At 36.9% G+C, this 72,089-nt stretch overlaps 3 protein-coding genes and 1 long non-coding RNA gene across 7 annotated transcripts in view; 2 read left to right on the plus strand and 2 right to left on the minus strand.

Moving 5' to 3' along the window:
• Positions 1–1,205: 1,205 nt before the first annotated feature.
• On the minus strand, positions 1,206–4,626 carry LOC137083846 (uncharacterized). The gene is made up of 4 exons (XR_010906623.1): positions 4,545–4,626; positions 4,308–4,445; positions 4,008–4,124; positions 1,206–1,445 (listed from the first exon to the last, which is right to left on the minus strand). It is a non-coding gene; the product is annotated as an uncharacterized lncRNA (long non-coding RNA).
• Positions 4,627–15,066: 10,440 nt separating this feature from the next.
• Positions 15,067–19,598, plus strand: LOC137083847 (cell growth-regulating nucleolar protein-like). Its single transcript, XM_067449792.1, has 8 exons — positions 15,067–15,274; positions 16,919–17,084; positions 17,736–18,278; positions 18,737–18,766; positions 18,899–18,934; positions 19,059–19,126; positions 19,273–19,316; positions 19,512–19,598. The coding sequence occupies exons 1-8, from the start codon at positions 15,068–15,070 to the stop codon at positions 19,558–19,560; spliced, it is 1,143 nt and encodes a 380-aa protein (XP_067305893.1). The 5' UTR covers position 15,067; the 3' UTR covers positions 19,561–19,598.
• A 4,972-nt stretch (positions 19,599–24,570) lies between these two features.
• LOC137083848 (uncharacterized) lies at positions 24,571–29,160 on the minus strand. Of its 4 annotated transcripts, XM_067449793.1 has the most exons (16): positions 28,891–29,160; positions 28,562–28,731; positions 28,382–28,483; positions 27,889–28,121; positions 27,630–27,808; positions 27,446–27,536; positions 27,139–27,283; positions 26,711–26,910; positions 26,454–26,571; positions 26,283–26,374; positions 26,094–26,205; positions 25,819–25,905; positions 25,557–25,739; positions 25,315–25,467; positions 24,905–25,100; positions 24,571–24,750 (listed from the first exon to the last, which is right to left on the minus strand). In XM_067449793.1, the coding sequence occupies exons 1-16, from the start codon at positions 29,079–29,081 to the stop codon at positions 24,723–24,725; spliced, it is 2,280 nt and encodes a 759-aa protein (XP_067305894.1). In that variant the 5' UTR covers positions 29,082–29,160; the 3' UTR covers positions 24,571–24,722. The 4 variants fall into 4 exon arrangements, with proteins under 4 accessions (XP_067305894.1, XP_067305897.1, XP_067305895.1 ...); XM_067449796.1 differs by lacking the exon at positions 28,891–29,160 and having other exon boundaries at positions 27,897–27,979; positions 28,562–28,576; XM_067449794.1 differs by lacking the exon at positions 28,891–29,160 and having other exon boundaries at positions 27,889–27,979; positions 28,562–28,576.
• Positions 29,161–66,110: 36,950 nt separating this feature from the next.
• Positions 66,111–72,089, plus strand: part of LOC137083849 (uncharacterized) — a 6,236-nt gene continuing 257 nt past the window's right edge. The window contains exons 1-5 of the mRNA XM_067449798.1: positions 66,111–66,309; positions 66,441–67,420; positions 67,574–67,646; positions 70,500–70,665; positions 71,862–72,089. The exon at positions 71,862–72,089 is cut by the window's right edge and continues 257 nt beyond it. Coding sequence (XP_067305899.1) covers positions 66,111–66,309; positions 66,441–67,420; positions 67,574–67,646; positions 70,500–70,665; positions 71,862–71,982 — 1,539 coding nt within the window. The 3' untranslated portion in view covers positions 71,983–72,089. The remainder of the gene's footprint in view (positions 66,310–66,440; positions 67,421–67,573; positions 67,647–70,499; positions 70,666–71,861) is intronic.

Here is a 72,089-nt window from a genome sequence, read left to right on the forward strand (position 1 = left end):
TCTGTAGATTTTTTTCTGTTAGAACGTGTTATTTTAATATATTCATATTAACATATGCAATTTAGTACATTTTCATGGTTCAGTACTGTTTTTTTATTTCTTGTAATAAAGTTCAGCACTGTTTTGTGTGTTTTTTATTTGTTGTTATTATTATTATTATTATTATTATTATTATTATTATTATTATTATTATTATTATTATTATTATTTTAATCTAGTACCTTTTTAAAAACTATTGATTAATCGGTTATCGGCAAGTGTGGTCCAACCTAGCTATCGGTATCGGTAAAATCCACTATCGGCCGACCTCTAGTTTCAGCTGTCGCAATCCTTGAGTCACTCTTGAACAACAGACAGCATCAGGAGCTGGTCGACTGGTCAAAAAGAACTGGACTGCTGCTGAGTTGTCTAAAGTTATGTTCTCTGATGTAAGAAAATGTTGTATTTCCTTGGAAATCAGGGTCCCAGGATCTGGAGGAAGAGAGAAAAGGCATACAATCCAAGTTGCTTGAGGTCCAGTGTAAAGTTTCCACAGTCAGTGATGGATTGGGGTGCCATGTCATCTGCTGGTGTTGGTCCACCTGTCTGAGCAAGGTCAATGCAGCCATATACCAGAAAGTATATATATATATATATATATATACACTGTAAAAAATTATTTGTTGACTTAACTTAATATATTTTGTTATCTTTTTGCATTGGTTTTTTAAAGTTTCTCTTACTTATTGGATAAGTTATCTGAACTAATTCCATTTAGTAATAAAAACTTCCCTTTAGTTTTCTGAACTTAAATGTTCTAGTCATCATAACTTCACTTCAGTTGGTTGCAAAGCTGCTTTAATAAGTATTAATTGCATTACTATATTGATTTGTAAATTACATTTGATTTAGAATAAATAAATTAAAATCACAGCAACACATATCAGTACACATTTATATTTATTGCAAAAACAAACACCAAAAACAACCACACAAAAGGTCTGAAATGTCCTTTCTTCAGAAAATTGCAAAAAGAAACGGCACAGACTCTTAAACACCTCTGATTTGGCTTTATACCATTTTAATATAAACTTAATTTAAGTTCATTTTAATTAACAATGTGTAAGCTCTCAAGCTTCAGTACATTTATCAATGAGCATAAACAGCACATATGCACCAGTGTTACCTCACTGCATTTTTTTCAGCTTTGCAGCTCTCCCCAACCATTAAACCTAGATTAAAAATAAAAATAAAATAAAAAGTTGGATAACCTCATAGCTCGAGCCCAAACAGTGTGGCAAAGGCATTTAGGGCATCTTCTAGATCCATGACCACAATCTCCGTCCAGTATGACATCCACATCCACAACATCATCTGGGAAGGCACTATCATGTCTGATGTCCTCACTCATGGTCAAGATGCCCTACATTAACCCCATGAACAATGTCTCTCTCATCATCATCTGGCTGGAAAAAAATGAGACACAGATACAAATTTTAAGTGGTGCTGTCATTAAATATTTATTCAAACATACATTAAATACTAAAGAACAGCAATACAATAACTATGCAATATAGTAAATATACTTTTTCTAACTGAGAGAATATTTTTTCTGAGGTAAATGTGACATGACATTGCTTAAAAGCTATTTATTGACGTTTATTAACGTTTGCGCAGTTGAAACACTGCGATTACATGAGACAATACAGATTTCATACATTGTACTGTATCTTTAAACATATTCTCTGATGTTCATACATGTTTATTTCATGCTGTATCTACTAGTAAAGTGCAATATTCAAATGCAAAAAAGCAACAAAAACAACATTTAAAACCACTGTCATATTAAAGGGTTAGTTCACCCAAAAGTGAGAATTAGCCCATGATTTACTCACCCTCAAGCCATCCTAGGTGTATTACATTCTTGTTTCAGACGAATACAATCACAGGGCTTGACATTAAGCATGTTCATGTGCTTGTCCTTCGGACAAGTAAATCGTTCATTCACTTGGCCAAATAAAAAATGTGCTTGTCCGGAAAAAAGTTCGATATTTTTTTGTTTTTCCGTGCGTGTGTGCGTTGTAAATATAATTTATTCTGAAGCAATATTCTCCCCAGTGTTCAATCAGCTTTAAAATATTTAAATATGCATATTTGTGATTTAAAATAAAAAATTGAATCATTTGAAATGTAGGATATTTTTACCTTTTATAAAGGGAATTTTCCCCCTAATCTTATTAAATAAAGGCTCTGCTTCAGGTTTCATTCTATATTGTTAAATTTGATCAATACATTATATTAAAATAAGACAATATAAGGGCTGTTACCAATCAAATAAAATAATTTACACTGAAAAATCACAACTACATTAAATAATGTTTTGAGATTTGTAGTTTTGAATAGACAAATACAAATGTTAGAAAGTATGTTTAAACATGAAACTAAACCTCCAGTAGGTGGCAGCAGGTGGCCGTCTTAATGAGTGAGTCATTGAATCGTTCATTCAAACGATTCATTCAAACACTGAATCGTTCAGTTGCTGTGAGACGCGTTACGGTTCTGCTGTGAACGATTTTCGCTGCTGAAATAGAACAAACACACTCAATATTGCATCTAAAATGTAAGTGACTAAGTGAATGTTAATGTAATGTTTATGGAACCGTCATATGAAATCAGAGTCACTTTCTGTCGTGATTGTATTCAGGAAACAGCTTAAATGGCTCTAGTGTTGTAATTTCTCCTCGAGAGGCTGCACGAGTGTCAACAGCGCAAACTTGTTATCGTCATTTCATCATATATTATTATCCACTATCGATCGCCACTTACACTAAATTAATGCACAATCATTCTTGCATTTTGGTGATTCGCTAACTTTAGTTTATTTTTTGTTTTAATCAGGCCCTTGTCCATCGGGCAAGTAAAATTCTCTTTCACTTGTCCCTTCAAAAAATCCACTTGTCCCAGACAAGCGTTAATGTCGAGCCCTGAATCAGTTATATTAAAAAAAGTTCTGGCTAATCCAAAAATTATAAATGGCAGTGAATGGCTGCCCAAATTTTGAAGCCCAGAAAAAAAGTGCATCTATCCCAGGGCTCGACATTAACGCTTGTGGATTTTTCGAAGGGACATGTGAAAGAGAATTTTACTTGCCCGATGGACCTGATTAAAACAAAAAATAGCTAGCGAATCACCAAAATGCAAGAATGATTGCATTAATTTAGTGTAAGTGGCGATTGATAGTGGATAATAATATATAATGAACTGACGATAACAAGGTCGCGCTGTTGACACTTGTGCAGCCTCTAGAGAAGACATTACAACACTTGACCTGTTTTCCTGAATACCACCACGACTGAAAATGACACTGACTTCATATGACAGTTCATAGCAAAACAATTAATTAACATTCACTTAAATTAACATTCCCTTAAAGTCACTTACATTTAAGAAGCAATATTTAATGTTTCAGAATAAATTATATTTAAAACACACACACACACACACACACACACACACACACACACACACACACACACACACACAAAATATCAAACTTTTTTCTGGACAAGCACATGAACATGCTTAATGTCAAGCCCTGTATCCATTATAAAAATAATCCAGAAGGCTCCGGGGGGTTAATAAAGGCTTCTGGCGGACCGCCTTCAACTTACGAAATAAGTGTAATGCCTCTCGAAGTTCAAAAGGTTTACGCCACGTCCGACGTCATCGTCGCGGCAATTACGTTTTTTTTTTTACACCATGTCCGATGCCGTCGCTGCGCCAGTTGCGTTTTTCTTCCCCTCTACGTCTGACGACATCGCCGTGCCAGTTACACTTTTTCCGTAACTTTAATACGGAAGGCCGTCCCGCCAGAAGCTACATATTTTACATTATAACTTGTTAAATTGTATTCGTCTGGAATACACCTAGTATGGCTTGAGGGTGAGTAAATCATGAGGTAATTTTCCTTTTTGGGTGAACTTACCCTTTAATAGTTATTTATTTTACCTGTATCGATTCAAACTCACATTTAATAATTTTCAAGGAGTTTCATGAAACTTATCTGTATCTGATGGCGATCTGAGAGAGAGACCATGCAGTGAAGCGAGATGTAGCTTCATCCGATCCGTAAACCAGTTCAGTTTCTTGTCAAGGAGCAATAGATAAAAACATTTAAAAAAATAAAAATAATAAAAAACATTTTATAGGCTTATTGACAACATGTTGCAATGTTTACACTGTACAATGACTCAATGTGATTTAATTAGGGCTGAATACTTCAAATTTCACAATTTGATATTATTTAAATTCATAAAGTTAATATTTACCAGAAATTGCAGCAAATATAGTGAAACTGCTGTCCACCTCCAACCATTCGAACAAATAGACGGCGCGAGTTGTTGAGAGCTCCATGAACCCCGCGAGGTAAAAGCGTGTAACGTTAGGAACTCTGTATTTCAACAGCTCTGGGAGCACAACACACACACGCACACACACAAATATAATTATAAAACAATATAATGTCATAAATGCACTTTGTAGATGAGGTTATACACGTAACTTACTTTGTGTTATCTTGGTTAAAAGTAAACTCCATGTCTGCACTGTACGGTGAGTCATGTCCCCTGAGAGAAAAGTTTTGGCTCGTGTAAACGCGCACAGCATATAAGTTACATATTGGTATAAATCAATAAATTATGAAAAACAAATGGTAAATTAGATAAAACACTTACTTTATAATATTTCCCTGTAAAAAGTTCTCTCGCCTCAGTCGCCTGTTTCTATCCTCCGCTCTGCACCGCGAGTCAAAGAAGATATCTCTAAGTTTAGGGAGAAGGGTATTCCTGCACAACCGGAGGCTGCAGTTTCAGGACCCCAGTTCTAAGACCGCAGTTCTAGGACCCTAGTTTTTTGTGACAGCACCACCTACCGAATTTAATCACCAAAACACTAATTTAAGATGGACTATGGACACCGATCAGACTGTGAGTACTGATATTCAATCAAATTTTATTTTATAACTTTTACATGAAACAAAATGTACGTAAGTGAACTGCTATGAATTAAGAATTAATTCACACAAATTAAGAATTTGTGTGCTAGTTTTATTAATTAGGCTAGGATGTTCTTGATCGTGGTGTGGCTGAGATTTATTAAATCCTTTTTGATTTATAATGACTATAATGCATCTAGCCAGCTGCCAGCACATTAATTAAACTTAAAAAGATGACAAAAGCATGTTGGTAAGGGTGTGTACGATTACCTGTAGCTTACTGTATTAGAGGGCAGACTTGCTGAATACTCATTGTTTTACCATAGTTACGAATAAAATATAACTGCGCTGACTGCCTGGTTGCACTACAATATTAGTCTGTCTAAATGATGCATAATGTTTGACAAGTTCAGCCATTTATACTTTGGCTACGTTCTTATAGCCTGTACTGATATCTGTGAAGGATTAAAAAGTTGAAAATTAATCCTTTAATTTTTTTTTTATAATTTTTCTGTATGAATCTTGCACAAATGTTTTTTTGTTATCCTTGGAGCTAGACTGAAAAGACTGGGCATAACATTGCAGTAATTAATAAATGCATATTTAGCCTCTCCAAATAAATATTATTATATTCCATTCTGCATATCATGTAAATTTCATAATGTAACCGAGATGGCAATGGCTTTTGACGTGTTACCTTTTTTTTTTTTTTTGCTTTTAGGGATTGCCACGCCATCACTGAAGAAATGACTGCGGGATAAAGTCTCATCAGTGTTTTTTTGTTGTTTTTGTTTTGCCAAGCATATGCTAATATAGTATCTGTCAATGTCACACATCTTTCAGATGGACATGCCTTTCATTAGAAACTGGTGGTGTCTTCTTCTGATGGAGCGCTTCAAAATAGGAGGGTTATAACAATATATATTTGTATATTCATCTCTGTAACACTTGCTGGTTTTTATAACTTGTGCAGTTTTTTATTAATTTTATCTACAGTTCATTTTGTGCCTTGGCTCATTTATCAAAATTACCATGTTCACCAGATTAGTATAAGGACTGTCAGTCATCATCCAGCTTAGTAAGATGTATAGGAAATGTTTACAATAGTTACCTCACATTGTATGCAGCTTCAACTGTATAGCACCATGGTCTCAATTGGTGGATATAGCTCTTATATACTTACACATTTGGAGTTTGGAATTAGACATGAGTAACATTAATATTCTGTTTGGCTTTCTCTCTCTACAACTCCAACAGTGCAGTGCAAAAGTGTTAACTTAACTCATATTATATATATATATATATATATATATATATATATATATATATATATATATATATATATATATATATATATATATATATATATATATATATATATATATATATATATATATATATATATATATATATATCATTCTGTCTGTGCAGCAACTGATGAAAAAGGGGTCTTTTTGGTGCTGTTGTTATTGCAAAAATGACAAATATATATTCTTCAATCATTCTTGAGTCTTGCCTTGCCTCTCTACAAACTTTAAAATATCTGACTGTAATTTAGTGACTGCATATACTGATTCCATCTTTATTTTCCCTGATAATGAACTAATTAGTTAAACTTAAGGAGGTTAATCAATACAGAGTATAATTCAAGAAATTAAGATTTAAGGTACTCAACTTTTTTTTAAAGATTGATATACATTTTTTATTTATATTTTGTGTTAATTAATTTGTTTAAATTTAAAATTGTGCATCAAAGCAGGTATTACACACTTTGTAATTAACCTCTGATGCATTTTTAATTTAAAAAAACACATAAAATATACTCCTGAGATTAAATATCTTGATACTATGTAGGCTACTAACTAAACCACCTGGGTCGTAGAACTGAGGTCCTGAAACTGCAGCACACCGCTATATCATCCAGTTCTGTAGGTGGCGCTGTCACAAAAAATGAGGGTCCTAGAATTGGGGTCCTGAAACTGGGGTCCTGAAACTGCAGCCTCCGGTTGTGCAGGAATATACTACTGAGTTTAGGTGCGCACGGACACACACACACACACACACACACACCCCATCCTACCACAATATAATGTTATAAACTTCATACTGTTAATGAGATAAAACACTATGCCGGTGTAAACACTACTCATTTGCTCAGCATTGCGATTGAATGGAAATGGCGTCTGGTCTGTCAGTCGGTGGGGGAGGGGATACGGGGGCGCGCGCATACAGCACGTGCATTTCCTGGATGTACATAATTATCCTCTCCGCCAGATGGCGCTGTTTTCACTAGCCGTGTTAATACAAAACTCTTTACGCATTGACTCCTTGAATTAATACTTGGTTTATATGGTGTGGAATGGTACGTATTAAATAACGGTAAGTTAAATAAATGTGCTCATATCTATATAATTAGAGTGTTGTATATAAATCAGCTGCACATAGTAGATTAAGTTTAGTTTACTGTAGTTAAATAAATAGACTAAAGTATAATTGGAGTAAAATCCAGAACAGTTCAACTTATGTTTTTAAGTTAAAACAACAATTATACTTGTTCACTTAACTTTCAGTCTAGTTGAGGACAAGAAAACTTAAAATGCCTTGTTGTCTGGACAATCTAGTTATCTCTACTGAAAAAAATTGTTGAAATAACAAAATCGCACAAACATTTTTTTACAGTGTATAGTGCTCAAGAAACATTTCTTATTTGTTGCTAATATTTTTGTGGAAGCAACACATTTCTATCTGGATATCCAAAAAGAAATGTGTTACACATTCTCAATGGGAAAATGTCCACACACAGCAACATCATTCAGCAACATTGCTCAAAATGTTGCCCCGTGTATCATAAGCTTCAGTTTCACAACCCTGACCCAAAAAAGCTCTTTCAGGTCAATTTGACCCAGAGAAGATATTCTTTTCCGCGAAAATACTAGTTAATGTTATCACTTTGGACTGAAACTTGAGTGACTTTGTTCCCAAAGGGTATAACTAAATCTCAAAAACGTTTGGGAAATGTTCTTACTTTTTTGTGGGAGTTTTGTTACCTTGTTACACTTATGGTGTTCCCGGTCAAAAATGACCGGCCTATAAAAAATATCTTATAAATCCCTCATTATACCATATTTTCACCCAATCTTGGATTCAATCTTTTTGTCAACTTGTTCTCTTTCAATTAGGACTGGTTTTATATTTTGATTTGCATCTGAATAATCATAGGCCTCATTTATTTGAGAGTATAGGCATTTCATTTTTTGAATATTTTTTTTTACATTTTTGAATAATTTTAGAAATATTAAATAAAATCTGAAGAAAATTGGTATTGTTGATCACACTAGTCTACTCTAATGTTTCACCAGGAATTTTGTTTTGAAACTTTTATTTTGTAAAAGATATGGCACACAGTCACACTTGTGGTGTTCCCGGTCAAAAATGACCGGCCTATAAAAAATAGCTTATAAATTGTCATATAGTGCTATAGTCAATTTCTGGAGGCCGGAAAAGTCACCAAAGCAATAATGAACGCCAAAAAGTGAACAAAAGGAGATACGAGTCAATGCAAGGATTCGTTCACTTAAAAGATTCATTGAACACACAGATAAGTTCATCATGTCCAAAAAAGTGAACAAACACAGAGCAGTTCCAAATAATGCTGACACCACTGCATATACAGAAGAGGAATCCACCCTAAATAATGTACATAAAGATGATAATGGTAATAGAGAAGCATATAACTTTATTAATGTAGTGCTTATGCTGCTCTAATTGACTTGCTGCTGATATCAAATGTTGTTTACATTTAAACGAGCCTCAACATTCTAATCGAGTAGCAACTGCAGTTGACATTTGAAATCAACACAACAAACCTTGAAGTCTGATCATTCATGCTACAAGCTCTTTACAACTCTTCAGATTAGAACGTTTCTTCAATTTGTCTAATTTGGGAAGTTGCTCTACAGTCATCAGCATGGAACAGCGTCGCTCAAGAAGAACCAGGGCTCGTCCCACACACCTGAGGGGATTCTTGGTGGAGGGCCTTTCTTCCATTCAAGACCTTTCACAGTTAGCAGCTGTAATCAAGTTAGATCACAATTACAGCTGCATCTCGGATGAAGTTCAAAGACCCACCGGTTTGGACGAGCGCTACCTAAAGAACGCAGCTGTCCTTCCTGACATTCATCCAGCACCCTCAGTCTCTTCAGTGGACGTGTGTCAGCAGGAAGAGCCTGTCTCCATCCACGGCTATAGCGTGGAGAAATACCAGGACATTTATCGCTCTGTGGTGGAGCCAATGAAGATGACGCGCTCTGGTCGGCACCGTCCCTACAGCCTTGAGCTGGGACTGAAGATCAAGCAGCGGCTGTGGGAGACCCTCAACTGCCCTTCACTGGTGGAGACGGAGCAGCCTGACGGACGCGTCCTGATCACTGAAAGCTTCTCCGCACCCAGCAGAAGCTTCCCTCCACGAATCCATTTGGACATCAGTGAAGAGCCCCTGCCTGAGGAACCCAGAAGAAAGAAGCCCAGACACTGAGTCATCAAAGCGTCAAATGGAGGCTGGAGTATCGCACAGCGGGGCCTACGTATGTAAATATTGAGTTATGGTGGTGTACGTTTTTATTTCCACAGAGAAAGTTAGGGGGTTTTTTTTGGATGAATTTTAAGAATACTGCTGTGAAATTGGTTGGATGTTTTTGATGTCATGTGTCTCCTCCTAGGTTGTTCTAAGTGGTTTTAATGCATTGCTATTTGGTTGTCACAGTGTTTGGGATGGTGTTGACATGTTTGGCAAGGTTTTCTGAGAGGTTATTAGCATGTTATGGACGGTTGCTGGATTTTCGGAGTGGTTTTTCGTGCATTGATATGTGGTTGTTAGGATGTTTAGATTGGTTGGTTATGTGCGGTTGTTTTTGAGCAGTTTGGTTAGGGTAGGTTAGGGTCCCTCATATGGTTTGCAGCTTGACGTGCTGTGAGGGCTTGTGTGCATCAGTGATGCCGAGAGCTACGCCACTGGTACTTCACAACTACTGGTAGGGTCACCCATAGTGGACAGGTCTCAGCTGAGATGCCAGACGAAGACAAACCACCTTCTGGACAGGAGAGGATTGGCCTGATGTTCTTGGCAGAAGATCACTGTCTTGTGACAACAGCAACAACACTAGAATTACCTGTATAGAAGAAACTTTAAACTGATATAATTTTGATGGAAGTCATCGATGGATCTGTTCGAACAGAATGAGGAAACACAGGATGGTTTAATATTAGTAAAAGGTGTACATCAAGGATGCATTCCTTCTTCAGCACTGTAACAGCATTCAGTCAGTCAAATCTGAGGGACGGTAATGATTATTTCGTCATGCAACAGAAGGAGACAAACAAGGTAAGTATAAAGTACAGTTGTTTATTAGAGCAGAAAGCAGAGAAGAAGCAGGATGAATCGATGGTCAGTATCGCAGCAGTCTGATAGTTTGCAGATGACTTCGCTGGATGGGTTCCTTCGGAGTTCCTTCTGTTTGAAGATGAGAATGGAGAGCCGGAATCTGGAGACCCGGACCACTGAGGACTTTAGCAGAAGACTGATGACAGAAGACAGATGAAGGTGATCTCAGGTAAGTAACACAGGTAGGTAGATAGTCAGGCTAGAGTAGGTATAGTAACCATGAGACTAGACCCTGAGGTGATGATGGTGACTGCAGCAACTCTGGCCGATGGTGACATCACACGCAGCTTCTAAAGTGAGATGACGAGGGTAATGGCTTGCAGGCGTAACTAAGCAACAGAGTCCGTTAAAGATGACAAAGTAGTATGTCCCAAAGCTGTACTTTTTTCTTTTCTAAAAAAAGAGTACATACTTTTAGGTCGTATTAGGCGAATTGGGACGCAGCATTGGTGAATGGAGCTGGTACAGCTTCTACATGGTAAACATCAAAAATAAATCTCTTCTGAAAATGTTTCTAAATTTAGGCATATGATCATGTAAGTACCACTGGTTAGAGCAGTGAAAATTCTATAAATTAAACAATTACTATTTATAATGGGTAGTAGTAATTTAGTCATCTAAAATTCTTAGACCAGAACTTAATAAAGCAGGTGCTTTGTGACATAATTATTATAATAATGTACTGATTATCAAGAATAATCAAAATGTCCATGTTAAACATAAAAACTAGCGCTATCAGTCAATTAAAATATGTAATCACAAATAATCACAGATTTTGAAAGTGTAATTGTAAAATAAATCTGAATCTATATTTAATTTTTTTCCCCTGTCAAAATGAATTTAAAGAACAGAGTTTGTTCCAATGTTTTATTAACATTATACACAAACAAAGGAACTAACATAAAAATTTAATTTACTGAAAAACAAAAACTGTAAAACTCTAAAACAATCACGGCATGAAAAACAGCATCAAGCTCAAAGAAAGAAAATAATTAATAAAAGTCTTCTTTATTCAAGTTGTCCTTTTTCTGAGTTTCATTTCTATTGTCTGATGGTATTTTAATATATCTTTATGTATCAAGACAAAAGGCATTATTTTTAAAACCATATTAATAAGAAAATGTTTTTCCTCATCCATATTAGGTCAACATGGTCTAATTTTGTTTTGGTATTTTCAATGCATGGACAAAACAGTTGAAATATTATTTCTGATCTGTTCATCAGAAGAAACAGTCATATACTATGGGTCTGAAACAACACGAGTGTGAGTAAATTATTACTTTGAGTTATAGGCCTACTATATCTGATGTCAGTGAGTTCTGCTTTGGACTCTTAAATATTGGCTTGGATATTCACTGTAAACAAAACAACAAAAACAACAACAACAAAAAACAACAACAACAAGCTTGTCTTACTTAGTATTTTTGTCTTCCTTCCAGTGTCTAAATATCTAACAATTCGTAAAACAAGATGAATTTACTAGACTTTACTATATATAGTAAACAAGAGAAATATATCATTTTACTTATCTAGTAAAAACATCTTGATTTAAGAATTTTTAGTAAGAATAAGAAAAGCATTTTTGCAGTGTTGACCTGCAACCCATTTTCAGGGTCGAGACTTAATAGAGTGTAAAAGAAGAGCAAACTTGTTTGTGTGTGTCATACATTTACAATTAAGCATTTAGTAGACGCTTTCATCCAAAGCAACTTACAATAAAGGGACATAAGCAATCTTTTTTTTTTTTATGATTTATTTCTTGCTTTTTAAACATTTTACAACCATAACAAAAAGGGAGAAACAAAAAAAAAAAATAATAATAATAATAATAATAAAAAAAGAAAAAGAAAAAAAGAAAAAGAAAGAAGAAGGAATACATTGATGTTGATGGTTACGGTACAAATGGAAAAATAAAACAAAGCAAAAGAAAAACAATTATAATAATTTTTCTGTACATTCAGGTATGCGTGAATGTACACATGCAAGTGTACATAAGAGACCTGAAAGACACATAAACCTACATTTAAACATCCATCCCAATACACAATAAATGTTACAAAGGGTCACAGGCTAATCAACCAATGAACATGTCAAGGGGGATTGGGGTAATCAGACTGTATCCAGCTGGATGGTCTTAACATATGCTAGGAAGGGCTTCCAAATTTTAACGAAAGTACTGTTAGGCCCCTGCAAAGAATGTCTAATCTTCTCTAGTTTCATGAAGTATAGGGCATCCTTCATCAAGTATGTGTGAGATGGAGGCTGAGGGCTTTTCCATTTTAATAAAATTACTCGTCTAGCAAGCAGTGTGAGAAAGGCAACCAAATTAGAGAAATGAGTGGGAAGCGAGTACCCAGCCGGCAATACCCCAAAAAGGCCAATGATAGGTGATGGTGGTATGTCTATGGATGTAATCGCTGAGAGAGAATTGAATACTGACACCCAGAACGAAGAAAGAGCTGGACAGGTCCAAAACATGTGTGATAGCAACCCAGTCACACGGCAATTCGTGATATGGTCACGTAAATTAATCTATTTATTCGTGGCAGGGACACGTTTATTTCGTTATTTTCGTAAATCCAGCACGTTTCTCAAACTAATGCATTTCAATTGGATGCATCTTTCGTGCAATAGCACGATTCTTTCTGAGAGTCGGGCAGCAGCAGGGAAGCTGTTTAATCAACATTTATTCACGAGATCTTATCACGGTTTATATATGTTAATTATGTATTATTTTCTCGGTCTTTTTCGGTAATTATTTCAAAGCTGGGTTGCTTTGCTGTTTATTGACATTTTTAAGACTATACAACGCTACATCTATCAACATTTATTTCGATGTTATCATTGTATTCATTCATTTCTTTTTTTTAATAATATTATTTCGGTCTTATTACCGGTGAAATATTACAGTAAGCCAGAACATTGTCCGAGTGGGGCTTTTATTTAAACTATAGTGTCTATATTGTTTACACTATATGTGTAAAAGTAATGTGTCAAGGACTTGATATTAAATTATGTAATTTTAAACATTCAAATAAAAAATAAAAAAACCATTGCGCTTCTTACAGCAAAAAGGTAGGCCTACATGTTGTCACTATACAATAAGTTGACGTTGCTCAGTTATATATATATATATATATATGCTCCACTCCAAGGAGTTTCTTCTGATGCCCTGTTGAAATAATAAAAATAATTTTAATTAATTTAATTTACTTTTTCGGTCGGCTTTTTTTTTTTTTTTTTTTTTTTTTTTTTTTTTACAATATCCGGATGATACGGCGCTCTCCTCAATTACTTCCCCTCTGGAGTCGTTGATTAAGGTAGGCTACAATTATGACTTTTCATGAACAAGCCTATATTATATAATTCGATTAAATAGGCTAACGTTACATGCAAAAGTGTAGTCAAGTATGTAACGTTATGTTGTATTGTCATGACTGCATTATGCCCTATTTAATTTTTTTGTGACATTGCTTTGATGTTTCCATTTGTCTGATATAAAACCTTTTAAAATGCTTACTGCACAATATTCGGTTCAGGTTTTTACGGCTGTAATCCTGCAACGTAATCGTGTTTAATTATCCGGACTTCTTTCAGTGGATTGCCCTCTAGAGTCTAGACTAGAGACCTACGCGGAACGGATTTTCCCGCCCGCTCCCGCAAGATTTTGTCCCGCTCCCGCCGAAATATATATTGTTTTCGCCCGCGGGTAAACGTAGCCTATAAGTTTTTTGTTTTTTTTAATACATTGCATATTCTGCCTGCTACTGTTATTTTTTCACTTGCTCCCCCTTGCTATATATATATATATATATATATATATATATATATATATATATATATATATATATATATATATATATATATATATATATGTATATGTATATATATATATGTATATGTATGTATTCAATTCAAGATTGCTTTATTGGCATGAATGTAAAAATACAATATTGCCAAAGCGAATTGCATAAATAATAATACACATTGACATAAATAATAATAATTGAAGATATAATAATAAAAGAAAATATTACAACACAGTATAACATAACTTGAACTTAAATATATATATGTATATATATATATATATATATATATATATATATATATATATATATATATATATATATATATATATATATATAATATATATACATACATTCATACATACATATAAAGGAAAATAAACAAATGGTTGCGTTTGGATGAACGCGAACAAAGGAACTTAGAACATAGAAATACAGTAAAAAAACAGAAAAGAAAAGAAATGTAGGTCCCGTGGGAGTGCAGGTCTCTACTCCACCAGACTCTAAATGAACAAAACTGCGTCCATTTTAGTTTTTGAGATCTTCAGTGCTCATTAAAAAATAAAATTATATTTAGCTGCACCATCACAAAAAAATGTATATTTTATCCATTGTTACGTAAATTCATTGTCTCTGTCCCATTAACTCCCTTCTCCTAAATGAGTGTTGTTTTTTGTTTTTAGATTCTACCAACCTACTACCAACCTACCCTGCTAGTAGATCACCAAACCCAAAGGCACTTTCTAATAATATAGTGTGATATTAATTCAGAATGTTTCTATGAATAGCCTATATTATACATAATAAATAACTTTCTCTTTCTTCTTTCTTTTTTTCTCAGACAACATGGTCTCTAATAAAAAAAAATGCCCTAACTGCCCCCAGGTCATGCCCTGTGCCACTCAGATTTGTAAGGCCTGTGGGGCAGAGCAGCCCAAGAAGGCTCGGTTGATGAAGAGGCTGCAGGCCCTTGACATAAAGAAGAGGGAGTGGCTTGGGAATCTAAAAAAAAACCATAATGAGGCAGCCATGCGGGATGAAGCCATAATTTTGGTGTGTACAATTAAGACTACCTTTTTTAATAGGGTTGCCACATTTTACCAGTCCTGATTGGGTGACATTTTTGACAGAAGATCATGATATATTTTTTCAAATGCTTTTATTTTTATTTTTGAAAAGAGTGATTTAAACCAGAATTCTGAAATCTAGAGTTTACCGACCTTTAAACAGTTTAAACTGCAAAAGCAACTTGAAGGATCTCTTTCACATAGTTAAAGCCTAGTGTAGGCATGTTAAACTCAAACACACAGTGGTCCGAAACTAAAAACTCAAAGTTGCGAGCCAGGTAAATCTTTATTGAAAAACTGACTTAAATTGAGTATGTTATTCCCCCTTTCAGTAGTATGTAATGAATTTAATGTATTCATGGCATTCATGTAATATTCATAAGGAATTTAGGTACTACTGATAAAAGTTGAGTTTAACTTTAAACGCAGATTCTTCAGAATAGAATAGAATAGAATAGAATAGAATAGAATAGAATAGAATAGAATAGAATAGAATAGAATAGAATAGAATAGAATGCCTTTTATTGTTATTATACACATGTAAAACAAGATTGAAGCAACTCCTTTTCAGTGTCAACACTTTTCAGTGTTCATACACAAGAAATGTAACAACAAGGAATAAAATAAAAATAGTTCTGAAACGCTATATACATTAAAATAGAAAGATAAATATAGTTTGTATATTGTGTGATTTTGATTGTATCAAAAGTGTTAAGTATTAAATATTAAGTATTAAATATTGAACAGTAATAAAATTGCATAGAACATCAGTGCTATCAATGTTTGGAGTCAGTGCCTGTGTGAGTTCAAATTGGTTATGGCTTTTGGGAATAGGCCAGCAGATTTAACCATTAAGGTCACTGACTGCTTCCTTAAAGGCCTATTAATGAATTAAGTACCCTTTGCCAAAAATTACTCTCCAGAACATTATCATTCACGGCTCCATGCTGGTGGAATGATCTTCCCACCGTCATTCGGAATGCAGAATCCATGACAACATTCAAAAAGCAACAGAAAATTAATTTATTTCGTGAGCACTTAACCTCAAAAAAAAAAACATACAGTATGAATAGGTTCACCAAATTACAGAACACAGCTATATTGGGTATTTTACTAAATCCTGGATCCTAGATGTCCCACCTTCCTCCTCATAGAACTAATCCTGTTATGTATTTGCAATGTGTTAAAATGCATTGATTTTCAGTGTAAACCTATTGATTTGGGGTGGAAAAAATCTATCGATGGGTGGAATATATATCTACAGGGCTACCAAATTCATACAAGTAGCAACCAGATTTAGACTTTTAAACACTTTTATAATTTAACGTTGAGTCCTGATCTATTAATAATTCTAACATCAAATTCAGGGATTATTTTTCATACACAATAAATTTTACAAAATAGAAAATTTACTTTTGAGGATGACTCAGTAATTTTGCTTTTGCTGGTCATAAGTGCATTCAAATTCTGTCAATCTGATCAGAGGAACATAGTATATGACATGTAATAAGGGGCAGTTTTTGTCAATGTTTGGTCTTAAAACAAATTTCAAATCTTGCCTCAAACTGAATTTACACTCAGGTTTTTTGATAACATGCATTTTATCCTTTACAAATAAATGTCTTTGCAGCTTGAGAAGCTACATGCGATGGGCTACAAGCCACTCCTCCTCCTTCAGAAGGAGGGCAATAAAAAGACATCAAAAATATCTTGCCTCACCCCAAGATGCAACCTCGACCCGCTGGCTACACAACACCTTAATAAAATGATAGCATTTTATGAGTTGGTTTGTGCAGGTGAGATATAGTATACAGTTGATTGTCAATTCTTCCCTATGTTTTCAGCACTTATCAAATATTTATAGTTACAACAAATGACAATCATATTACATTTCAACATTGTGGAATGTTGGTTACATGGACAAGACAATAATGGCAAATGACACTTCACTGAAGCTAGAACTACTTTTTGTTGAAGTCGAACAAAAGTTAAGTCGATAAATAAATAAATAAATAAATAAATAAACAATACTCTGGTGTTTTAAGGTTATAATTCCAGCCATGTTCAATACATATCCCTGTTAATATAGGTTATCAAGTGTAGTCTGAAAATTTGGTAAAACATAGCTGGGTTTTCTTTAGATGCCAGTTTGATATTTGGTGTATGTTTTACCAAGTTTCGCCCTGTTTTCACCCTGTTTTCCCCCTTGTTTTACCTTTAGCTATTCACACCTTAACCAACATCATGTAAACTTGCATCAAGTGTAAAATATAGCCTATAGCCCATTTTTTGCCTGTTTTTCAGAAATATGTAAATGCATAAAAGCTAAGAAATATAGTCTTAAAATTCTTGTGTGTGGGAATGTCAAGTAATCTGCCTTGTTGAATTTTTATAATACATTATAGCTCAGCCTCATTCCTACTTTTTTTCTATTCAAATTTGAACAGGTTGGAAGGCGAGCGAGGACACTGTCTTCACCTTGACCCTCACCCCCTGTGACGAGCAGGGCAGCTCAGGGGAGGCAGGGCCTGAAATCCCCAGTGTAGAGGCTGAAGGCCTCCTGGAGGAGGAGGCGAAGCAGGAAGGCCCCAGTAAAGAGGCTGAAGGCCTCGTGGAGGAGGTGGAGCTGGAAGGCCCCAGTGTAGAGGCTGAGGGTCTCGTGGAGGAGGTGGGGCTGGAAGGTTCCGGTGTGGAGGCGGAGCAGGAAGCCCCGGGTAAAGAGGCTGAAGGCCTCGTGGAGGAGGTGGGGCTGGAAGGTTCCGGTGTGGAGGCGGAGCAGGAAGCCCCGGGTAAAGAGGCTGAGGGCCTCGTGGAGGAGGTGGGGCTGGAAGGTTCCGGTGTGGAGACGGAGCAGGAAGCCCCGGGTAAAGATGCTGAAGGCCTCGTGGAGGAGGTGGGGCTGGAAGGTTCCGGTGTGGAGACGGAGCAGGAAGCCCCGGGTAAAGATGCTGAAGGCCTCGTGGAGGAGGCGGGTGACATACCTAAAAAAGGTAACTCGTACCGCTAACTTTTAAAGCAACATTCCGCCATGTTTTGGTTAATTTGCTCACTTGCTTTTTTTCATGATAATTTTTGTGGTATGAAAGGTTACACATGAGGGTTTGTGTGGATGTTGTGTGTGTGTGTGTGTGTGTGTGTGTGTGTGTGTGTGTGTGTGTGTGTGTGTGTGTGTGTGTGTGTGTGTGTGTGTGTGTGTGTGTGTGTGTGTGTGTGTGTGTGTGTGTGTGTGTGTGTGTGTGTGTGTGTGTGTGTGTGTGTGTGTGTGTGTGTGTGTGTGTGTGTGTGTGTGTGTGTGTGTGTGTGTGTGTGTGTGTGTGTGTGTGTGTGTGTGTGTGTGTGAGAGAAAGCAAGTGAATGTGTGCCTGTTTTAATGAACACGTATAAAAATATATCTTAATTGTTCACCGCTTCATACTTAGTTTGATATTTGACTTCTTCAAAACCACAGGGTCAAGAGGAAAGAGAAAGCGGAAGTCAGGCATGTTTTGCTTTTGTCAGTTTTTTTATTTATGATATTGATATTTGTAATAAATGCTATGATGAACAAGACCATTGTTGAATTGTTTGCCCTTTTTTTAGCGGATATATGTCTGTTTTTTCTATCCCACAGAGGCAAAAATGGATACAAGCAACAAAACAAAAAAAAGTAAGTTTAAATGACTTAATAAATTTGCATTCAGACTTGATATTTGATCACTTTGATGTGAATGCTTGACCTGGATATGTAATTGCTGTTGTTGGGTTCCTAATCTGAGTTTTGATGCCTTCAGATTGCTCCTACCACACACACCTAGGAGTTTATCCAATTAGGAGTGCTATGAAAGAAAGAGTGAGAAAGGTAAGCCATGCATAATAGAACACCATAATACACTTTATTTGTTCTATTTACGTCAAACTAGTCAAGAGTTAAGTTAAGATGTTAAGTTAAAATACCCGTCAATCACAGAAGCAAAATGCAAACATGTACTGTTGTTCCTGTCATAGGGCCAAACAGAATTGCTCATTGACTGGGAGCCTTGTGCAGCATGGTATGTGTTCTACTAAATGACAAATACAGAAATGAGATTGCTCTTGCTCTCTATTTTCACTCTCACACACATATTGAAGTCAATCGCTTTTACCTAGACCTATTTTGAAGAATGAGCAAATGTGTTTGAAGTTACATTCCCAATTGAATAATTGAAATATTACATTTAATGTAATTGTCTCCCTTCTGTTTTCAGTGGAAAACAGTGGACTCCTACTTGGGAGCCCAAGGAGTCATTTGTTTAAGTTAATTAATTTTGTTATATATGTTGTTTTATTTTTTTACTGTACATGTTGATATTCAATAAAGTTTTTTTTATAGTAATTTTGTGATATTTCTATACAAAGTAAAGTGTTTTTTATGGTAGATGTTCAACATTTCGTGACATTCCAGAACTGGATAATTCACAATTTCAATGAAAGAAGACAATGTTAATATTTTACAATGAATGTGCAGTATCCATAATGGTCGTCACAAACACGTTTCGATATGTAATATACATGTCAGTTTCCAACATACATACAATAGAAGGTGATATAGTGTGATTATGTACAATATTTGTTTATTTAGAATTTTGTTCTGTGTGTGTGTGTGTGTGTGTGTGTGTGTGTGTGTGTGTGTGTGTGTGTGTGTGTGTGTGTGTGTGTGTGTGTGTGTGTGTGTGTGTGTGTGTGTGTGTGTGTGTGTGTGTGTGTGTGTGTGTGTGTGTGTGTGTGTGTGTGTGTGTGTGTGTGTGTGTGTGTGTGTGTGTGTGTGTGTGTGTGTGTGTGTGTGTGTGTGTGTGTGTGTGTGTGTGTGTGTGTGTGTGTGTGTGTGTGTGTGTGTGTGTGTGTGTGTGTGTGTGTGTGTGTGTGTGTGTGTGCGCGTGTGTGTGTGCGTGTGTGTGTGTGCGTGCGTGCGTGTGCATGAGATTGATTTAGCTGAAACTTGTTATTCTTGGTGGTTTAAATTACCTTACATCTGTCCCCTTTACTGATGTCTTACCAGTCACTGCTCTGATAGGATGATGTGGTCTCCCCCCCTACTTCCCTGTAGTATATGTTGCAATATGTTGAGATATTCGTGTCATTTTCATACAAACAGACCACTTAACATTGAGAAATCCTACAGTCATGTGTGAACTCACAGCATCATCAAGTGCTGGGTACACTGGGAAACAAGTGTCCTCCAATGTATCCAATCTGTGGCCATCATCACTGTTCTCCACATCTTCCTAAGGGACACTGACATTCTTCAGGTCTTCCCCTGCATTCTCCTGGTGGTGTCCACTTCATAACTGTGTTTGGGTGTTGTTCAGGCATGCTTAGGATCTGTCCAGGGAGGTGCACCCTTCTCTCTGTCACATTTTTTAAAAGTCTTCACGTGGACTCCTTATGATCTCTTTGAAATGTGAAAAATCAATATTGAAAATAGTAATTTATCTTTTCCCCTATTGTTGCCCTTATCAAAGAAGCACCAGTGCTCATCAGGAGTTTTGGTAAAAGACATATTCATTGCCATCCACTAGTTCTAGTCATGCAGCGACTTCATGAAGCGATAGTGAAATACATATTTCTGCATGTGTGTATAGCAGGTATTTCTCCGAACAATTGAAGATAATGAGTGTTCAGGAAAACACTGAAAACAATCAATATTTATGTAATTCTGTTCAGTGCTTCTTTAGAGAGAAAATATTTTCACATAAAATGTTATCTCTTGTAATAGATTTCCTTTGTAACTGGATAATTTTTTTCCTCATAATTTATAATTAAATTTTCTCATAATGTATATTTTATATTATATATATTATCATTTATGTATATTATATATATATATATATATATATATATATATATATATATATATATATATATATATATAAAATATACACACTATACACACATTTTAGTTAAAATACTAGATTGTTTACAAAAAAATATCTCTTTCAAATATATTTAAAATATATTACATTAGTTTAAATACACAAAGGAGTCTTTCGTTTTAAAATGTGAGTTTTATTATATTTTACTAGATTATTAAATCGTTTCCCTTTAGCTGGAACCGAAGGAGAGCTGTCGTCATTTACCATAAATGGGCAAGTGAGTGTGACGTCTCCGTTCAGCTGGGTTGTCATTGGCTGTGACTTTATCGCAGAACTCGTTGTGATTGGACTATCTTTTAACGCATATAAAACGGCGCTTTATCGTACAAAGTATGTTTTAGTGTGAATATTACGTTACTCATACATTAAGTTAACTTTAAAGTGTTTCTACGTTGTGAAAAATTACTCCATTACCGAGATCCAAACCCTAACCCTAGCATCCCTGCCCATTTCAATGAACTACAGCGCCATGTTTCCCGTTCCATTGATAGAATGACAGACATATGGGTAATGTAGTTTAAAATGTTTAGTAATAAAAATATAAATATTAAATAAATAAGATCTTTAATAGACAACTTTGTATGTTTTTATGTTTCTAAATATGTTTATTGTGCAAACATTTATTACATATAGGAGGGACAGGCTGATATTTTACTGTGAGCACTTTTTTAAAAAAGTTTCCATACAATTTCCCATGTATGTCTGAAACTGTGCTCAACATTATTTAGTAAACATAGCATAAGCAGTTGTCCTGATGATTTTCTCATTGATATGCTAACCAGACTTTGAGTTACAGCTTTTTTAAATGTGCATTTTTTTAGCAGTTTAATTTACACAGATGTGTTCTCCTCATCATGGATAACAAACTTTGTTGAATCACATTAAAATATTGGAGTATTTGATCTTTTCCCCCTTTTATATTCTAACTTTATGCTTGTATGGGTTTTGATGGGTATTGTCAGACCATCCAATGAAATTTGGAAATATTTGAATGAAATTTTGTAATACTACAATAATAATAATAATAATAATGATAATGATGATGATGATGATGATGATGATGATGATGATGATGATGATGATGATGATGATGATGATGATGATGACGTTAATGATGATTGATGGAATAGTATTTTTTATTTTTGTATGAACACCAATAAATATAATGGATGAACCCAGAGCAACTTGCCATTATCCAACTATAAGTGTTGGCAGTATAACAAAAAAAACAGTATTTATAAATGTACACTTCACAATTACACAATTACAATGCACCATTCGGTATAATTAACATAGAAACAGTGTTAAACATTCATCTTCATCCCCTCTTCTTGCTCCTCACGTCAGTAATGTCCAGCTGTCATTTTGAATGCAGTAGTGATGTACCAGTATGAATGATCAACATGGATAATCTTCAGCTCAGTTTGAAGTGTTTGTAGCAAATCATCATTAACCCGTTTAATCAGACAGACAGAAGTATAGATAGACAGACAGACGTATAGATAGACAGACAAAAGTATAGATAGACAGACAGACAGAAGTATAGATAGACAGACAGACAAAAGGAAGTATAGATAGACAAAGGTATAGACAGAGAAGTACAGACGGATGGATAGTTTTCAGACAGAAGTATAGATAGACAGACAGACAAAAGGAAGTATAGATAGACAAAGGTATAGACAGACAGAAGTACAGACAGATGGATAGATGTAGTTTTCAGATCAGTCTGTAAGAGAGTTCATATGAATGACACAGAATGACATAGAGGGGACATATACTGTATTATACTACCGGTCATAATTGTGACCGTCTTCATTTATCTGGAGCCTGACAACAGAATAAAATATGCATTAATATAATTTTAATATGTATGTATAACCCTTTCATTATGATGTGTGCAAATAAATTATGAGCTATTCAAAAATTCACTTAGAAAATGTTCCTGTCATTTCTGAGCTTACACGTTGTCATTGTGTTGAGATGGCCGTACCAAGAAGTGTGGTCACCTGACCAAACTACCCAACGATGTTAGACCTGGCCAGAGCTCATGTAGACATCTTAAATGTGCATTATAAAGATTTGCTTCAAAATAGTTGTTTTTTTAATACCACACTAAAATATGCAAGGAAATTTGCAATCACAATTGTGACCGCTGGGATTAAATAGGTTAATATGATCAAAAATATTTATGTTCTAAGTAAATCATGGTAAATAATTATATTTCGTTTTTTTACATAAGGAAATAATGCAAAAAGAGCCCAGTAAAATTGTATTTATTGTACCAAACATCCCGTTCATATCGTATTCACATACTTCATTACACCTCATTGGAAGACACAACATAACATTGAAAGTAGCATAAAAACAAATGAGATTGAAGATAAATAAAAATGTAGTCAAAAATACATTAACGTCATAATCCATAATCCAGACTTTTACTCCTACAGCACAAATGAGTGCCACTCTGACCCACAGTGTCAACAGTCCTGCAGATTCAGCTCAACAAACCTGCCTATAACTGTCTATAAGAACACCTGAAGACTTTGGTTAAAATTTTAGGTGTGCTCAATTAAGGTAGGAGGTAAACTTTTATATAGAATATATATATATATATATATATATATATATATATATATATATATATATATATATATATATATATATATATATATATATATATATTATATATATGTATTATGTATTAATATATATATATTAATGCTGCTTGTAAAAAAAAAAAAAATATATATATATATATATATATTTTTTTTTTTTTACAAGCAGCATTAATATATATATATTAATACATAATACATACATATATATATATATATATATATATATATATATATATATATATATATATATATATATATTTTTTTTTTACAAGCAGCATTAATATATATATATTAATACATAATACATATATATATATATATATATATATATATATATATATATATATATATATATATATATATATATATATATATATATATATATATATATATATATATATATATGTATGTATTATGTATTAATATATATATATTAATGCTGCTTGTAAAAAAAAAAATATATATAAATATATATATATATATATATATATATATATATATATATATATATATATATATATATATATATATATATATATGTATGTATTATGTATTAATATATATATATTAATGCTGCTTGTAAAAAAAAAAATATATATAAATATATATATATATATATATATATATATATATATATATATATATATATATATATATATATATATATATATATGTATGTATTATGTATTAATATATATATATTAATGCTGCTTGTAAAATATATATATATATATATATATATATATATATATATATATATATATATATATGCAGCTTCAAGACTGGCAATGCCAAACAAAAAACAACAAAATAGTTTTTTGATAGTCTTCACTTTACTTAAACCTGGACTATGTAATTTTTCTGTGTAATAATGTGATACAGGAGAGAAGGAACTCGGAACGGCTGCCCCTCCTTTTCAGTCAAGCAATTACAGACACCTGCTCGGTAGCTCCTCCCTGAGAGACACAGGCACAAACAGACAGAGGAGTAGACATTAAACATGTCCCTATTCAAACTCTGGAAAACAAATGTAGTATTATTGTTCTCTTTACTCAATTTGACAGGTTACAAAGTAAGTATTAAAAAAGACACTTTTCACATATTCATTACCTGCAATCCTCCTCTTCATTTTCACTGGTATCTGGACTGCTGAAATCACTTTCAGTCTCCTGTTTCTCTTCCAGTACCATAGCAGAGCCCTGAGGGCCTAAAACAGCCTTGTACTGAAAGAGCACCTCTTTTAACAAATCTGAAACTTCAGACAGTCGTCTTCTGCAGAGACAGGAAAGGCCCTTGTTTCGCTTGTCTGTAAGTGAAAAGTGACAAACAAATCCAAATTACCATGACATATTCACTTTCTTTGTAATATTTGTTATAACTCACCAAAATTAGATGGTCAGTGTAATGTTTTGCAACTGCTTTCTAGTAAGATACGTCTCTTGCAAGGTAAAGTTAAAGTATGGTGTCCTTATCACCATCACTTCCTTGTTAATTGGTATGGTTACAAAGATGAAACTTGCCTTCCTCTGACATTTTCTTTTTAAGAGTTGCCTGCAACTTCTGCAACCATGAGCAGTGCTGGGCCATCTCCTGAACAAGTATTGACCTTTCCTCCTCCAGCCTCATTTTCAGCATGGCTTTGTTTAACATCTTTAACTTGTCTTCAATTTGTGCTACAACAGAGATAAATAAAATGTATAAATAACAATTTTGACTTGAGTCTTTACAAAACAAATCAGAGGCCTCAGGAAACTCAACTTACTGCTGCCATGAACTTCCCACGGCCATGTTGGGGACGGTTTGTCTCCTGATAGCGACTGCTCAATTTCATTAACATCAATTGGCATGGCAGGCTCATGGCTGTTATAGGTCTCTATGTCTTTTAATAATAGTCTTTTGCTCTCAGCAATTTTTCTGCGGAGGCGGTGACGGAACTTGCCACTATCTGTAAAGACATCAAGCAGAAGGTAAAAATAGTGACCAACAATGAAGTGAGCAATTATCTATAGATAATGTAATTATACCGTTTTGGCGGTATAGAGCCTGCTTCCGCTGCCTCATGTTAAGGTACCGTCCCTCAATGGACTGCTCTAGGGAAGTACCTGTCGTGTCTGGAAACACAGCACAAAAACACAATAGTTTAAAGAAGGACGAGTCGGGAGGGGGGGTGGGTGCCAAAAAAGGCTTACAGATAGTGGCATGCAGTATAGTAAGCTGTAGGCAGCTTAAATATCATGTTCCAAATGATCACTGCCAATGAGGAAGCACAAAGTGAAACATGTTATTGGTTCAAACTTACCACCAGCTGCCCATTCCCTAACATCAGACACCCACACTGTTTCATCGGTGCAAGCCAAGCTTTCTTTAAGGTCCGCTAGACTTGCAGTCTCCTCCTGAAGCCTCTTGCAAGTCTAATGCAACCGTTAAACAATACAGTTACACAAAGCTTCACAGTAACCAAAATTGAAACCATTTACAGAGAACACACCTTCACATATCTTGCAGACAATGCCCGATGTAGTGTTGTGTTTTTTTTGTAGTTCCAGGCCATAGCATGGATTGTAAGCATATCCAAACGTGCTGTTGAGAGTAAATGTTGAGTGAATGTCATACAATAAGCAATAAAAAAATGACATTAGAAGAGAAATACTACAATCACCTCCTTTCGACATGTATTTAGTCGTCAAGGCACAGCGGGAGAGGTAGCTGTTCACCTGTTCAACTTCCTCCCCCGCAGTTGACCCTGCTCCTTCTTGGTTTTTCCCACTCCATGTAATCTAGAAGTAAAAAGACATGTAAGGGATAATGTATTTTCCACTGGTCATTATTGGATAATAAGTAACGACAAGGCGAACAGGACCCTGACACGCAGCAGAGGGACTTGATACAGTTAAACATAATAAACGCTGAACATACCTCACACTTAGTGGAATGTGCTGTAGCATGCATGACGCTTAGGAAAGGCCTAATTGATGTTAGCTCCTGGAGATCAGGAAGAATGTTTGCTGATTTTTGTAAATATGGCCAGTATTTACACATTACATCCATAGCGATAAACCTTGGCTTTGAACTCATCAACTCCTTGTGCAGATACATGGGGTAGGCAAAGATTTCACCTAGGGATATACAAGTTGTATTAGAAATGCAAATATCCTATTATTGTACATTCTAAAGAGAGCATCATAATGGGAAACTCAACCAAGCAGTGGTATAAGCTGAACTAATAGTAATAATTGAGATGCTTCTCCATATGAGTATGGTATTTACCTTTTGTCCAAAGCAACATACAAATAACAACAGTACAAAGGTCACATTTGACAGCAAACAATTTATTATAATCTCACCTCTAAACATATTAAGCGCTTTAAGGAGGAAACCATGCCGACACACCGCAACCTCCATGCCCTCTTCGTCCAACTTGAAGGTTCTCCTAGAAGTCTCCTTCGCTGCTGTCCATGTGGAGCTCCCACATCTGCCTTGTCCAGGTAGCTGTGATGTAAATTAAACACACTATAAACATACTGTATTTTGTATGTAATACAAAATACAAAATACCTTGTATTTTGAAGTTGAGGGCAGTTTTTCACCAATGCAAAGAAAATTGGGCTGTAAAAGCATAGTAATTTAATTAACAAATAATTTGAAACCTGCCTGTTTCACAGCTTTATGCAAGACATCAACAAATGCAGACACAGATGTGTCTTCTGCGATAAATGCCCCTTCAAAAAAAGAAGAGTCAGAGCTGAGGAAGAAACGAAACAGAACATTTATCCATGCTGAATATTGAATACCAAAAAAATCCAGATCAATCTATCCTGGAAGAAAAAAATATCACCTTCCGTTTCTGAGGAACCTGTATAGCTTCCTGTTGCCATCCACAGAGATTGCCAGCATGTCTGGGGTGCAAGCGGGGCAGGTGAAAGGTGCACCACAGGACAAGTTATCTTCCTCAAAAGCACAATATGAAAACTCCAGGAAGCTGCGCTGCAGCGTGTCTCCACACACTGGTCCTGACTGAAAGATGCATTATATTAAATGTTACTTTGGAGATGTCTACATATGGTATGCAATTCTATTATATGATGAACACTAACCCGCCCACCACACTTTGTACGATGCTCCAGCAGCTTTGCAAAGGCTTGTCTGGACAGTGCCGGTGCAATGATTTTCAGTTCTCTTACACTGCTGAAAAGATTTAGGGAATACAATATAGAAGAGCTGGTGGTAGCTGGCCAGTATCCACTGTTTACGAGGTCCATGAATTCTGGAGCCCACTGCTGCTGGCATGTTTGGCATGCAAACAATGGCTGGTGCATGTCATACCGCCCTTGGGTTATAAGAAAACAAACCCATGGATACCTGAGCTTTTAGAAACAAACAGCTGGCACACTTTAAGACACTTGGGCTACATCTTGAGTAGAATCACACCAGCACAGTTCAAATAAGTATATATTTGTTTGTTTTATCATAATGACAATATATATTCTGTAATTTTTGAGTACTGTTATTTTGTACTGTTATTTGCAAAACATCGGCACGGAGCTGAATATTAAAAAAAGATTTTCAATAAGAGTTTAGAAATATTACCATTGATGGAAATGAAAATTACTGCTTTGCCAGGTGACACAGTTATGCTGGAGACTTCACAGGGACATTTTTGAGTTACTCTCACCATTGGCAAAATACAAGCTAGCAAAGGAAAAATAAACAAAATTACCCAACTAGATTAATTAGACAAGAGTACAAAAGAGTTTAGCAATTACCTACCTTGGTTGTGTGAGCTGTATCCTCCCTCCCCTTTTACAAAATATGTGGATGGGGGAATAGCTTTAAAAAAGCCCTGAAGGACTGACTCCCTATCGTGGAGTGGCCATCTCCTGTGATTCTTGGTATCGCAGGTTTCACAGAACCACTGATCTGGTAGACACTCTCTGCATCTAGGAACAAAATCAATGAACCAATTTAGTCATTGAATCAGCTCTTTTAAACAGCCCTGATTCCTCCATAAACATGCAGTTTATCCGAAACATGAAGACATCAATTAGTGATGCACTCTAAAAACCTAAAAGTATGAAAGAACATTAATGAGATCTCACCTAACAACCGCAGGCTTGCTGCAATGGCTACAAAATGGTTGGCCAACATCCTGTGTTTGGATGAGGCAATTAAGGTGGAATGGCCTTGCCTCCTTCCATCTTTGTGAGGCTTGCTGCTGCCTGAAAGTCCATGATGATGATGCCCTCTGAATTTCAGGGGAGTCAGACATCATAGCAGAGAGGCTCTCCATGTTTTTTTCTGCAAAGACAAATATAAATTTGGACCATTTTTTATGCAGATCTAAGATTTCGTAATAACGGGTAAATATCTTGCCAATGCTTTCGGTAACATAAATTTCAGAACTTTTCTAAAGCAACTTTCCCATAGTCTAAAGCAAAATTCAGCATTCTTTGAAACATGGATCAGGGTAAATTGGTATATATATATATCAAGGGGCTATATATATATAGCAAGGAGCAAGTGAAAAAATAACAGTAGCAGGCAGAATATGCAATGTATTAAAAAAAACAAAAAACTTATAGGCTACGTTTACCCGCGGGCGAAAACAATATATATTTCGGCGGGAGCGGGACAAAATCTTGCGGGAGCGGGCGGGAAAATCCGTTCCGCGTAGGTCTCTAGTCTAGACTCTAGAGGGCAATCCACTGAAAGAAGTCCGGATAATTAAACACGATTACGTTGCAGGATTACAACCGTAAAAACCTGAACCGAATATTGTGCAGTAAGCATTTTAAAAGGTTTTATATCAGACAAATGGAAACATCAAAGCAATGTCACAAAAAAATTAAATAGGGCATAATGCAGTCATGACAATACAACATAACGTTACATACTTGACTACACTTTTGCATGTAACGTTAGCCTATTTAATCGAATTATATAATATAGGCTTGTTCATGAAAAGTAATAATTGTAGCCTACCTTAATCAACGACTCCAGAGGGGAAGTAATTGAGGAGAGCGCCGTATCATCCGGATATTGTAAAAAAAAAAAAAAAAAAAAAAAAAAAAAAAAAAGCCGACCGAAAAAATAAATTAAATAAATTAAAATTATTTTTATTATTTCAACAGGGCATCAGAAGAAACTCCTTGGAGTGGAGCATATATATATATATATATATATATATATATATATATATATATATATATATATATATATATATATATATATATATATATATATATAAACTGAGCAACGTCAACGTATTGTATAGCTAGTGACAACATGTAGTCTTTTTGCTGTAAGAAGCGCAATGGTTATTTTTTATTTTTATTTGAATGTTTAAAATTACATAATTTAATATCAAGTCCTTGACACATTACTTTTACACATATAGTGTAAACAATATAGACACTATAGTTTAAATAAAAGCCCCACTCGGACCATGTTCTGGCTTACTGTAATATTTCACCGGTAATAAGACCGAAATAATATTATTAAAATAAAGAAATGAATGAATACAATGATAACATCGAAATAAATGTTGATAGATGTAGCGTTGTATAGTCTTAAAAATGTCAATAAACAGCAAAGCAACCCAGCTTCGAAATAATTACCGAAAAAGACCGAGAAAATAATACATAATTAACATATATAAACCGTGATAAGATCTCGTGAATAAATGTTGATTAAACAGCTTCCCTGCTGCTGCCCGACTCTCAGAAAGAATCGTGCTATTGCACGAAAGATGCATCCAATTGAAATGCATTAGTTTGAGAAACGTGCTGGATTTACGAAAATAACGAAATAAACGTGTCCCTGCCACGAATAAATAGATTAATTTACGTGACCATATCACGAATTGCCGTGTGACTGGGTTGGTGATAGTGTGGCTGGGCCTAAGTGACACCTGTCACACTCTGGGTCAATGGTTGGATCAATCCGTGCAAGCTTACATTTTGACCAGTGAACTCTATGAACCACCTTACATTGAATAAGGCAGTGGCGTGCACAGATAGATGAGGAGTGGACCCTACCCAGCACCGCCTCCCATGTTTCCTGGTCTATTTCAATATTAAGGTCTGAAGACCAACTGGTACGCAAACAGTCATTGGGAGCAGACTGTAACGTGGCAAACGTGCTGATTAACTTGGAAATTGAGCCTTTAGAGCAAACATCAAGACTTGGGATGGTATCAATGGCAGACAGAGGCGGGGCGATGGGAAAATTTGGAAATTTTTACAAACAAAGTCGCGTATTTGTAAGAAGCGAAAAAAGTGACTTCTCGGAATGTTATACAAAACATTTAGCTGATCAAAGGAGGCAAAAGTGCCTTCGATGTAAAGATCCGCTACAGAGTGGACACCTTGATTTTTCCAGTACACGAATGCACTATCCAGAATTGAAGGGAAAAACAATGGATTAGAATGTATTGAGGAAGATAGGGGCATGGCTTGAAATCCAAAATTACGTAAAAACTGAGTCCAAATTCTGAGACAATTTTTCACTATTATGTTATCTGAGTACTTCAGTGGAGAGAGGGTGGTAGGAAAACATAAAAGAGCCTTTAATGTGGAAGATTTGCAAGAAGCCTCCTCGATGTTTAACCATGCCGGAGTTGTCCAAATTATTTGAATCCAGCCAGTGTAGCATGGACCGCATATTCGCAGCCCAATAATAGGACTGAAAATTAGGAAGAGCGAGACCACACAGACGCCTTGGATTCCGCAGAATACTTTTTCGAATCTTTGGGGTCTTGCCATTCCATATGAAATGAGAAATAGAACTATCCAATGCAACAAAAAAAGACTTTGGGATAAAAATAGGGATACACTAAAAAAGATATAAAAATTTAGGGAGCACATTCATCTTTACACAATTGATTCTACCTACTAAGGACAAAGGGAGGAGAGACCAACGTTGAAAATCCTTTGTGAGGCGGCTAAGCAACGGTGAAAAATTGTGATTGAATATTTCTGTGAAACTCTTTGTCACCTGTACACCTAAATATTTGAAGTTATGCAGAGAAGCCTTGAATGGCAAAGAAGATAACGGAAATTCGGAGGCAGCATTATTAATAGGCATTAGTTCGCTTTTAGTTAGATTTAACTTGTAGCCTGAAATTTGACCAAACTTTGACAGCAACGCAAGCACCGGAGGGATAGAATTGACCGGGTTAGAGACAAACAATAAAAGGTCGTCTGCATATAGGGACACTTTGTGTTCCACTCCTCCCCTGAAAACACCTGACATCGGACTACGTCTGAGAGCAATGGCTAATGGTTCGATAGCTAAAGCGAACAGCAGTGGGGATAGCGGGCAACCTTGCCTTGTCCCTCTGCCAAGCAGAAAATAATTTGAATAATGATTATTTGTGCGCACGCAAGCTAGGGGAGAAGCGTACAGAAGCTTAATCCAACCTAAAAATTGGTCACCAATTCCAAATCTCTTTAAAGCATAAAACAGAAAGTCCCACTCGACTCTGTCGAACGCCTTTTCAGCGTCCATTGAAATGACTAACTCTGGTATTTTTTTATGGGGGGTAGAGTAAAGGATATTCAAGAGACGTCTGATATTATGGAAAGAATGCCTATTTTTAATAAAACCAGTCTGGTCTGGTGAGATAATAGTTGGTAAGAGTGGTTCTAAACGGCGTGCTAATATCTTAGCTAGGAGTTTCACGTCTGCACACAGTAAAGAGATTGGACGATAATTGGTACACTGAAGAGGATCTTTGTCTTTTTTCAAAATTAGCGAAATAATGGCCTGGCGTAAGGTTTGGGGAAGAATACCGGATTCATACGACTCATTGAACATGTTCAGTAAAAGAGGGGACAATTTATCTGAGAACGTCTTATAAAATTCTGCGGGGAACCCATCCGGGCCTGGGCACTTTCCATTCTGCAGCAGGCTCAAAGAGGTCTTGATTTCAGCTAAAGTAAGGGGCTCATTTAATTTTGAGGCCAGATCGGGATCAATAATGGGAGTGTCGAGAGAGTTAAAAAAACTTTTAAGGTGGGATTCTTCAGTTGAATTTTCAGAAGTGTACAAGGAAGTATAGAAATCCTTAAACTTCTCATTAATAGTTAAATGATTGACTGTGGGACCGGAGAGCGTAGCAATTTGAGTAATATGGTTCTGCACAGAGGATTGACGTAATTGATATGCAAGCAATTTACTTGGTTTGTCACCAGATTCATAATAGTTGTAACGAGATTTGTGAAGAGCTTCAATCGCATCATTTGTCGCAAGTAGATCGTATTCAGCTTTTGTTGTAAGAATTTTATTAAACAAATCTGGACTGGGCGAAACTACGGCTCTGGATTGAAGCTCAGCCAGAGAACTAGATAAAGAGGATTTCATTTTAGCAGCCTTTTTCCTCTGACATGCTGTAAAAGATATAATTTCTCCTCTCAAAAAGGCTTTGCATGCTTCCCATATAGTAACAGCAGAAGTGTCTGGGGAGACATTTGTGGAAATAAATAGGTCAATCCGGTCATTAATAACTTTCACAAAATGTGTGTCATTAAGTAATAACGAATTTAAATGCCAAAAAGACCTGGGAGTTACCCCACCAGGAAGTGAGAGATCCACTGTAATTACGGCATGATCTGATATTACAATAGGGTTGTAGGTGCAGTTACAGACAAGTGGAAGTAATTTATTGTCAAAAAGAAAATAATCAATCCGAGAAAAGGTTTGGTGAACGGGTGAAAAAAAAAGAAAACTGTTTTGTACTAGGATTAAAAAAACGCCAGACATCAGAAACTGCATATTGTTCCATAAACAGCTCGATTATTTTTGAAGATTTAGATTGGGCTCTGAGTTTTAAAGAAGAGCAGTCTAAGGGAGGGTTCAGGCAGCAGTTAAAGTCTCCACCCAAAATGAGTTGGCTGGAATTTAGTTTGGGGAGGGAGAATAAAAAATTCTTGAAAAACGCATCATTGTCCCAATTCGGTCCATATACATTCGCTAACACTAGACACACTCCATTAATATGACCTGTAGTAATAATAAAGCGTCCGTTTGGGTCGGAAATGACCTTGGACATTGAGAATGGAACGGACCTATGTATAAGGATGGCCACGCCCCGTGACTTACTAGAAAAAGAGGAGTGGTAAAGCTGGCCCACCCAATCCCTTTTGATCTTTAAGTGTTCTGCAGACGTAAGGTGAGTTTCTTGAATAAAAGCTATTTTGGTGTTTAAATGCTTCAAATGATTTAGAATTTTATTCCGTTTTACCGGTGAATTGAGCCCTTTAACATTCCAGCTCGCGAACCTAAGTGAACCACTAGGTGGTGTAGCAATGGTCACTGAAGACATAAAATTCTATTGTGAGCGTGAATGCATTCTGATTTTACCCCCACTAAAGACAAACATCCTTTCCTTGTAGCATGTAAGAAGTTGGAAGTATAAGATTGCATCCTTTGAATAATAGGTGTAGGCAAGATGGGAAAATGAATAAAAGAAAGAGAGAAAAAAAAAAGGAAAAGAACCCCCCCCCAATCCCATTAGATGTGGATACAAAGGCCCACATCACACAACGCTTTTTAACCATAGACAGTAAAAGAAATGGACGGAGGGATCCCATTGCCTTCTACAGCCTTAAGTGATGTCAGTATAGGAGCACTCACTTCCTGATGGCTGAGCGAACTGCGCAGGCTCAGACTGAGCTTGACGACGTAGATGTGACGTGAGCCTCCTGCCTGACAGCTGTAGGTCTTCTAGTAGTTGTGGAAAGTAAAAGCTGAATCACGTTGTTTAAATATTTTCTCCCGTTGCTTTTGGCTCACTATGGGCTTTACCCCATTCTTCCCCCTTGACTTTATCAGACTTTATGTCTCCACGTCCCCCCGACTGTCTCATAGACAGTAAAAGATTGCCTGCGAGCGTCTCCTCAGGTCTATACGGTAATTTCTCAACTGTGCGACAGGGTCGCGTTGGTTATGACGCAATCGTTAGCCTATTTTTACAAAAACAGCTTCTGCGGGGCGATAGTGTAACATACAAGGTAATGGAGCCTTTTATGCATTGTCGTGTTTCTTTAGAAATAAACAACGGACAAATGGAGTCTTTAAACGTCTCAGATGTAAAGTTATTCACTGTCAAAGTGACTCAAAAATGAATGGGAGTCAATGGGATGCTAACAGCAGGTGATGGCTTGGTTAGCAATGGCAGCCCCTAGGGGTGGAACGCTTTCCGAGCGCTAGATTACCCCCTTGTTTTTAACCAGCAAACTTCCTGACTGCAAGCCCTCCCTACTTACTGTCGCACCACCTCCCCATTATATTTATACCAACAATGTTAAGATTCATGGACAGCTGTGTGAACAAGTGGCTCAGACGAGGCTATCAACCCACGAATGTTTTGACATATTAAACAGAAAAACTACTTACTTAGTGAAGTGTCAGCAAAAAAAAAAAAAATAGAATATTAAAAGTTTAAGAGAAAGGAAGAAGAAAAAAAAACAAGTGACTGACAAGTGAGTAACATTATAGCTCTTTTAAATGACAGACCGTGTTGGGGGAAAAAACAACAACAAAAAACACCATACATTAAAAAAAAGTTAGTTTAGATGAAGAAAGAAAAATAAAATAAATTAAATAAAAATTAAATTAAATTACCATTTTGTGAGTTAACGTCAATAAGATAATGGAGTCGTTGGTAACAGACCAAAGCTTCGCGTGTAAATTACTGAGTAGCTAAACTCCGAACAAAGTCGTTGGCTTCAGTAGCGGACAGTAACCACATTTTCTCACCGTTAGCGAGTATAATGCGTAGTCTGGCTGGGAAAAGGAGAGCGGGTTTGAGGCCGCGTTTGTAAAGCTCCGCCATGGCATCTTTGAATTCGCCGCGCAACTTCAAAACATCAGGACTGTAGTCCTCGAAGATCCGAATCGTGTGCCCTTGATACGTCAGCACGCCTTTTTAACGGGACTCACGGATAATCAAATCCTTCACCTGGTAACGATGGAACCGCAGGACAACCGGACGTGGTCTTTGCCCCGAAGCAGGCTTGGGAGCGGGGATTCGGTGAGCTCTATCCAGCTCGGGCGGCGACGACAAAGACTGATGGCCAAAAACCTCAACAAGAAGTTGGGAGAAAAAGGTCGTTGGACGTGGACCTTCAATGGATTCAGGTAGGCCCACGATGCGAACATTCTGTCGTCGGCTGCGCCCCTCTAAGTCAGAAACTTTCGCCCGCAGCCACTCGTTGTCCTTTTGGAGCCCAGAGCAAGCAGCCTCTAGATTCTCGATACGTTGGTCCACCTCCGTGAGCCCTGATTCAAGGGATCCGATACGCTGGTCGTGAGCTGTGACCGTAGAGTGAATGCTGTCTAACTTGGCATCCAGGCTCTCAAACGAAGCTTTAAAGTCTGCGGCCAAAGAGGCTCTGAGCTCCTCGTGCAAGGCGCTGATTTCAGCTAGCGTAACGCTAGTGCCAGGTGACGAACTAGCTTCCCGATCTTTTTCCCCTTGCTTACCCTTTCCCTTTGACATGCTGTGTGAGTTTATAGTACTAGAAACTATTAAAAAACAAAAGCTGCCCAGTGAGATATAAAACGTTGAGGTAAGAAAAGACGTAAATTAAAAGTTAAAGGGAGCTGGTCGCGCATACGTCTACTCTGCAGGCGATATAACCGGAAGTCCCATAAGCAATCTGACACAGATCCTTCATTGTATTAACTCAAATTTTTAAGTTAATTGAACTATAAAAAACAAATATGTAACCAGGTTACTTACCTCTTTTTTTTAACAAGAAAAATTAAACCAACAATTTTTATGGAGTACTTTAACAATCTCTTTATTAACTCTACACTGTAGTTGTCGATGTAGACTGATGTCAGGGAGGGCCAGAAATCTCAGATTAAATTTAAAATATCTTAATTTGAGTTCCGAAGATGAACGAAGGTCTTACGGCTTTGGAATAACATGAAGGTGAGTGAGTAGTTGATTAACGTTTTTTAGGTGAACTAACTCATTAATACTTACAATGTTTTTGATATAGAATCTTTTGACACAACAACAATCACATCTGGCCAGTCCTTTTTCATAGCCAGAATTAAATCCCATTCTAATAAGGATGTCCTACGGATTAACAGCACGACACTTTTCAACACATCTTTATTACCTTCACAAAATATGACAATTATATACTTTAGCATTTTTCTTTCATAAAACACAACAGTGTGACATTCTTGGAGAGATGAGCACACACACACAGCCAAAAAGTTTAATACATGCAGTTTTGATCAGCGATGTCTCAGGACGGCTGGATCTTAGGGACAGTGCTGCAATGACAAATGAACACTGGAAAGTTTCAGCGATGTACGTACATTAAAGCTTCATCCATTGCCGTCACCAAAAATGTGTACACAGTATTCAGCTTTTGAGTCGATCACTGTTTGTACAAAATATACACGGATAAGCACACATTTACCCATACACAGATATACACACACACACACACACTGTTCACAAAGCATACACACATAATTTCAGACAGTGTTAACAATAAAACAACTGCACAGTTCAGAAAGGTTTTCAGATGAAGACAGGCTTAGACTAAGTATAGCAGGCCTACAGCAATGGTCATTTATAATCTCATTTTTAGGCCTAAATAAACTGCATAGCTTTGCTGAGACAGCGTTAAAGGTAGGAAAGGTAGGAATTGGTTTAAAAACTTTTTTTTCCAAGCTTGTTTAAACTTTCTTTATATATCAATACATAATTAAAATGTAAGTACTCTGAAAAAGAAAGTATAAAAATTGAGTGTCTGTAGACCTCTCACGACTGTTTTAAAGCCAGCTCATTATTTCCATTCACTCCACCTTCTCCCTTCTGGGCTCTTTCCAAAGCCACACCCCCAAAATACATGAACGCGCTACACCAGCCGCTCTGCTGGAAGACGCATTATGCGGTGTGCATGTAGTGACAACATGTCACAATCACATGTAATAAAAAAATAGAAATTTATCAGTATGAATATAAACAAATAAGATGTCTTTTAGTACTCACTGTCAAGCTAGAATGGTAAAGTTTAAAATATATTTTTGTTTGATTTGGTAACGATCTAGTTATATTTATAAGGCAAAGGAAACGGTTAGAATCATGTTTTTCCAATAACATCAGTTATACTGTGATGAAGATGAATTTTGTGTAAAATTCATAACATATACTGTGTTTTGCATCTAAAAGTTTCCATGATGAGAGCATTGTTGATTAGTAGCAGCTAAAGCTAACTTAGTTCTAAAAAAAAAGTTCCTGGATGCGGTGTACTGGCTTTTACACATGCATTTTGTTATCTAAAGTTAATTTTGCAAAATTCAACACAACAGCGATCAACTTGAGCTAAGCATATTGAGTATTTATCATCTCTACTAATGGCTAAGTGTATAATATTGTAACTTTATGCTAAGTAATGTTATTAGCTATATTAGGCAGCTTCATGTGCTCTTGATACATGCTTCATGGAAACATAAACCAAAAAAATGTATAATCAAAATAAAAGATTACCTGTCCAGCAGAAATACAGCCAGCAATGAGTCGTTTTTTCAGGTCACTCAGTTCTCGCCATCGTTGAAAAGCCACGCAGATATTTACTCGCGTTTGATTTCTTTGTTTATCCAAAGACTTTCTGTGCATTGCCTTTTCTCGTACTGTCTTCCTTTTTTTGCTTTGTTTGTCTTCGCTGACTGTAAAACCCTGCACTGTGAATTTTGAATGCTCTTTCTCTGCCATTATTTTGCCTAGGTTTCTTTGCCTCTTGAACTCCTCAAATCAAACGAGCGCACGCATGTGGGCGGATCCTGTAGCGAAAGCGGTGGTCGCCATGGTAGCGAGAGAGAGTGACATTCGCCCCAGCCAATCATTTGTTTCGTCCCGAACGAAAATAATGAGCGGTATTTATTGCAGATTAAAAGTCTAGAGTCACTCGGTTTTTATACTCTCCTTTTTTAGAGAACTTACAATTTAATTATGTATTGACATATAAAGAAAGATTAAACAAATTTGGACAAAAGTGTTTTAGATCAGTCCGTCCCTACCTTTAAGCCACTTTGGTTAGTTGGAAGCCAAATCAGATTAAAAAAATGTATCAGTTATACTTTAACGAGGTCTATTTTACTGACTTTTTCCTTATTGTAGACCGTTCAAAACATCAAAACTAATAGCTGATCAATATTACCATTATTATAGTTATTTTTATATTTATTATTATTAAAGGGCTCCCCTGGTGTTGAGACTTGTATGGCTTAATATAACATAAATGATGTCTCTTACTGAATTATGTAGTAGAAAACCCATGAAAGATCTACGTTATTTTAAAAATCGATTTTATATTTGGACCATGGGCGGCGCCATTTTGTTTGCATTCTAGGTTGATGACGTAGAATGGTTGAACTCCTCAATCAGCTGGCGTAACCCGTAGCTATTTTTTACCACAACGCAACTCGAAAATTGTTTCAGAGTTAAACAAAATCAATTAATTCCTTTGTAATTGTACTTAAAACACACTCAAACATACATGTGCACACAAACTCACCTACACAAGTCACAAACAGATCGGCGGGCGGGCACACACACCTGACAGACTACGCTGTCTCAATCGAGATGTTGGGCTGCTCAGTCTCCACGACAGGGGCTGAATCTGAAATCGACCCTATAACCTTAAATAGGGCATTATTTGAAGGGACGGCCATTTGTAATGTTGTCCGACATCATAGTGGACATGTTCGAGTGCAGTCATTCAGTCTCACGTTGCACCGCAATAACGAGTGTAAAGCCGATTTACAAACAGCTGTCCGACTTCACGCACTCAAACATACATGTGCACACAAACTCTCTCTCTCTCACAGACTCACACACACCCCAACAGATCGGCGCGAACACACACACACACACACACGCACTGCGTGCGCGCATACATAACCCTCAATCTATTCCCTGTGTTGATATCCTAGATAGACTGTTGATATGCAGTAGATTAACTGTAATGCCTAATGTAACCAGCAGAGGGAAATATCTAGGTAGGATGATGGGATAGGGTAACGTGAGGAAGAGAGGCAGGATGTTTTGGTGATGATGGGATTGAGAGAGCAGTCTGTCAGTGTGTGCGCGCCCGCCGATCTGTTTGTGACTTGTGTAGGTGAGTTTGTGTGCACATGTATGTTTGAGTGTGTTTTAAGTACAATTACAAAGCAATTCATTGGTTTTGTTTAACTCTGAAACAATTTTCGAGTTGCGTTGTGGTAAAAATAGCTACGGGTAACGCCAGCTGATTGAGGAGTTCAACCATTCTACGTCATCAACCTAGAACGCAAACAAAATGGCGCCGCCCATGGTCCAAATATAAAATCGATTTTTAAAATAACGTAGATCTTTCATTGGTTTTCTACTACATAATTCAGTAAGAGACATCATTTATGTTACATTAAGCCATACAAGTCTCAGCATGGGATCCCTTTAAAATCATTGTTACTACTACTATTATTATCACTATTAATGGCTTTATCAATATTTACCATTATTACTATTATTATTACTATTACTACTATTGTTTTTATTTGTCCTCTTCCTGACCCTTTAACCTTCCCCTCATTCCGGATGAAATGAGTATATTTGTTAATATGTTTGTCATTACTACTACTGATAATACTATTAATACTATTTGTCATTTCTAATGAATTGGATATATCATTATTATTGTTATTATTATTAATATTGCTATTACTATTGCTGTTGTCACCTTCTTCATACCCCATTTTATTTCCTTATTTATACACATATATTTTTTGGTTATGTCTGTTGTACTTCCCTACATGATTCTTTATTCATACATTAACACTCCCACACCAGTTACACTCACAGTTACACACACACACACACACACACACACACACACACACACACACACACACACACACATACATACATACGCACACATCGTACTGGCATGTTATGTTTTGTTGGCCCTTGTATTTGTATTTTGCATCTAACTTCTCTTTTGTAAATATTGTACTTGTCTGTTTGCATAATAAAAAAAATAAAAAAAAGACCTGAAATATATAAAAAATAAAAATACAATAAAAACATCAAAACAATATTAATGCTATTTTTCGTGTTATTCAGAGAATTCTATTTGGCACCGACTGACTTCTTATTTGTTGCTAATATTTTTGTGGAAGCAACACATTTCTATCTGGATATCCAAAAAGAAATGTGTTGCACATTCTCAATGGTAAAATGTCCACACACAGCAACATCATTCAGCAACATTGCTCAAAATGTTGCCCCGTGTAAGCTTCAGTTTCACAACCCGAACCAAAAAAACTCTTTCATTAATAGTCATATAGTGCTATAGTCAATTTCTGGAGGCCGAAAAAGTCATCAAAGCAACAATGAACGTCAAAAAGTAGAGAATTCAGTGAACAAAAGGAGATACGAGTCAATGCAAGGATTCGTTCACTTAAAAGATTCATTGAACACACAGATAAGTTCATCATGTCCAAAAAAGTGAACAAACACAGAGCAGTTCCAAATAATGCTGACACCACTGCATATACAGAAGAGGAATCCACCCTAAATAATGTACATAAAGATGATACTGGTAATAGAGAAGCATATAACTTTATTAATGTAGTGCTTATGCTGCTCTAATTGACTTGCTGCTGATATCAAATGTTGTTTACATTTAAACGAGCCTCAACATTCTAATCGAGTAGCAACTGCAGTTGACATTTGAAATCAACACAACAAACCTTGAAGTCTGATCATTCATGCTACAAGCTCTTTACAACTCTTCAGATTAGAACGTTTCTTCAATTTGTCTAATTTGGGAAGTTGCTCTTCAGTCATCAGCATGGAACAGCGTCGCTCAAGAAGAACCAGGGCTCGTCCCACACACCTGAGGGGATTCTTGGTGGAGGGCCTTTCTTCCATTCAAGACCTTTCACAGTTAGCAGCTGTAATCAAGTTAGATCACAATTACAGCTGCATCTCGGATGAAGTTCAAAGACCCACCGGTTTGGACGAGCGCTACCTAAAGAACGCAGCTGTCCTTCCCGACATTCATCCAGCACCCTCAGTCTCTTCAGTGGACGTGTGTCAGCAGGAAGAGCCTGTCTCCATCCACGGCTATAGCGTGGAGAAATACCAGGACATTTATCGCTCTGTGGTGGAGCCAATGAAGATGACGCGCTCTGGTCGGCACCGTCCCTACAGCCTTGAGCTGGGACTGAAGATCAAGCAGCGGCTGTGGGAGACCCTCAACTGCCCTTCACTGGTGGAGACGGAGCAGCCTGACGGACGCGTCCTGATCACTGAAAGCTTCTCCGCACCCAGCAGAAGCTTCGCTCCACGAATCCATTTGGACATCAGTGAAGAGCCCCTGCCTGAGGAACCCAGAAGAAAGAAGCCCAGACACTGAGTCATCAAAGTGTCAAATGGAGGCTGGAGTATCGCACAGCGGGGCCTGCGTATGTAAATATTGAGTTATGGTGGTGTACGTTTTTATTACCACAGAGTAGGTTAGGTTTTTTATTTGGATGAATTTTAAGAATGCTTCTGTGAAATTGGTTGGATGTTTTTGATGTCATGTGACTCCTCCTAGGTTGTTCTAAGTGGTTTTAATGCATTGCTATTTGGTTGTCACAGTGTTTGGGATGGTGTTGACATGTTTGGCAAGGTTTTCTGAGAGGTTATTAGCATGTTATGGAACGGTGTCTGGATTTTCGGAGTGGTTTTTCGTGCATTGATATGTGGTTGTTAGGATGTTTAGATTGGTTGGTTATGTGCGGTTGTTTTTGAGCAGTTTGGTTAGGGTAGGTTAGGGTCCCTCATATGGTTTGCAGCTTGACGTGCTGTGAGGGCTTGTGTGCATCAGTGATGCCGAGAGCTACGCCACTGGTACTTCACAACTACTGGTAGGGTCACCCATAGTGGACAGGTCTCAGCTGAGATGCCAGACGAAGACAAACCACCTTCTGGAAGGGAGAGGATTGGCCTGATGTTCTTGGCAGAAGATCACTGTCTTGTGACAGCAGCAACAACACTAGAATTACCTGTATAGAAGAAACTTTAAACTGATATAATTTTGATGGAAGTCATCGATGGATCTGTTCGAACAGAATGAGGAAACACAGGATGGTTTAATATTAGTAAAAGGTGTACATCAAGGATGCATTCCTTCTTCAGCACTGTAACAGCATTCAGTCAGTCAAATCTGAGGGACGGTAATGATTATTTCGTCATGCAACAGAAGGAGACAAACAAGGTAAGTATAAAGTTCAGTTGTTTATTAGAGCAGAAAGCAGAGAAGAAGCAGGATGAATCGATGGTCAGTATCGCAGCAGTCTGATAGTTTGCAGATGACTTCGCTGGATGGGTTCCTTCGGAGTTCCTTCTGTTTGAAGATGAGAATGGAGAGCCGGAATCTGGAGACCCGGACCACTGAGGACTTTAGCAGAAGACTGATGACAGAAGACAGATGAAGGTGATCTCAGGTAAGTAACACAGGTAGGTAGATAGTCAGGCTAGAGTAGGTATAGTAACCATGAGACTAGACCCTGAGGTGATGATGGTGACTGCAGCAACTCTGGCCGATGGTGACATCACACGCAGCTTCTAAAGTGAGATGACGAGGGTAATGGCTTGCAGGCGTAACTAAGCAACAGAGTCCGTTAAAGATGACAAAGTAGTATGTCCCAAAGCTGTACTTTTTTCTTTTCTAAAAAAAGAGTACATACTTTTAGGTCGTATTAGGCGAATTGGGACGCAGCATTGGTGAATGGAGCTGGTACAGCTTCTACATGGTAAACATCAAAAATAAATCTCTTCTGAAAATGTTTCTAAATTTAGGCATATGATCATGTAAGTACCACTGGTTAGAGCAGTGAAAATTCTATAAATTAAACAATTACTATTTATAATGGGTAGTAGTAATTTAGTCATCTAAAATTCTTAGACCAGAACTTAATAAAGCAGGTGCTTTGTGACATAATTATTATAATAATGTACTGATTATCATGAATAATCAAAATGTCCATGTTAAACATAAAAACTAGCGCTATCAGTCAATTAAAATATGTAATCACAAATAATCACAGATTTTGAAAGTGTAATTGTAAAATAAATCTGAATCTATATTTATTTTTTCCCTCTGTCAAAATGAATTTAAAGAACAGAGTTTGTTCCAATGTTTTATTAACATTATACACAAACAAAGGAACTAACATAAAAATTTAATTTACTGAAAAACAAAAACTGTAAAACACTAAAACAATCACGGCATGAAAAACAGCATCAAGCTCAAAGAAAGAAAATAATTAATAAAAGTCTTCTTTATTCAAGTTGTCCTTTTTCTGAGTTTCATTTCTATTGTCTGATGGTATTTTAATATATCTTTATGTATCAAGACAAAAGGCATTATTTTTAAAACCATATTAATAAGAAAATGTTTTTCCTCATCCATATTAGGTCAACATGGTCTAATTTTGTTTTGGTATTTTCAATGCATGGACAAAACAGTTGAAATATTATTTCTGATCTGTTCATCAGAAGAAACAGTCATATACTATGGGTCTGAAACAACACGAGTGTGAGTAAATTATTACTTTGAGTTATAGGCCTACTATATCTGATGTCAGGGAGTTCTGCTTTGGACTCTTAAATATTGGCTTGGATATTCAGCCACTTTGGTTAGTTGGAAGCCAAATCAGATTTAAAAAATGTATCAGTTATACTTTAACGAGGTCTATTTTACTGACTTTTTTCTTATTGTAGACCGTTCAAAACATCAAAACAATATTAATACTATTATTCGTGTTATTCAGAGAATTCTATTTGGCACTGACTGCAAAAGCTAAACTGTAAAATGTGACTTTAAAATGTGGTTTAATTGTTAATTTACTGCTGAACATATCGAATATGTTTCATTTTAGGGGAAAGTATTTAGATATTGTTATGAAGACATTAGATATGGAATACAAAAGACACAACTGTATAACAAAAAATGATCTACTGCATTCACAAGTTTGAGGTCTTTAAGTTTTCCGTTATAACATAATTTAAAATTTATTTTATTCCTGTGATGGCAAAGTTGAATTTCAAGGTGTCACAATCCTTCAGCAATCATTACACTGTAAAAAATTATTTGTTGACTTAACTTAATATATTTTGTTATCTTTTTGCATTGGTTTTTTAAGTTTCTCTTACTTATTTGGATAAGTTATCTGAACTAATTCCATTTAGTAATAAAAACTTCCCCTTTAGTTTTCTGAACCTAAATTTGATAGTCATCATAACTTCAGTTTAGTTTTCTGAACTTAAATGTTCTAGTCATCATCACTTCACTTCAGTTGGTTGCAAAGCTGCTTTAATAAGTATTAATTGCATTACTATATTGATTTGTAAATTACATTTGATTTAGAATAAAACCTATAGCAAATTAAAATCACAGCAACACATATCAGTACACATTTATATTTATTGCAAAAACAAACACCAAAAACAACCACACAAAAGGTCTGAAATGTCCTTTCTTCAGAAAATTGCAAAAAGAAACGACACAGACTGTTAAACACCTCTGATTTGGCTTTATACCATTTTAATATAAACTTAATTTAAGTTCATTTTAATTAACAATGTGTAAGCTCTCAAGCTTCAGTACATTTATCAATGAGCATAAACAGCACATATGCACCAGTGTTACCTCACTGCATTTTTTTCAGCTTTGCAGCTCTCCCCAACCATTAAACCTAGATTAAAAATAAAAATAAAATAAAAAGTTGGATAACCTCATAGCTCGAGCCCAAACAGTGTGGCAAAGGCATTTAGGGCATCTTCTAGATCCATGACCACAATCTCCGTCCAGTATGACATCCACATCCACAACATCATCTGGGAAGGCACTATCATGTCTGATGTCCTCACTCATGGTCAAGATGCCCTACATTAACCCCATGAACAATGTCTCTCTCATCATCATCTGGCTGGAAAAAAATGAGACACAGATACAAATTTTAAGTGGTGCTGTCATAAAATATTTATTCAAACATACATTAAATACTAAAGAACAGCAATACAATAACTACACTGAAAAAAGTCTAACTTTAGTGTTGTTCGTTTAATGTGTATTTTCTCATTGAAATAGCTTAAAATTTTTAATTTTTTCATGTCAAGTAAACATTTTAGCTTAGATTTATGGTTCAATCCATTTTTTTACATTGATAGAATATAAATGGGCAGCGGGACATTAAACTGAATTTATTAATTTGATCATTTTTATTAGATTAAGCAGGATTTGCACATGCGCATTGTTGACTTGCAGATCCCGCTCTCTGTGGTTCAAAAAAAAAAAAAAAAATAAGTCTGAGAACTGTCTGAGAAGAACACAGCACAAACTTGAGCGGTGGCCGTGACGATAACGTTACATTTCAACGGACGTCAGACCCATCCAGCCAGGCTCCGAGACAGAACTACGAGGAACATTGGTAAGTTAAGATAAACTTTGTCTACCGTTAACGTTTTTACCTCAAGTATATCTGATGGGACTTGAGTCTGGCCGTAATTTCAGCGCTAACGCTTGATAGCGTGTAAATTAACTTTTAAGATAGCACTCGAAATGTTCGCAATCTTCATTCAAACTGTAACGTTCGGTTATTTTAGCCCCACCTTGGGTGGGTGAGTAATAACCTAAATGCATGCAAACTATCTAAATTCATTTTGTGGGGGCATTGACCGTGTCAAGGGAAAGAGTTAACAATAACATTACTCGAAACAAGTGCAGTTATAGCCTACATAAGCTACAATATTTTCTGCTTAACTTTTATTAGACTCCAGTTCAAAAGAGAAGTGTTTTTTCGCTCAGCACATTCTCTGCAGTCCGAGCGCGCTGAAGCTCTTGCTCATATATCTGAGGTAAATCATTAACACCATCCCTTACAGTATTGAACTAAATACATTACAATCGGCTAAAACGAATAAGCAGGTTACTTTTCTGAACAAGAGTGCTCCCGAGTCTGTGTTTCTCACAGTTTGCGTGAATCGCGGCACAGTTCCACACACACACAAAATACCGGCAGTTCAGTGGGATCCATGGCTGAATAGTGTTTTTTTTTTTTTTTTTTGTAATTGTTTAATTTTAATTCATAGTTATTGTTCTTACTCAGACTGCAGACATCACCATCAGAAGAGAATGCAAATCTCTGATCTACCTCGGCAACCTTTTGCGCACCTTTTCAAAGAATACCAGGTAAGGGCATCTCTCTCACTTGCTCACACAAATAACACCTACAGACTAAGATGGTCATAGTCTAGGTTTTCCTAGCCACTTTTAATAAATAGGGGTGTAATGAGAAAGTCAGCTCACAAGATGAAATTTTAACACTATTTATAAGAAATCTTTGATGCTGAATTTTGAGCTGTGAACACTTAGACCATGTCCAGACGTACCAAAACAATCTTTTTTTCCTTGTCTTCCCTGGAACACTGTCAAAATAAGTGTGTCCAAAGGAATCCATTTGCAAATGACTCCTATATGCTATGTAAAATCCAGGCCTGGTCCTCTCTCTTCCTTCACTGTCGTCGCTCCTCCTTTTATTCTCCCTTCACTCCTCTGTGAGAGCTCTGAGACCAGTGTGACGTGCAGTTGGCACTGATCTTCCAATTACTTACCGGCCTCGCTTTGCTCTCACTCGTCACGCGCCTATTCAAGTTCAGTTTAGAGTGTATAAGAGCTGAAAATGGGAGAGTTCTGAAACTATAATGTATTTATTTTCTCTTTCTTTTTTATGCAGGAAAATGAGGTTGAAGAACTGGAGCAAACAACCATGGCGATCTTTATCACTGGGAAAGAGGATCCTCTTCATCCACCAAAAGACATTAAAATTGTCATTGAAGGATCAGAGGTCCGGAACCTGCTTGCTATATTGCATACAAATAGGTTATATTTAAAGGTTTAGTTCACCCAAAAACAAATATTCTGTCATTAAAGGTCCCGTTCTTCGCGATTCTATCTTTCAAACTTTAGTTAGTGTGAAATTTTGCTGTTAGAGCATAAATAATACCTGTAAAATTATAAAGCTCAAAGTTCAATGCCAAGCGAGATATTTTATTTAACAGAAGTTCCCTTTCAAAGCCTACAGCGAGCGGCCGGTTTGGACTACACCGCTGCACTTCCTGCTGTAGTGACGTCACTAGAACCGTTTGTTGACTAAAGCTCCGCCCACAAGAACACGCAAAATAGGGGGCGTGGTCTCGTTGCTCTCCCACGTGGAGAAGAGCGCGCATTCAGCGCTTGCATCTCCCCGTTATGGTAAGAGGCGGAACCTTTCCGGGCAAAGTGCGCTAAGCTGCTGTCCAATCACAACACGGGAAGCGCTGGCCAAATCAGAACTCGTTACGTGTTTCTGAAGGAGGGACTTCATAGAACAAGGAAATCATCAGGCCGTTTTTAGGACAGAGAAAACAGCGCTTGTGTGAAAAATACTGTGTTTTTTTACACGCGAAACATGAACTCATGTTATATTGCACACTGTAAACATAATCAAAGCTTCGAAAACACGCGAAGAACGGGACCTTAAATTCCTCACCTTCATGTCGTTGGGCACCCGTCAGACCTCCGTTCATCTTCAGACACAGATGAAGATATTAGTGTTGAAATCCGATGGCTCAGAAAGGCCTTCATTGACACCAATGTCATTTCCTCTCTCTCAAGACCCATAAAGGCACTAAAGACGTCGTTACAAAGCCCATCTCACTAAAGCGGCTCTACAATCATTTTATGAAGCCACGAGAATAGATTTGTGCGCAAAAAAACTAAACGACTTATCTAATAATGGGCAGATTTCAAAACACTGCTTCATGAAGCTTCAAATCACTATGACTTAATGTATCGATTCAGTTGATCAATATGCTGATTGATAAAGCTCTGAAGCTTCAGGATGCTGTGCTTTGAAATCAGTCATCACTAGAAGTCATTATTTGAATTTTTTTTGTGCACAAAAACTATTCTCGTTACTTCATCAAATGATTATAGAGCCGCTGTAGTGAGATGGGCTTTGTAACGACGTCTTTAGTGCCTTTATGGGTCTTGAGAGGGAGGAAATGACATTGGTGTCATTAAAGGCCTTTCTGAGCCATCGGATTCCAACTAAAATATCTTCAATTGTGTTCCGAAGATGAACAGAGGTCTCACGAGTCTCGAACGACATGAGGATAAGTGATTAATGACAGAATTTTTATTTTTGGGTGAACTAACCCTTTAAATGTAGAGCTTACAGCTCTGTATCAGAAACTGATGCAGTGTTCACTGTTCACTGTCTGAGGAGCAGTTCCGGGATTTGTCTCTGGTGTTCAGCTGAAAGAGACTGTTCATCATCATATACATTTATGAACATGAAATACATTTGTATCTTAACATTTTAATTGTATTTTAGGATGTTTTATGGTGAACTGTGTTGTCAGGACAAACATTCCTAATTTAATATTACTACTAATATGATGTCATCAAGTGGTGATTTGATTATTTGTAACAAATTTGTATTTTTGTGTGAAGCAGACTGTTCTTCATACATGTGAACATGTTTATTGAACAATAAATATAAATGTGTTCTAAAGGAACGTGTTATGATAGTCATTGATCAAAATGTTTTAAAAGCTTTTGTTTTTGTTTTGATTATACATTTTAAATAATGACATCTTAATTTGAGACAACCTAAAATAATGAATTTACTTTGGCCTATAAATATTACTTTGTTGTAATTTAAATAATTAGTTTATTCCAACATAAAATAATGATTTGTTAGTTTGTTCCAATCTAAAATAATTAGTTTGATCAACCTTTAAAGGGGGGGTGAAATGCTGTTTCATGCATACTGATCTTTTTACACTGTTAAAGACTTGGAATCCCATACTAAACATAGACAAAGTTTCAAAAGTTAAGGTGGACGTTTGATGGGAGTATTTCTTTGTCAAAAATACTACTTCCGGTTAGTCATAAGTTTCGGCAAGTTTTTTGCGATCATGCGTCCCCTTTGACGTTAATGGGGGCGGAATTTCCTTGTATGGGCCGTACGGACAATTCTACCGGAAGAGCGTGAGAGAGAGAGAGGGAGAGAGTGAAAGTAACAGGCTACGCCCATCAAAGCGCTGGCTTGTAGGATGCGCTGGACAGGTGATGTGCACATAACAATGTCACCAAAAAAGTGCGTTTTTGGTTGCCAGACCAAGACAGTCCTGCACAGATTCCCCAAAAACCCCGCGTTAAGGCAACAGTGGATGTAATTTGCTTTTCCGGATCAGCAACTGAGTTGCGCGAATGTTTATATCTGTTCGCTGCATTTCGGTGCCGACTGTTTCATAAACAAGGCCCAGCTCGACGCCGGATTTTCCCGATCGCCTAATGCTGAATGATGGAGCAGTCCCAACGTTAGAACCGCAGGCGGTGAGTGAGACTGCTTCAAATGTCTGTGTTTTTGCCTATGCTCATCAAGTAGCCCAAACATGATCACGTATAGTTAATTGATCAATGGAGCATGCGATGTGTAGTGCGTGTAGCTGGCCACTATATGTGTAACTTTATGTTTGTGTATTGTAAAAGCACTCCAAACAACAATACACAAAGAGTGGGGAAATATGTTGAACTAAATAAGCGCGCTTCTTCATTCAAATGCGCTACTATTCCGTGTCTTTCTATGTAAACACTAACTTAACCTGCCGTGCAAAACCAGTCCGCTTACTGTCTACACAAACCACGCGTAAACACACAAACACACGTGCACAACTGCACTTCCCACATGTACACCTTCAAAGACAAAAATACGACGATATAATTCAAGTATAAATATGTAAATAACACAAGCCGCTAAGCATATTATATAGTTAGTGTATAACTTGTACCACATAGAGACGTCCTGCTCTAGTCGTTTTTGCTGCTGCTCCTGTTCAACTGCAGCCTCTGGGTCTGATTCCGGATCATAGATGTATGGCTGTATCTGATTAAAAGCCATATTTTTATTTTGAATAAAGTTTTTTTTCCCGCGGTTAGGGATCCCGCTCGGCTTTTTTCGGAAAGACTCGGAACAGCGCATCTTTCTTATATAATTATAAAAAAAATAAAGACTTTTCGGAGATATGCAGGATGCAATGCTACTCTATAGGTACTCAAGATTGACATGACACTGACTGAAACTGAGTGTTTCACCCCCCCTTTAAAAAGTGGTTGCATGGATTTAAACTTTTCAAATTAAACTAAATTAAATTATTTACTTGAGTCAATGTAAAATCTTTCGTGTGATTGATTACTTTTTTTTAAGTTGAATTTTTTTTAAGTTGATCCAAGGGTTTTATTTTTTTTAGTGTATGCAATATAGTAAATATACTTTTTCTAGCTGACAGAATATTTTTTCTGAGGTAAATGTGACATGACATTGCTTAAAAGCTATTTATTGACGTTTATTAACGTTTGCGCAGTTGAAACACTGCGATTACATGAGACAATACAGATTTCATACATTGTACTGTATCTTTAAACATATTCTCTGATGTTCATACATGTTTATTTCATGCTGTATCTACTAGTAAAGTGCAATATTCAAATGCAAAAAAGCAACAAAAACAACATTTAAAACCACTGTCATATTAAAGGGTTAGTTCACCCAAAAGTGAGAATTAGCCCATGATTTACTCACCCTCAAGCCATCCTAGGTGTATTACATTCTTGTTTCAGACCAATACAATCACAGGGCTTGACATTAAGCATGTTCATGTGCTTGTCCTTCGGACAAGTAAATCGTTCATTCACTTGGCCAAATAAAAAATGTGCTTGTCCGGAAAAAAGTTCGATATTTTTTTGTTTTTCCGTGCGTGTGTGCGTTGTAAATATAATTTATTCTGAAGCAATATTCTCCCCAGTGTTCAATCAGCTTTGACATATTTAAATATGCATATTTGTGATTTAAAAAAAAAAAAAAAATTGAATCATTTGAAATGTAGGATATTTTTACCTTTTATAAAGGGAATTTTCCCCCTAATCTTATTAAATAAAGACTCTGCTTCAGGTTTCATTCTATATTGTTAAATTTGATCAATACATTAAATTAAAATAAGACAATATAAGGGCTGTTACCAATCAAATAAAATAATTTACACTGAAAAATCACAACTACATTAAATAATGTTTTGAGATTTGTAGTTTTGAATAGACAAATACAAATGTTAGAAAGTATGTTTAAACATGAAACTAAACCTCCAGTAGGTGGCAGCAGGTGGCCGTCTTAATGAGTGAGCCATTGAGTCGTTCATTCAAACGATTCATTCAAACACTGAATCGTTCAGTTGCTGTGAGACACGTTACGGTTCTGCTGTGAACGATTTTCGCTGCTGAAATAGAACAAACACACTCAATATTGCATCTAAAATGTAAGTGACTAAGTGAATGTTAATGTAATGTTTATGGAACCGTCATATGAAATCAGAGTCACTTTCTGTCGTGATTGTATTCAGGAAACAGCTTAAATGGCTCTAGTGTTGTAATTTCTCCTCGAGAGGCTGCACGAGTGTCAACAGCGCAAACTTGTTATCGTCATTTCATCATATATTATTATCCACTATCGATCGCCACTTACACTAAATTAATGCACAATCATTCTTGCATTTTGGTGATTCGCTAACGTTAGTTTATTTTTTGTTTTAATCAGGCCCTTGTCCATCGGGCAAGTAAAATTCTCTTTCACTTGTCCCTTCAAAAAATCCACTTGTCCCAGACAAGCGTTAATGTCGAGCCCTGAATCAGTTATATTAAAAAAAGTTCTGGCTAATCCAAAAATTATAAATGGCAGTGAATGGCTGCCCAAATTTTGAAGCCCAGAAAAAAAGTGCATCTATCCCAGGGCTCGACATTAACGCTTGTGGATTTTTCGAAGGGACAAGTGAAAGAGAATTTTACTTGCCCGATGGACCTGATTAAAACAAAAAATAGCTAGCGAATCACCAAAATGCAAGAATGATTGCATTAATTTAGTGTAAGTGGCGATTGATAGTGGATAATAATATATAATGAACTGACGATAACAAGGTCGCGCTGTTGACACTTGTGCAGCCTCTCGAGAAGACATTACAACACTTGACCTGTTTTCCTGAATACCACCACGACTGAAGATGACACTGACTTCATATGACAGTTCATAGCAAAACAATTAATTAACATTCACTTAAATTAACATTCCCTTAAAGTCACTTACATTTAAGAAGCAATATTTAATGTTTCAGAATAAATTATATTTAAAACACACACACACACACACACACACACACACACTGTCACACACACAAAATATCAAACTTTTTTCTGGACAAGCACATGAACATGCTTAATGTCAAGCCCTGTATCCATTATAAAAAATAATCCAGAAGGCTCCGGGGGGTTAATAAAGGCTTCTGGCGGACCGCCTTCAACTTACGAAATAAGTGTAATGCCTCTCGAAGTTCAAAAGGTTTACGTCATGTCCGACGTCATCGTCGCGGCAATTACGTTTTTTTTTACACCATGTCTGATGCCGTCGCTGCGCCAGTTGCGTTTTTCTTCCCCTCTACGTCTGACGACATCGCCGTGCCAGTTACACTTTTTCCGTAACTTTAATACGGAAGGCCGTCCCGCCAGAAGCTACATATTTTACATTATAACTTGTTAAATATGGATTTTTTTTTTTTTTACACAAACCCATCGATTCGCATCAGAATGTCTTTATTAACCCCCCTGGAGCCATGTGGATTACTTTTACAATGGATGGATGCACTTTTTTCTGGGCTTAAACATTTGGACTGCCATTCACTGCCATTTATAATGCTTTAGATTTTTTTTAAATATAACTCCGATTGTATTCGTCTGGAATACACCTAGTATGGCTTGAGGGTGAGTAAATCATGAGGTAATTTTCCTTTTTGGGTGAACTTACCCTTTAATAGTTATTTATTTTACCTGTATCGATTCAAACTCACATTTAATAATTTTCAAAGAGTTTCATGAAACTTATCTGTATCTGATGGCGATCTGAGAGAGAGACCATGCAGTGAAGCGAGATGTAGTTTCATCCGATCCGTAAACCAGTTCAGTTTCTTGTCAAGGAGCAATAGATAAAAACGTAAAAAAAAAAAAAAAAAAAAAAAAAAACATTTTATAGGCTTATTGACAACATGTTGCAATGTTTACACTGTACAATGACTCAATGTGATTTAATTAGGGCTGAATACTTCAAATTTCACAATTTGATATTATTTAAATTCATAAAGTTAATATTTACCAGAAATTGCAGCAAATATAGTGAAACTGCTGTCCACCTCCAACCATTCGAACAAATGGACGGCGCGAGTTGTTGAGAGCTCCATGAACCCCGCGAGGTAAAAGCGTGTAACGTTAGGAACTCTGTATTTCAACAGCTCTGGGAGCACAACACTCACACACGCACACGCACACACACAAATATAATTATAAAACAATATAATGTAATAAATGCACTTTGTAGATGAGGTTAAACACGTGACTTACTTTGTGTTATCTTGGTTAAAAGTAAACTCCATGTCTGCACTGCACGGTGAGTCATGTCCCGAGAGAAAAGTTTTGGCTCGTTTAAACGCGCACAGCATATAAGTTACATATTGGTATAAATCAATAAATTATGAAAAACAAATGGTAAATGAGATAAAACACTTACTTTATAATATTTCCCTGTAAAAAGTTCTCTCGCCTCAGTCGCCTGTTTCTATCCTCCGCTCTGCACCGCGAGTCAAAGAAGATATCTCTAAGTTTAGGTGCGCACGGACGGACGGACACACACACACACACACACACACACACCCCATCCTACCACAATATAATGTTATAAACTTCATACTGTTAATGAGATAAAACACTATGCCGGTGTAAACACTACTCATTTGCTCAGCATTGCGATTGAATGGAAATGGCGTCTGGTCTGTCAGTCGGTGGGGGAGGGGATACGGGGGCGCGCGCATACAGCGAGACACCCCTCGCTGCAGCCTGTAGCACGATGACGTTGCTGGATCAGATCCAATAGAGCAGGGGTCCAGCGAAAAATCGGCAGCTGGCAGCAGGAAGTTGCTGCCAATGGCAGCCGACAGTACCTGCCACTAAAACCGGACGTCGGCTGCCGTTTACTACCAGAAGTAGGCGGTACCTGTCACTTTTAGCCACCGGAAGCAAGGCAAATATAGAACGAGTGATTTAATGAATAACAGCCTTATCATAATTGTGATATTAAATGATTAAAACTTACTATAGTAGATAGGCTAGCTGAATTTTTATAAACAAAATATATGTATATCGTTCATTGCGATATGTTGAATTTGGTAGGTTGTTAGAAAAAAAACAAAGTGTGATGAGTTTCAAACATCCCACAAATTGATTCATGATGTAATTCAGAAACACTGAGCTAGTCACAAAATGTTAACTATGTTTTATTGAGAGTGAATTTAAGAGTGGAACTATAAAGACAGAATAAATAAAGAATCACTTCTCCAGCAACTGGCACACGTCACTTCAGAAACCTGGTTGTGTGTGTTTTTCAGATCTAATCACTTTTATTGTCACATTAGCAACAGCATATGCACTGTGGTAAGTGAAAGTCTGAGAGCAGTGCAGAATACAATTGGACATACTTAACAGGTAACAATACACATTATACACAATAAATAATGTACATATTATACACACAATGCATAAGATGAATGAATGAATGAGGCACAGTGGTTTCATATGAACTGATGTACACCCAAAGTGCTTTACAACCATGTCAGGGGTCTCTCCTACCACCACTAGTGTTCAGCATCCAATTATACACATTGTACAGTTACAGAGGTACAGCAGGTTGATAAGTAGGTGATGGCAGAATTGATGGTGTTAAAAGTGCAGTGCATAATACATTAGGTTCACGTTTGGTTGAAATTGTGTAAAGTGTGGAGTCTAAAGTGCAGTGTATGGCATAGCATAGAGTGGGGTTGTAAGGCACATCAGTTCGGGTTGTTTAGCAGCCTGATAGCCTAAAAGAAAAAAGCCATTCCTCAGTCGGCTTGTGTGGGACTGGTGCTGCAGAGAGAGCAGTCCGTGGCTCGGGTGGCAGGAGTCACTGATGATCCTCTGGGCTTTATACACCGTCTGGACGGAGGGAAGCTCAACTCCTAAAATGTGGTTTGTAGGTCACCTGCAGTGCAGTTTATCTACCAAGTGTTCTTGATGCTCTCCACAGTGCAGATGCAGAATGGTCTAAGGATGCTGGGGTTCATTCCAAACTTCCTCAGGCACATGAGGTATAAGAGAGGTGCTGACGTGCTTATGTGTGCGGCTGTGCGCAAACCATGTGAGATCTTTAGTTATGTGAACTTAAAGCTGTTGACCTGCTCCCTACAGGCGTCAAAGGTGACAGGGTGTGTTCTCTGTCCTTTCCCCTGAAATCCACCACCAGCTGATTATGTTGTTGATGTTGAGTTAGAGATGGTTCTCCTGGCACCAGTGTGTTTCTTGAAGCATCTCTCTCCATTTTCCTCTTCCAGTGTAGCCTAGAGGATTCATAAGAAAACTGTGTCACGAGATTTACATGACCTTATTAACAGTAGTATACATGCACATCCATGTGAATACTATTCTTATTGCATTTTGCAATCAAATACCTATTAAACCGTTATCGCTAGATAAGCCGTGTTTAAAGGCTGCATCCTCCGGCAGTCGCATCTGAAGCCTGCATACGTCATAAGGCCGTCTCATTTAAAATAAAAGTGAGTAGGACACTCCAAATGCGACCTTCGAATGAGTCCTTCTTTCACAGGAATTTGGAGTGTGCATGAGCTCTATCCTTCACAGCTGGAATAACCCACAATTCTTTGCGTCGCCGTTAACAACCGCCTTTTTATTTTATTTTATGAAAAGACAGCACCTCGCCAGATATACATGCAAGTGTTGATGTGGTGTTTAAATGCAATTAGTTCAAGCTTGTTTTCGTTTTTTAAGCTCGATTACCTCAAACAGATAGTTGTGGTAAACAGGATTACAACTGTTTAGTGCTTGTTTAAACGTTTAAAACAGTACATTGCTGACAAGATAGGAAACATTTCATAGTCATTTTAAAGTTATAAATAATTTTTAATTCATATAACTGGCATGAGAGCGCAAAGAGGCTGAACGTGTTGGCATAGCAGCGTGATACTTCCTGCCTGTGTGTCCTACGAAGGACATCTCAATTCTGATTGAGGACACTCCGTATACTGCATCCTACACAGGACGGAGCCTTCGAAATTAAACGAAATGAGACACAGCTACTGTCTACAGGTCTCTGATTCTTTTTGGTCGACAAATGTAGCCTCGGAAATGAGACAGCTCCTGATCAAAACTCACCTGCCTGTACTTACTAACCCTGAAGACGCTGATCAGCTGGTTCAGGTGTAGTTGATCAGGGTTGGAGCTGAACTCTGCAGGACTGTGAACGAAACTGCACATCTCTGCTCCAAGGCCTGAAATGGAGAGGTCATATAAGGGAGACATTCAAAATGTTTACCTGTTGGTTTGCCTCCAGGAACAGAGTTGGGAAACACTGGTCTAACCAGCAAATGTGTGCTTTCACAAGAATGAGTTCCCACCAGAATTTGTAATGCAAACATACAAGACCCAAGTTTACAAAAGCAGGATCACAGCACCTCAATGAGCACATTAAGTAGCATTTCTCTGGCAACAATGAGGCATACAAAACTAACAAAAATGAATGACATTGTCATTAAACACTATTATTTTCTAAACATCACTACTTACAGTAACTTTCCTTAATAGAGAATGCACATCCTATGGGTGCAGTTAGTACTTAAGAAAAACATTTATTCTGTATTTTATTCAGAAAGATACTGTATACGGGGGAAACACTTGAAATTAGCCTGTCACACTGAATGTGCTGTTACCTTGTCTGTTGTTTCGTCTGCATCAAATATGCCCTGTGTCTTCCTAGAAAATATTATTTGGTTATTACTAATATTCCAAAATTTAAGTCAAAAATATCTTGAACTCACATAATCTATTCCTTCACTTCTTTATTACTGACACCAGCAGATTCACTGGTAGGAGTCATGCTGAAGCACAGTAGATACATTCAAAATGACATTTAAAACGTCCCAAAATACTTTTGATAAATAATTACAAAATGTATTATGGTTAGTAAAGTCAAACCCCCAGTCCAGCGCAATATTCAGTGTAGTAGTGTTTTTTCCCCCACATTTTTATAACAATTATGAATATAAATCAAACTAAAGATTTGAAAACACCTAAATAAGGAATATCCCAGTGTTTTACAAATGATTAAACATGTCTATCATTAATGTTGTGTTAGAAAAGCCTGCTCTTTTACTTACATTTCTTACCATAAACATACATATTCCACAGTCTCCAGTGTTGACTCTTCTGTTTTGACAAGTTAATGTTTGAAAGACAATACTGCGGCCGGTGATGCTAATTAAATGTAAAATACAAGACGCAGCTCTTTAAACAATTAACTCAGGTATGTCGTTCTCTGATTTTAAAGTTAACTAACCTAACGATTTTTCGCGAATGCCAGGTGTTATTTATTTATGATGCCTATCAATTTACTCATTCGAGCTCTGCCGACATCATCGCTGCAGTCACCGGTCATCATCTGATTGGTTGGTGTCACTCTTTGGGGGCTAGTGATTGGAGATCGAGAAGTGGCAGGTGCCGCCTACTTTGGCAGGTTGCCTGGCTGCCAACGACTGACTTCCGGCTGCCAATAAGTGTCTTCCGGCTGCCATCGGCAGGTACTTCCTGCTGCCAGCTGTCGATTTTTTTTCTGAACCCCTGCTGATCCAATACGTACTGGATGGTGGATCGTTATGGCAATGTCATTCATACAGATCTCTGAGTTAATTTATAATGCGTATGCGCTAGTCATAATGTATGATCATTATTGTATATAGATGATGTTCTAAACTGTGTATTTGTAGAACTGATAAATAGTATTAAGTAATTATTGATTAATAAATCATCTTTTCATAAATGTGATGCTTAAATTATCCTAGTTTTGCTGTGCATGCATGCAAAACAGTTAATTTTTTATATATTCTGATCATACTTGCTGTTGAGTGGAAGGAAAAATGAGTCAAGTAACTGTCTCTGTAATTTTAATCCTCAATGCAACACGATCTGTAAAGAACTTTAAAATACCAGTAGCCTACACATTCAAGGAAAAATGCAAACCGCGTGTCCTGATGGCGTGAGCATGTTATTAATCATTATTTATGCGCGAGCGGTTTGAGTATTTATCTAGCCAGCAAACTCTCCTGTGCATTCAATGATGTTCCCAAAACTCTTCTGCGCATGCGTATATGACGTCATCGAATTGTGAATGAAACCACCGCGCATGCACGTCCAGTACGCGTTGGATCTGATCCAGTACGTCATCGTGCTACAGGCTGCAGCGAGGACTTCTTGCATACAGCACGTGCATTTCCTGGATGTACATAATTATCCTCTCCGCCAGATGGCGCTGTTTTCACTAGCCGTGTTAATACAAAACTCTTTACTCATTGACTCCTTGAATTAATACTTGGTTTATATGGTGTGGAATGGTACGTATTGAATAACAGTAAGTTAAATAAATGTGCTCATATCTACATAATTAGAGTGTTGTATATAAATCAGCTGCACATAGTAGATTAAGTTTAGTTCACTGTAGTTAAATAAATAGACTAAAGTATAATTGGAGTAAAATCCAGAACAGTTCAACTTATGTTTTTAAGTTAAAACAACAATTATACTTGTTCACTTAACTTTCAGTCTAGTTGAGGACAAGAGAACTTAAAATGCCTTGTTGTCTGGACAATCTAGTTATCTCTACTGAAAAAAATTGTTGAAATAACAAAATCGCAAAAACATTTTTTTACAGTGTAAAATTCCAGACTTTCACAATATTTAACTGTGTTTTTTTACAGTAAAATACTGTTTTGATTGTTTTACTGTAATATCACTGTAATGTGGATTCGCTCACTGACTATTAACTATCTGCAGTGATATGACCGCAAATTACTGTAAAAATAGGGTTTTCAGCTGAGAAGGAAGGCGCCATCTTCAGGCTATTTTATGTAACTGGCTACTTTACATGTAAGTAACTGCTCTCTCTTTTCAAAAAAAAAAAAGTATTGTAATCGTTGAGCCTATTTAAAATTATTTTATAACGTTACAACAGCGAAAAGTCGATACTTTAAGTCTAATATGCTCTCTTTGATCCATCTCTTCTCACAACAGCTCTCAGTTCGCAAGCGCTGACGACGCAGGAAGTATTCTCGGCACTGACGATATCGGATGGAATTAAGGTAGGCTACGAGGTAAATATAATGTGCCTAGTTAAAACAAAATATGGCTTTCTAAGCAGTTATGGAATATCAATGCAACGTTAGGCTATGTGGTGTTAGAAAGCTGCATGGCTATAGCTAGCAAGTGTTTCATAGTGTTTGAAAATCCCTGACAAGCTGAAAGCAGCTGAAAAGGTTTAAACTATATTTTAAAGAAAGGTGCTTTTTCAGCCATTGGTATGAATTATGTTTTGTGACCAAGTGTTGTCCTACAGCTTGCAAATAGTTTTTTGAATGAATCTTTTTGTGCAATTCTTTTAAGTGAACGAAATCGAAATTTATGAAGTCTTTAGAAAGAGGGGAATAAATCTTGAAGTTTTTTTTTGGTGAACAAAATCAAAATCAAAATGATGGATGGTAATTCTCATCACTAGTTCAGGGCGGAATGAGCGGGATGTCTGATGAGTGTAGCTCGATCAGCATGCACCGTCATCCATTTTGCATTCCTGTGAACTGACTCATCACATCACACGTGGAAAATTGCACGAGGAAAATTGCTGAGATATTGTTTGCTTCAGAGGTAAAATTGAGTATTTCTGTCGTACATGCATTTTAAAAAATGTATTAAAAAATATTCTCCCCGCTGTTGAAGAAAAAAAACTCGTTCATCATCCATTTGATTAATTGTGAACTTCAATTCAAACGTTAACTTACACGTGCCACGAAAAGATAATTTCCGAGAGATCGACTGCAACGTAATTTGCACTTCATAGGTAAAAGACTTGTCTTTGTACTTTTATCATTTGAGTTTTAAAAATGTGTTTATTCTCCCCGTCGATCTTCTTCGTATAGCTAACGTTAACGTTACCTTATCTAGAAAAAAAATAGGGTTATCCATTTTGCTTCCTGTGAATTTCGATTTAAAGACGACGCACGCCACGATAAGATCGTTTCTGGGATAACGTTACTATCTGTAATGTCACTTCAAATATAGGCTACTTTTACATTTACTATAGCCTCCTTTTTCTTTGGTATCTTTCTATTTATTTTATTCTGTTTTCCTCACCCTTTCAGTATGCTTTGTTTCATGAAATAATTTATAAAGTCTTAGGAGAGAGGTGAATAAATATTGAAAACATTTTTTGGTGAACGAAATACAAAATCTTTGATGAATCGTAATTCTCATCACTCAGGGCTATCGCGGAATGAGCGGGATGTCTGAGTATACCTCGATCAGGCACCGTCATCCATTTTGCATTATTCCTGTGAACTGACTACGCAGCACACGAGAACAATTGCACGAGAAAACTGAGATATTGTTTGCGTCAGAGGTAAAATTGAGTATTTCTGTCGTAGATTTGTTATATGCATTTAAAAAATGTATTAAAAAATATTCTCCCTGCCGTGGAAGAAAACAACACTCAGTTGTTCACCATTAATTCCTGTGAACTTCTCAAACGCCACTAAAAGATAATTTCCGAGAGATCGACTGTAACGTAACGTGCACTTCATAGGTAAAAGACTATTATTACGTCTTTTTACTTTTATTATTTGAATTTTTAAAATGTGTTTATTCTCCCCGTCGATCGTATAGCTAACGTTATCTGGAAAAAAGCAGGGTCATCCATTAATTCCTGTGAATTTCGATTCAAAGACGACGCACGATAAGATAATTTCTGAGATATTATTCACCATTTTCTGTACTGTCACTTCAAATATAGCCTCCTTTTTCTTTGGTATCTTTTTATTTATTTAATTCTGTTTTCCTCACTCTTTCAGTTTGCTTTTTTCATGAAATATAAATTTATAAAGTCTTGAGAGAGGTGAATAAATATTAAAAACATTTTTTGGTGAACGAAATACAAAATCTTTGATGAATCGTAATTCTCATCAGTAGTTCAGGGCTATCGCGGAATGAGCGGGATGTCTTGAGTGTAGCTTGTCAGCATGCACCGTCATCCATTTTGCATTATTATTCCTGTGAACTGACTACGCAGCACACGAGAACAATTGCTGAGATATTGTTAACCTTGTTGACTAACTTTGCTTCAGAGGTAAAATTTAGTATTTCTGTTATTTGTGTTTAAAAATATATTAAAAAAATATTCTCCCCGCCGACTTTCGTATTTGGAAGAAGAAAAAAACTCAGTTGTTCATCATTTTGATTCCGGTGAACTTCAATTCAAAGACTATGGCGCACGCCAGGAAAAGATAATTTATGAGATATTGACTGTAACTTGCACTTCATAGATAAAATGGACTATTCCGTCTGTGTACTTTTATTATTTGAGTTTTAAAAATGTGTTTATTCTCCCCGTCGATCGTATAGCTAACGTTATCTGGAAAAAAGCAGGGTCATCCATTAATTCCTGTGAATTTCGATTCAAAGACGACGCACGATAAGATCATTTCTGAGATATTCACCATTTTCTGTAATGTCACTTCAAATGCTAACTTATTACATTTACTATAGCCTCCTTTTTCTTTGGTATCTTTCTTTTTTTATTCTGTTTTCCTCACCCTTTCAGTTTGCTTTTTTCATGAAATATACATTTATAAAGTACTAAGAGAGAGGTGAATAAATATTTGAAAAAAAATTGGTGAACGAAATAAGTTACAAAATCTTTGATTTATCGTAATTCTCATCACTATATCGCGGAATGAGCGGGATGTCTTGAGTGTAGCTCGTCAGCATGCACCGTCATCCATTTTGCATGATTCCTGTGAACTGACTACGCAGCACACGAGAAAATTTGCCGAGATATTGTTTACCTTGTTGACTAACTTTACTTAAGTTGCTTCAGAGGTAAAATTTGTTATTTCTGTCGTACATTTGTTATTTGCGTGTAAAAAATCTATATAACAAATACTCTCCCCGCCGACTTTCTTATCTGGAAGAACAAAACCTCAGTTCTGCATCCATTTTGAGTAATTCCTGTGAACTTCAATTCAAAGACTACTATAATTTGCTTGACTGTAACTTGCACCTCATAGATCAAATTAACTATTATTCCATTTTTTTACTTTTATTGTGTTTTAAAAACAACAACCTTATCCCCATATAATATGTGATAAAACTCAGTTGTTCAATATCCATTTTGATTAATTCTGTGAACATAATTTCTGAGATATTTTTTACCATTTTCTGTAACGCCACTTCAAATATGGGCTACTTAATGTAAAGTTTTACTATACCCTTTTTCTTTGGTATCTTTCTATTTATTCTTTTTTTCCTCACCCTCTCAGTTTGCTATGTTTCACTGTAAATTCAGTCAGTGTGAGCATGTGTCTGAAACTGTTGTCCAGTTTATCCAGCACACAAAGCTCCACAGTAATACTCCAAATTACAGATATCAGTGTGGCATTTCTCAATGTACTCGCATGTACCATAAAGATAGCGTTCTGAAAGCACATATGTATAGAGATCATAGAGGATCGGGCCCATCTCTTAGCAAGCAATTTGACACTCCTTTCAAGTGTGTGGCTCAAGCTTGTGAAATTGTGTGTAACAGCTTAACTTCCCTCATTAAGCATTTAAAATCACACATAAGAGAAGGACTCGAAATTAAATGCCCATTCAGAGAGTGTAGTTCTAGCTTTACAGTCGAGTCTAGTTTAGCAGCTCATATTTCAAGGAAACACAAACATGTTGAAGATCTTGATTCTTTGGCAACTGTATCGGCTCCAACTGAGGAGTTATGCATTTCTAATCAATCTTGTTTAGAGACACCTGATGAAGAAATATTTGAATGTGAAGAGCCATTTGCTGTCAATGAAACATTGTTCCTGCAAAATATTACACTTCTGTACTTGAAATTGCAGGCAAAATTGTTGTTACCAGCAAGTACAATAACACAAATAATTGAGGACTTTCAGAATGCCCATGAAATTGGTCTGTCACATGCACTTAAGATCCTGAGTGAGAAACTGAAGGCACTCGACATTTCAGAAGCTATTGTTAGCAACATCATTGAGGAAATGAATAGGGGTGATCTGCTGAGGCTTTATAACAGGGAGCTGTTGAATACAGACCATAAAAGAAAGTCTGTTTTTAAAAGTCATTTTGACTATGTTGAACCTGTGCCATTGTTTTTAGGCAATGATGAAAATGGCAAAGAGCGTTTTGCCCAGTATATACCTATAAAGGAAACATTGGCTGCACTGTTCAAAAGCACATCTATGCAAGAACAACATGCTTACACACGTTCTCAACCACCAACTCCTAAAAACGTTTTACGTGATGTTAAGGATGGTGAGGGATTTAAGAGTAATGTTTTAATGAACACAGCTTCTGATTCTCTTGGCCTCATTTTATATCAGGATGCCTTTGAGGTTGTAAACCCTCTTGGTTCAGGGAAGAAAAAACACAAGGTTTTAGCAGTCTACTGTACTCTGACTGATATTTTGCCACACAATAGATCCACTACAGATCACATGCAACTTGTGCTTCTTTGTAGGGAACTTGACTTCAAATACTTTGGTATAGACAAAGTTTTTGAGCCATTGATTAAGGATCTTAAATTTCTAGAGGAAACGGGTATTTCAATGCCCAATGGTAAAATTGTGAAAGGGACTCTTGTTGCCATTTCAGGAGATAATTTGGGATCCCATTGCATAGGGGGTTTTTTGGAAAACTTCAGTCGTGCAGATTATTTCTGCCGATATTGTGAGATAAACAGAACCACATTTGTGAATGAGCCAAACCTGTGTGGTACTGCAAGAACTGTGCAGTCATATAAAAGTCATGTGCAAGATCTAGACTGTGCTGCTGTTGGATCTGTATTTGGTATCAAAGGGGACTCTCCTTTTAACGAGCTTGCACATTTCCATGTTTGCCAGCCTGGGCTTCCACCATGTCTAGGGCACGATCTATTTGAGGGTGCTGTTTCTTATGACCTTGCTTTGTTTGTTGGTCGTTTAGTTGAGGAGAAGCATTTTACATACTTGCAATTGAATCGGTGCAAAAATCAGTTCAAATACAAAGGAAGTGATGCATATGACAAACCAGGAGACCTCTCCCCTGGAAGTGAGCGGCTAAGTGGAAATGCTGTTGAGAATTGGTGTTTTCTTAGGTTGCTACCTCTCTTGATTGGTGACAGGATTAAAGATCCATGTAGAAATGAGGTATGGCAACTGATTTTGCAACTGAGAGAGATAGTGGAGCTTGTCTGTGCACCAGCGGTAACAACAGGGCAGGTTGCATATCTCAAAGTTTTAATCGAAGAATACATTTGCACCAGGCAAAAGCTTTTCCTTGATAATCCCTTACGACCTAAGCATCATTACATGTGTCATTACCCTGACCTTATACGCCACTTTGGGCCACTAATTCGCCTCTGGACTTTGAGATTCGAAAGCAAGCACAGCTATTTTAAAAAGTGTGCCAGAAAACTGCACAATTTTAAAAATCTTTGCAAAACTCTTGCAGAGAGACACCAACTTCTGCAAGCTTACCTAGGTGCAGGCAGCATGTTCCCTCCAGTTGTACAGATACAAAAGGGTGTAGAATTCTATGTTGATGATTACAGTGACAGGATTAGAGAGGCAGTAGCCAGTTACAATTTTGATTCACAGTCTACGGTGGCATGTAATGAAATCACAGTGAAAGGCACATTGTACAGAAAGGGGATGTTTGTTTTGCTTGAAAATCATGATGGTGAACTTTATGCTGGAAGGATTATTCTGGTGGTTGTTGTACATGAGTCTGTGTACTTTGTTATAGAGAAACATACCTTTGCTAAGTTGAGAGACATTGGCGTCTATTGTGAATTAGGAGTAGCTCAAGATGATTATCTTTGTGTTAACCAAGAACATTTGCTTGACTACTATCCTCTTCCAACTTATGAGAAGTTTGACTTGCTACTAATTGCTCTTCATCATGCTTTTCCAGAGGTGTATTTAGCAATATGTCACAGATTCATTTGAGCTAAACAGACAACTTTACCTTTTTTGTTTCAGAAAATGGATCAAGGCATTAAGGATTTAGTGATCTTAATTTTACCAAGCCTCTCAGATGAAACCGTGGCATGTCTGTTGGAAGTTCTGGAGGAGCTGGGAGTCGAAAACAAGGAAGACCTTAAGCTGGTCGAAGAAAAAGACATTGAAAAATACTTGCGTCCAATACAGACCAGAAAATTGTTGGCTGCCTTTAAAAATGAAGGTAAATCTACATGATCACAATTGACAAACAAGCTGACTACAATGAGGGTTTAAAATGTAGTTATATGATTGCTTTAGAATTTAATCTATGACAACTTTATGAAAGATGTAATTCTTGTCTTTTTCTTCCAGTAATTCAGTTAAACTTAGAGGCTGTCCCCTCTCCCTCTTCATCTCATAACCCTTTGGGAAGCGCATGCAGTCCACCCTCACACTCCTCATGCACTGAAAGCTTTGTACCACATATTGGAAGGCCATGGCATGTGGACTTCAGAGTAAACTGGGAACAGATGCCTTCATCTGTTCAAAAATATTTGTCAAATCAGTCAAGGCCGCTCCCAGTAGACAGAAAAAACATAGTGCAAGCAGTGGTAGAACAGATCTTAGAACAAGATCCTAACCCTACTAGAGCAACATGCCACAGTATAGTTCGGGGCATCATTAGAGAGTTTCCTAAATGTTTTGCAGATATAGGCAAAACAGGAGATATTATTGGAGATGGCTGCCAGTCCCTTCTTCAACAAATTAAAACAAGGGTTGAGTACAAAAATAGAAACAACACTCTTGCACGACGACGGAGGGTGAGGAAGGCTTGCAGTGGAGGAGGGGCAACGGCAAGAGGCCCAGTGGATCAGTATGGATGCGTGAGATGGGCTCCTACCGATCTACCCAGTGGCGAGACCGAGGCTACATTGGGTGAGATGAAAATGCGCCTGCACAGCATGTTTTCACAGGATGGCTTTGAAGGGGCAGAAAGAGCTGAGCCATTAATGGAGAAGACTTATATACTGCAACGTAGGTACCTCAATCAGGTACCTGCGCCACCCATTGAGAAAGTCATAGAAGAATGGCCCTTCCTGTGTTCACGAAGATGCCTTTACGCACACTTTAAGCTGCTCACAGATGTCTCAATCATCAGCAAGCTTAGAGAGGCCATCCACAGTAAAGGCAGCACAATTGTTAAGTTCTGCCAGGGACTCAGCCGTTATCCAGGGATTGCTGAAGTCCTGGCTAGTTATGACGTTGAAGCTTCAGACAAGGCCATGTGTGTTCTCCAGCTCCTAAGGACATACTTTAAAGAACCACAAGATGCCATCATGCTTGAAGCTGATGTAAGTTCCGTTTTGCAAACACTTATTCAGCTATTGGCAAAGTTTTCTTTTAAAGTACATTCAGTAAAGTTCTTGTTGAATATAAGTCAAAGGCAGTTTACTTTGCACCCCATTGCATCTATACAACATTTTCTGTAAAAACTTACTTTACAGCCATCTGCCACAGCTGCCGACATCCAAAGGATGACCAAAGGATTGCCGAACACACCTCGCCTGATTGTCCAAGGTAAAGCCTAACTTAAAGCCCTATAAAATCTGTTAGATTTTTGCACAAATTTCATTTTTTCTGTTTTAATTTTCATGGATATAATTTTAATCATAACTGCAGCCTTTGCCAAATCGTGTGCGGTTTTAGTTTGGCAGGGTCGCCGCTAGCTTAGCTTAGCATAATGAATGGAATCCTATGTTGTCAGCTTGCATGTCCCGAGTAAAAGTGATAAAAAAACTAAAAAGAACACCTAATTACATCTTGTGGCCTTGCATATTCACAACGAGTACAAATAGCGATACAGATTAAGACTAGGCGATTTCCTAGGAAGATATTGATTTGGGACTATATTATGGGGATCCACAGACGAAGCACTGCTACTTGGACGCAGAGATATCACACCTCTCATCCTCCGGCTGTTGAGCGATCGCAATGTGTTGTGTGATATCTCTGCGCCCAAGTAGCAGTACTTTATCTGTGCATCCCCATAATATAGTCCCAAGTCAATATCTGCCTTGGAAATCGCCTATAATCTGCATCAATATTTGTACTTGTGAATACGAAGGCCTCAAGTAATTAGGTGTTTTTTTTTTTATATCACTTTTACTCGAGACATGCTAGCTGACAACATAGGATTCCATTCATTATGCTAAGCTAAGCTAGCGGTAGGGATGCGCGATATACCGGTACTGGAAAAATACCGGTATATATTTTATTTAAAACGGTACGATATCATGATTTGGCACATTTCGGTATATGCTGCTTTTCCGAAGTTCACCGCTAGATGGCAGCGCGCTACCCCAACTGACCCGAAACAACCGGCTAATGTGACAACAACATAGACGGACAAAATGGATAAAGCAGTTGAATCTCACTCAAGATGCCCAAAACGAATGAATAAAGAGAGGAGTAGAAGTGACATTTGTAATGACTTTGCTTATAAAACTGATGAAGAACCATCAAACCTAGCCAAGAAGCATCTGTCACTATCCTGACTTTAGGACTTCTTAGGAGATCGACAGGTCAGTGGATCATTCAAACCATCTCATTTAGACATTTTTGTTTTTTTTAACACTGATCAACGCACACACACAGCCTAACATAAGATCAAATATCACAATCTCCAGCGTTCGTTTCAACCAATGACATTTAGATCTCATTATATTTGCACGCATACTATTGCACTGTTTACATTCGCGTTAGACACCGCCGACTGTGTTTATGTGAATACTCACTAAAGACGGACATTTGTACATAATTCTGTGTATTTGACTGTTTAAGGAAACTTAATGTGTAATGTGCGAGCGTGACTAAGTGACAGGCGTGTGTGTGTGTGTCGTTGTTATAAGCTCATGTCACCTGTAACTGTTATTACGAAATGCTATAAAATCTCTTGCGTGTTCAAATGATTTCCGTTATCCGTCCCGAGACGAGCGTGAAATGTTGAATCGGATTATGCAGATTGCTTTAGTGTAGTGCGATGTCTTTTGAAACCAGAAGCAATTAGCTAATTTTGAGAGATTTTTGCTGAAATTATTTCTCACAAGAAAGTTTTCAAATGACTGATTTGATGTGATAAGCTTCGCTGATTAATTTACTAATAAACATTTGTGGTAATTTCACACTTTATAAACTCAAAACTTGCATAATTGTTCTCATTCGCGTGCAATATACCCGCGCTAATATCAGACTTGTGGTATCGATTTAATATCGGTACTTCGGTATTAGATTGTGGTACCGTACCGAAGCCAAAATTGTGGTATCGAGCCATCCCTAGCTAGCGGCGACCCTGCCAAACTAAAACAATGCATGCACTGAGACAAAAATGCATTTGCCCACATATCTAAATGTAGGAAAGAGGTTGAATAAGCTCTATTTCTAAAAACGGTGGACTGTTCCTTTAATACAGAGGTCTTCAACCCTGCTCCTGAGGTAGTGCAAAGTTTATTTCCAACCTGCTTTAGCACAGCGGGTCCCCAGGAGCAGGGTTGAAGACCTCTGCATTATATTGTCTAGGAATTCTATTGGCAGTGAGGTACGTCTTGTTAAAGGAATAGTTCACCCAAAAATCTAAATTTGCTCTAATTTACTCCTCCACAGGTCATCCAAAATTTCTGAGTTTCTTTTTTCATCAAATTTTTTTTAATTTCAGGCCTCCACCTTTAACATTTAAAGAGATTTTTGACGGTCCAAAATGCATTAAAATATTCCTTACGACTCCAGTCGACAAATAAAAGTCTGAACTCAAACGATTGATAATTTTTTAAAAACAAAACTATTCGTGTATAATTTTAACTACAAATCTTAATTTTCATCCAGCTGTGCAGTGCTCGTTCATGAGAAGGTTTTGCACAACTTGCGGTGGCAAAAGTCACGCCTGACATCAAGTAGCTAAAGTCACAATTAAAACAGGAGCACTGTACAGAAGTTGAATGTTCTTTGCTGTAGATTTATATTATTATTTTTCAAAATTACACCTTCATGTGTTTATCCTGGATGACTATGCCTATGTGATGACGTCACGCATAATTTTTACCAAGTCTCCTTGTACAATATGTTGTGCAATACCTCTAACGAGTACCTCGCACGCTGGACAGAAGTGTAGATTTGCAGTTAATACGAATTTAAGTGTTGTTTTGTTTTTAAAAATGATCAATGGTTTCGGTTCAAAAGACTTCTTGATGACTGGAGTCTTGGATGGGCTGAGGGTAAGTTAATTATCAGCAAAGATTCATTTTCAGGTGAAAACTTTATTTTTTATAACAATGCATGTTTGTACAACATTAAAAGGCTTCACCATTTGTTCCTCTTGTTTTGTGAGTACAGGTATTACAGGTTCTACATAATGTTTGGTGCTTTTGTTTATTTCAGGTGATATGATTAAGCCTACTGCATGGATGCTGTCCATCGAAGGACAAGTTGTCATGGGGCCACACACAGACGTTATCACTGGTATTGCTTCGATGTTTTCCAGTTACTACTGTTTTAATCTTCAATATCCAGAAGAGTCTGCATGCACCCTTGAATTTATTCAAAGGTATTTATCTCATTTCATTGTTTCATTTGGGATTAAGACCTGTTTGATATGGTCTTCACTGAGGTCTGATCTCACCTTATCAAAAAATTGAGAGACACTAACTGTGGCAAGATCTTTTATGGATGTAGTCTGTCTTAGTTGTTTCTATCTCCATGTAATCCGAGACATTTACATTTTACATTTAATCATTTAGCAGACGCTTTTATCCAAAGCGACTTACAAAAAAGGGTAGAGCAATAGAAGCAATGAAACAAACAAGGCCAACAACCTGTAAGAGCTGTGAGACTGACTCTAGGTGAGATGAGATCTCTGTGTGGATCATACAGTCTGTTGTTGCGCTTTTCCACTGTACTGGCTCAGTTTGCTGAGTTTCTTTTCTTCATCAGAACAGAATTTAAGATTTTTAGGATTTTATTTCAGGCCTCCAGGTAAAGTGAATAAAAGAGATTGTAGTCCATATTTTGACGGTCCAAAATATATATTTAGGCTGCATCAAAATAATCCACGCAACAAATAAAAGTCTTCTGAATTGAAACATTTACAATAACAAAGCAATACTTGTGTAGTTTTTAACTGCAAATGCTCACATCTGCCCTCGCTCTGTGATGTGCGCTTAGTCACGTGTCATGTAATCAAGTTCCTGTTTACAAGAGGAGCGCTGTACAAAAGCGGAATTGTCTTTGGTGTCCAGGGTTCCCGCGGGGTCTTAAAAAGTCTAAAATTCAGAAAGTTAAATTTAAGGCCTTAAAAAGTCTTAAAAACGCCCAGATTTTCATCCTAGGTCTTAAATTTAATTTACCAAAGTCTTAAAACTTTTACTTCCGTTCAGAAACAAAACCTTTTAGTTTTCTTTACCCGACTGCTTCATGCATTTTTACTCCTTACACTTTTCCTTACACGTTAGGTTGTCTGTACTAGTTTTGTGTTGGGAATATGGATGCCAAGTTCTGTCATCTGTCATAAGTATTTTGATATCAGTTTTTGAGTTTATTTAATGTTTCTATAACTGAATCAATAAAAATAGAATGTTTGAGAGTTTTCTGATATCATTTATAATGCCTTTAGTAATGCGTTGTGTTGGTCTTAAATTTAACTTACTGAAACCTGCAAGAACCCTGGGTGTCTATTTGTATTAATTTTGTTCAAAATGGTCCCTACGTTTTCTCAGACTTTGAAAACTTTTTTTCTTGTTTTAGGTGCTTCCTGGGCATCAACCCTGATACAGGATCTAAATCCAAAAAGAAGCAGGGCGGCATCAATCAGCAAGTTTGTTCTCTGCTGCGAAAACTTGTTGATTTTGAATGGATGGCAACATAAGCAGATTTTGTGTTGTGTATGTACTCGCATGAAACCTGTGTGTTGAGGCTCGTGTTGCTACTAATTGTTTCTGTTCTGCCCTGCTGTTTTCGATTGGTTTTATTTTC

The sequence above is a fragment of the Pseudorasbora parva genome, chromosome 7 (genome assembly GCF_024679245.1).
Source record: "Pseudorasbora parva isolate DD20220531a chromosome 7, ASM2467924v1, whole genome shotgun sequence".
Classification (NCBI taxonomy): Eukaryota; Metazoa; Chordata; class Actinopteri; order Cypriniformes; family Gobionidae; genus Pseudorasbora; species Pseudorasbora parva.

Bases quoted from the DNA above. Each gene is read 5' to 3' on its own strand.
- LOC137083848 (XM_067449793.1), bottom strand. From the start codon at position 29,081: ATGGAGAGCCTCTCTGCTATGATGTCTGACTCCCCTGAAATTCAGAGG. The intron at 28,484-28,561 runs GTAGGTAATTGC...TTCCTTTGCTAG, and splicing joins ATACAGCTCACACAACCAAG to CTTGTATTTTGCCAATGGTG. The intron at 25,906-26,093 runs GTAAGTTTGAAC...CTGTGTTTCCAG, and splicing joins TAGGGAATGGGCAGCTGGTG to ACACGACAGGTACTTCCCTA.
- LOC137083847 (XM_067449792.1), top strand. From the start codon at position 15,068: ATGGTCTCTAATAAAAAAAAATGCCCTAACTGCCCCCAGGTCATGCCC. The intron at 17,085-17,735 runs GTGAGATATAGT...AAATTTGAACAG, and splicing joins TTATGAGTTGGTTTGTGCAG to GTTGGAAGGCGAGCGAGGAC. The intron at 18,279-18,736 runs GTAACTCGTACC...TCAAAACCACAG, and splicing joins GGGTGACATACCTAAAAAAG to GGTCAAGAGGAAAGAGAAAG.